The sequence below is a fragment of the Saccopteryx bilineata genome, chromosome 4 (genome assembly GCF_036850765.1).
Source record: "Saccopteryx bilineata isolate mSacBil1 chromosome 4, mSacBil1_pri_phased_curated, whole genome shotgun sequence".
Taxonomy (NCBI): Eukaryota; Metazoa; Chordata; class Mammalia; order Chiroptera; family Emballonuridae; genus Saccopteryx; species Saccopteryx bilineata.
Genome location: NC_089493.1, coordinates 7,697,481 through 7,769,136, shown reverse-complemented (window position 1 = coordinate 7,769,136; position 71,656 = coordinate 7,697,481).

The window sequence follows — 71,656 nt, the reverse complement described above, 5'->3', positions numbered from 1 at the left end:
CACCAAAAACGCACTGCCTGACTCCGGTCACCAGGCCACACCAGGCAAGCTCAAATTAAAGGACGTTCTGCAAAAAAAAAAAAACTGGCCTGAGTTCTTCTCAATGTCAAGTTCATGAAAAGCAGACAGACGAGGGAGAGTTTCCAGATAATGGAGACTGAAGAGACAGGACAACTGGGTGAAACGTGAGGCCCTCGATTCGATCCTGGGCCAGAGAAATATGCCTCTTGCTATAAAGAACACTTTGGGACAATTGGCAAAATTTGAATCAGAGCTGTGGATTAGATTATAGTGCATCCTGGTGCTAGCCCCCTGTCATTGTATTATTTTTAGGAAACGCACTGAAGAATTTATGGTTAAAGGAGCTCGTGTCTGGAATCCACTCTCAGAGGACTTAGTAAAAGTGAATGATAATGTGTGTATGTGTCATCTATGTCTGCATCCATGCTTATATCTCTATCTCTTTCTATGCATCTATCCATCCATCTTAACTGTCTACTTAGGGAATCTGGGTAAAGGGCATACTGGAATTCCTTGTATTATTCTCGCAACTTTTCTTTAGGTCTACTTTTTTAAATATTAAAATAGCAAGAAGGAAGAGAAGAAGGAAGGGAGGGAGAGAGGGAAGAAGGGTAACACCCTGACCCCTCTCCAGAATTTTCCTACATAGAGCGCCAGGTTATGTGAGAGGGACGTCCGCAGTAATCAGCCTCAGTCCTCACGCATGGCGTGTTGAGCTCAGCAAACTGTACGTGGCAAGAGCCTCGAGTTGGGAGTTAGGAGGCTGTGAGTCTGGTCTCAACCTGGTTATCAAGAAGCTGGGTGGCCCAGAGTAGCCCCCAGCCTTCCCAGGGTTTGGGGCTGCCTATCTGTAGTTAGGGTTGGAGGTGGGCATTGAGATGTAGATGGAGTAACAGGCTTCTTTTTCAGTCAGAAAGGCTGAGTGGGTGGGGGTGGGAGGGGCTTCCTTTCTGCCCCCCCCCCTTACTGTGTTGGCTGAAATAAACATAGAGGGGCCACTTGGGGAGAAAGGGAGTGCACTAAACTCAACACCTGGGATGGCGTCCTAACCTGAGCAGGGACCAGGTGTGATTCTGGGAAACCAGGTCACGTCTGGGAGCCTCGGGGTCTGCGTCTCTGGGTGAAGGCGCAGACTGGCCGGTGCAAGTGCACAGCGCTGCCCCTCATTGGGTGGCTCCCGTGTCGAGATGTGGGAGAGGCGGCGGCTAGAGACATGAGACCAATGAAAACAGGTCACTGTGGGTTCAGGCTTTGGAGCCAGACATACGGGGTTGGTTCCCCGGATCTGCTGATTGGTGATCGCTGGACTCTTAGGGACAGTATGATCTGTCTGCCTGGGTCATTCGAGGTTTCAAGATAGTGACAAATCCGCGTGTTCTAGAAAGAGCAAGCACTTTAGCAAGGTCGGTCCCTCATCTGCCACCCCCGCCCTGCTCTCCTCCTAGCCCCCAAACAAGAGGTGATCATCACTGTGTCAGCCGGCTGATGTTGGAACAATTCCATCTTTGTCCCCTGGTCCAACCTAAGCATCGGATCAGATTCTGTTGACGTGACAACCCGCCCCCTCCCATCTGCTGGCTGAGAACACTTCATACGAAACTGCTGGTTTTTCCCGCGGCATGAAAAACGGGCCCTCCAAACTCGGCATGCTCCGAGTGGATCCCACAAGGCACCCGGCTAATAAGGTGTGGGAACAGGTGAGCCCGTGGGCTCTGACAACACACCTTTTGTCTCCTGAGAGGTCAACCTGCCATGCAGTCCTAATTAAGAGCTTATATCAGAGTTCCATCTGCCCAACTTGACTGCGGCTCTTCCCCTGAAAATGTATTCCTTTGTCTCCCCCTGCGCGACCAGGCAGCCCTGTCAAAAGGTCACTGATCTGGAGCGTGGGAGTGGGAGGGTGGGGACACCCTCCGGAGGAGTGAGAGGGCTGTGGTCAGCCCTGGTGGGAAACGCTCAGCCTCAGGGGCAGGGGCAGGGGCCAGCAAGGCGGCAACAGTCGTCATGCATAAATAAAAGCCTCCACGGACAGCATGCATGTTTGGACCAAACAATAGTGTGCAAGCCCTTGAGAGAGGGCAGCTCCTATCAAATAAGGACGCGTTATTGATATGGTAATTTTTTTACATTAACAAATGTGTGCTGCAAATGCTGTGATTTATTTTTTCTTGGAGGGAAAAAGTGTAGCTTGCATGTGGCATCAATAATGATATGCTAATGACCTGCTTCCAAATTTAGATTAAAAAATTTAATTGGCAAATCTCAGATAGAGCAGAGAAGATGGCATTCTTGGTTGCGACCCAGTTTTAAGGTCCAAATGGGAGGTTTGGTGAATTTAAATTCTGGGCCCTGGTATATATAGGATCTCTATAGCGGAGAGACGGACCTGTTTAGCGGGCTGTGGATTAATTATACCGTTGAAGCTGGGTGTAGCTCAGATATAGAACAACCTAGCTTGATAGGGTATATCCAGCAAATGTCAACTGAACCTGCATGTCCCTCTTTCAACTCATGTACACGTGCACACATGTGCACATGCACACACATAACATATGTGCACACACATTCACAGTGCCCCTCGACTGAGGCCGTTTTCACAGGAACTTTAGTCATCATTAGGAGCTTTCAGGTAATTTAGTTCTTTCTCTGAAGAGTTTGGAATTGGGGGGGAGTCAGTTCCCAAAATTTCCAGTGCTTAGAATTATTCTCTATCTAGACAATAGCAATGAGTCTAAAGCATTGGATAACTAATATTTAAGTGCTGTGCCATGTGATAAGTTTTTGTTGTGTAAACCTCTAGCAGCCCTCTGAGACACGATTCGTGTAGCCAATGGCGTGGATGACGTTCCAAAGGGCAGCTTTCCCGTGCTCAGGGTAAGAGGGCGGGGGGATTGGTTGAGATAGCACAGCGCCTGGCATTGCAGGTGTCCAATGGATGCTTTTGAACAGATGAATGAATAAAGAAAATACGATATGAATTCGTGGCTCACTTCGATAAAGTGCTAATGTATTACAACTCCACTGTGGATTGCCTACGTGGGGACTATTAGCCCTATTTGCTGAGGAGGAGACTAGGGAGGCCAGGGAGTTTGTCCAGCGAAGGGGCGGGTGGAGGAGCAGGACCGGAAGCCGAGCCTCTGCCTCGTGACCTACCCCTCACCTCCATTCCCAGCAGCCTCTGCGGCTTGTCCAGAGCTTTGTCAGGGACAAAGGGTTCTTAGCATTTACACTACGGGCTTCTGTCCTTGCTAAGTGCTTTCTGGTTATTTACTGGAGGGCTGTGGAAGCAAACAAGGAAAATGACAGGGTATTTTTTTCCCCTTCATTCATTTTAATGTCTGGGTCTGCCTTTTCTGGTGGCAGCTCCCGGGATCCATCTGTTTGTCACCGTGCACTGAGTGTCGAAGACAGAGCGCACCCCTCCCCAGGGTGCTGAGGGCGGGGCGGAGGGCGGGGCACGGGGGGACAGACTCAGTGGTTTCGGGAGCGTGGGAACCAGGTAGGCAGGAAGGGGGTTGGTGGTGGCAGCAGATGGCTGAGTGGCAAAAATACCTGGGGAGGGGGGAGCGGCTGTCCTTCCCCTATACAAGACAGGAAGTCATTGTGAAGGGAGGAAGGACACCCTGGGCTGAGAGACTCATGGGGCACCAGCTTCCCTGTCCACAGCTGAACACTCAGGGAGGCAGCAGGCGCCCACAAGGAGCAGGTCTGCACCCCGGCCCCTCGCTCACAGGCGCCTGCTTCTCAGCTCTGCAACTGTGGCCAGTCACGGAGTCCGGAGTCCGCCTGCGCCTGGGCTTCCTCGCACTTATGGATGAGATAAAAACACCCACCTCAGTATGTCACCGGGAGCTGATTTAAGTGATGCCCCACGGTCCTCCTTACTTACAGATGAAAAAACAAAAATGAGGTCTTCTTCTTCCCCAATTCCCTCTCTTTAGTCCCATTGGCCCTAATATTGCCACCACCCCTGCGACCTGTGGTGTCTACACCAATAGCCACTGGCCACATGTAACGATGGAGCCCTTACTTGAACGTGGCTCATCCGAAGTGAAACATGTTGTATGTGTAAAAGATGCTCTTGAATTTGAAGATCTGGGACAAAGGAATGAGTATAAAATATCTCATCGTCCATTTGTTGTGCTGATTCCATGCTGACGATAACATGTCGGGGACGCACTAGCTTGAAGCGAACTCCTCTCCTGTCGGACGCGGCCTGCTGCTGCTACCTGCTTCCAAAAGGAAACCCGACGGCGGTCGCCTAAGCTCATCTATGCACTGGGTTTCTGTTCCAGGTGGACGTTCTCGCTGCTTTTGTTGATTGCCATGACTTCTCTCCTCTTTTTTTTTTTCCCCAATCTATCCTGCCATGTGTTTTGAGGTTGGATGGGCAAACTCCCCTCCAAAGTGTGAAATCACCTTACCACCTTGCCCTGAAGTACCCATGCCTTGCCCGCCGTTGGCATCAAAGCCCTTGGACCCAGGGGGAAGCTGTGTCTTTTGGAAAATGGTCCATGAAGACAGCGCGGATGCACATTCACTGTGAAAGGTGTGCATTATTTATTTCTGGTTCAAGGTGACAGGGCTGAGGCTAATAGCACCCTTTTAGTGTATTAGACTGTGATAAGGCTCCTGACACGGCCGCCCCGTTATCTGATGTCCCAGGAGCTCAGGGCAAACACTCGAGGTCCAAGCAGGGGCTCCAGCAGGGGTATGAGTACTTAAACTGAACACATTCGAGAATCCACAGTCAGGGACAGCTTAGGAAATCCCTCTCCCCCACGACTGCCTGGCTCATACTCCCTTTGCTGTTCATGGTGCCAAAGGATACAAAAGGTGTTTAGTGAACATCTGTCGTAAGACCAAGTACTTGATCAAATAAATGAAGAAAGAAAGAGTGGATGGAAGGATACATAAATGAATGAATAAATGATTGAGTAAATGAACCAACTAACTTCTGGGAAAGTGGATGGATGGATGGATGGATGGATGGATGGATGGATAAGTTTAGCATGGTGTTTTTAAGTAAGGCTTTTTCTGGTATTTTTTTACTGCCTGTATCCACCTGTTCCCACGCTGGACATTCCTTTTCCTCTCTGTGTTGTATTTTTTCTTTGTGCTTACTGCTATCAAATATGTTATATAATTTACTTATGTATTCATTTGTTGCCTTTTCCACTAGAACACAAACTTCAGGATGACAAGTGACTGCACCCCTAGAACCTTCAACAGTGATACTACACAGGGTTCTGGGGTACAAAGAGGAACTCACATTATTGGGGACACTGAAGATAAAGCCACTATAACAGAGTGATATATGTCATGGCAGAGTGGCAGGGGTGGTGGGACACCTGTCCCTGTCCATCCTGGGTATCAAGAAGGCTTCCTAGAAGAGAGGACCTCTGAGCCAACATTTCAAGGCTTGACCTATAAGAAGTCAGGACGAGCATGAGGGCAGAGTCCAGGGACCGGAGGGGATGACATGTATGAAGAGAGGAGGCTGGAAGGGTGACAGGTATCGAGTCAGAGTCCCGTGAATGCTCTGAGCTCACACTGGAAAAAGTCTGACAGTCAGATTAAAGAGTTTGGGCTCTACATTACGAGCAGGGTTTATGGGCAGAGCAGTGATGGACCCAAATATCACCGATCCAGGTCTACAGAGGGCCGGATTTGTGGCCTTTGCGTCTGCACTGCAAGGCCCACCCAGGTCACACCACGAGGATTGAGGCCGCAACGCCTTCAGTGGAGGACAGGTCTGGATGTCTATCCTCAGGGTAGCTGTGGTCACTTGCCGCCAGCAGCCCGCTAACCGGCTCACGTATATGAGAAGAATAGATACTCGGTCTTTGTCCTCAGTTCCCTGCACAGAGCTCTTAAACACGTTGGAGGTTCTTGAGTGATAGGAGTGTCTTTTGTTATTCATAAAGAGGCCCCTGGATTTGACCATGAGATTTGTTTTTCAATACGAGGACTGTTAGCAGCTCCATGACAAAAGCAGAGGAAAAGCTCTTGCTTCTTTGCCTGCCTGCCACTGTCTGGAGATGACATGCCTAGGCTCGGGTTTTGTTTGTTTGTTTCTTTCAGGAAGGACAAGATCCCCTGGAGCAGAGTCTCTAGATGCCGAACTTCACCCAGGGCAGGTGACCCCAGCTGACCACAGACACATGATGAAGCCATGTCCAAACCAGTCAAGTCCAGGCTGGACCAGTCCCCAGCTGGTGCACGGACTCAGGAGTAAACCAATGCTGGTTATTGCATCCGGATGAGATTTTGTGGTTGTTTGTTGCATGAAACTTTTGTGCATGAGCAGACTGATACAAAGATAAATTATAGCATTGCACAAGTGATAAATTCCACAGTTTGCACCTAACAATTTAATGTGAGTGATGTTCTCAGACTATTTTCATTTCAAAAGAACCTGCTTGTTGGTTTACAGAAGTAGATTGTTAATGATAAATTTTTGCCTATAGAAGAAATTCAGGTAAATAATTCTGGGGGGTTGTGGTGGGGGGTTAAAATCTTCAATGTCTCAAATCTCTCTCTGGCTTGAATATCCATTTCAACACATTAACTCAGTCCCCTTGCTGCTCCTGTCTCAAGAGTTTGTGGGTTTCCTACCCCCAGCACACACGCACACTTTGAACTGACCCTGTGTGTCTCAGATGTCACTTTTTATTTCACTATTTTCTTTCAAATAGGGCCAGCCCTTTCCAGGCAGGGACATGGAGGTTAGATGTTCGAGCGCTTGACCCTTCCCCTAGGAAGAACTCGCAGCCACATGGCCTGAGGAGATATCTTCAAAGAGGCGTCAGGAGAGATAGAATAGAATAGTCACATGATGAATCCTGAACAGGAACCCTTGCTCTGGGCTCATGGAACGTCACCCCTGTGTTGATGATGCTCACTTGTCTGTCACCCACAGCGCAGACTCCGTGGACCAGGGTGAGGAAGACAGACCCTGTTCATTGGCTGACCCCAAGCCTTCCCCAACCCCCTGTCCCCCTAGCATATTCAACTGTAAAGATTTGCAAAGGTAAAATCTCACTTTAAAGCCAAGAATGGTGTTATGAATTGAATTGTATGCCCCCCCCCAGAAATGTTAATCTTAACTTCCAGTATTTTAGGATATGACTGTATTTAGAAATAGAATTATTGAAAGTGTAGTTAGTTAGATTAAGATGAGGTCATACTGGACAAGCGTGGGTCCTAATCCAATGTGACCCACGTCCTTCACAGAGGAGAGAGGTGAGGGCACCCAGGTGGACACAGGAAGCAGTGAGGACTCAGAAGGAAGACGGGCATACAAAGACGTGGGCAGAGGTCAGAGGGGTGTTGTCACTAGTCAAGGGACACACCAGGGTTACTAGACCCTGCAAGAAGCAAGAAAATATCCTCCCCTGGAAGGCCTGGGGAAAGCTGGACTCTGGCCTCCCAACCTCTGAGACAATAAGTGTCTATTGTTTTAAGCCACCCAGGTTGTGGTCCTTGGCTAGGGCAGCTGTGAAAAACAACTCAGAGAGCACACCACGCAAATACCCCAGTCAGTGGGAGGGTTCAAAGTGCCAGGAGCTGCTCCCAGTGCCTGGAGCCTATCAGTACATGAACCTGCCCCCAATCCCTGCCCCCGATCCCTGCCCCGTATAGCAGAGGTCACACCTGCTCCCTCCCCTCTCCCCTTGGTCCTTCGCTGGAGCACGTCGCTCCTGGGAGTAGTCCCCTCTGGTGTTTCTCAGAGTCACGTCCCTTCCCATCTGTCCCCTTCCCAGCGTCTGAACCAAGAGCACCATCGCTCCTGTCCCACAGGGCCGAGCCAGTGACCAGCACCCATGTCCTGGTCAACTGCAATTTAAAAACTAGACAAGAAACAAAAAGCACGGGAGCTTGGCACTTTCTGTCACCGAGCTGGTGGCTGTCCTGGCCTGAGCCTGAAAGCAGGGAAGAGGTGGGCTCACCGGGCCGGGGTCCCTTCCTCATCCCTTTCTGCTTCTGGGCCAGGGAGACCAGGGACCGTACTGTGGAGGAAAGCTCAGGAAGCCAAGATCCGTCTTGACGGTGACGGCATCATAACAGATTATCCCGGCTTTGAGACAGAGACTTTGGGAGTCCTCCTCAATCCTGAATTTTCTGTCTTTGTTGGGCGACAGTATCTCCACATCCCACTGTATTTCCCCCCCTCTTCTTCACAACCTGCTGTGGATCTTAAAATATATTTAGGATCAAGGGGAGGTGTTCAAAGTTTGGATGTGTGTTAGGCAATCATTTTTATTGGTGTCTTTTCTAGCTAAAAACAAAAACAAAAACAAAAAAACCTGCATCTAAATTTAGAGAGGAGAGACTATCCCAAGTTGGACCCTTTCTTGAGAGAGGGAGAAAAAAAATCTGCTCCTTTAATGTTATAAATACGTCTTCTCCGTGGAGGCTTGTTAGCGTCATTAAAAAAAAAAAAAAGTAAGATTCAAGCTGCAGTAAAAGAAAGGCTTTCGAAACGGGGAGAGAGAAGTATAATCTATCCAAGGTTTCATTCAAAGGGCTGTTTTTAAAGTCGTTGCGGTGACAGATTAAGAAGGGGAAACTTGAACCAGACTTTTGACCTGTCCTGGGGTCAGAGGTCGCCTCTGTCTGTGTTGGGACCCCTTTGACAACTTCCTGTATAATTTGACTATTATTTGCGTGTCTGGGCACTGTCTGACCTCTGAGTCTGGAAAAGGGAGCCAGCAGCCTGCCTCTCGCGGCCATATGGGCCGCGGTGAGGGCGGGCGCGTCTAATCAGAGGTGGGCTGGAGGTACCGTTTGATCCCAGGTTGGAGGGAGATGCTGGCCTGGGGTTCCCAGCAGACAGGGAGCGGGGAGGGTCAGGTGACAGGCACCACGGTGATTTAGGGCCTGTGTCCCTGCCCCCCACCACACCAGACACTGGGAATGCTGCTAGAACATTTTGAATAGGGAGGCAGATCAATTACAGAAGCAGAAAGAGGCCGGCTGCTGGCTCTTCAGATTGCCTGTGGACTGGGCCACGAAAGTCTGGAAGGACGGAGTTGTCCACCCCCCACTCAGTGCATCTCTAATGCAGACATGGTCGCAAGAAAACGGGCATCTGGGGCAGAGACAAGGGGTTTTTATTTAAGCCGTAGGTCTAATAGTAGACTATGTTCATATAAAGTAATCAGACTCGAGTTTCATAATTTTCCATAGTGATGTTTCGATGAAATATATGTCTTCTGCATACACACACACACACACAAAATTTGGCTTACTAAAAATAATAAACATATTTCTCAGTGCGGAGAGTTAATAAAAAACATATACCAGTTAATCTGAGCTTCTAGGTGGCACAAAGTAGTTTGAACGAGCTCTCCAATGCCAGCAGAGCAAACCCTGGACGGCCTGGCCTGGAGGGGCTTCCTGTGACAAGTGGGCATCCTCGCTGACCGGAGGGCCCACAGGTTTTAGAGAGGAAAGTCCTGAGGCCAGTGACTTCACTTGTGACAGTGTCATTTGCCATCATCTTATCTGGCCCCTCCTGGGATGGAAGGGTTGGAGGAGCTTCCGGGTGGACATCCAGCCTACCCTAGGAGGCTGTAGGCCGGGAATGAGGAGAAAAACAGGGTGAGCTTACGGCCCGGCTGCCAGGCTGGGCTTCCGGGAGAGATGGTGATAAGGCCTGAGCTGGGCCTGCAAGGATGGGCAGACTTGCCGAGCAGAGGAGAAAGGGAAGGTGGAGGTCTAAAGGAACACTGAGTTCAGAGCTAGTCAGACGTTTCAGACGCCATCACCTGAGCTCAAGTCTGTCCATTTCATAGACAAGGCAACTGAGCAAGAACCTAGGTCAATAAGCTGGACCCACGCCGCCTCCTCGAGTAGAGGCAGGCCTGGATTGAATCCCAAGTGAGTGGCACCGCCCGGGTCAGACCCCAAGGTCACCCCAATAGCCAGAACTCCAAGTCTCGTGCCTTCTCCATCTCAACTGATACTTTCTGGTTCCGGCTCAGGAAGGTAAGTCATCTGATTTCTAAAATCCTTGAAGAGCCTCTGGTTTTAGATTCGTGGGCCGGTCTTCGGTTTCGTGAGTGCACAAGATGGAAAGTCACCATCGGGAAGTCTTGGCCTTGAACTCTCTGACCAAGGCTAAGATCTGAACAGAAAAATCACCTTTCTCCTTCTCCTAGGAACAAACACTGCAGAACACCTTCGTTAATGCATATGGGGCAATTATCTGGCTACTGATTATTTTCCTTGCGGTGGGGGAACGTTTGTGAAGAGACCAATCCTCGCACGCAGGGACACCCATTACTGAACATGCGCTATCGATTGTTCAAAACCGCAGGTCAGCTCACGGCCGAAGCTGAAGGTGCACATTAGCAATCGGGCTTTGGGTAAGCAGAACCTGCTGCTCCCGGTGCCTGCGAGCTGCTCCCTGCCTCTGTGTCCCGCCCCCTCGTGTCCCACCCCCGCGTGTCCCCCATCCCCCCCCCCCCACCTGCGTGTCCAGTCCCTGCACCTGGAGCCCCACCTGGCCGACTCCTGGAACAGACTTGGAAGAAAGCGGTGTTATTTTCTGCAGGGAGGTTGTCTGTTTTGCATTTCTTATTTTTGCTGAATTTTTTGAAGTTTCTTATTCTGCCTTCCTGAAAGAGGATGACAGGGAGGTAGCCCGTAGAAAGAGAACTGGTCACAAGATCCAGGTTCCAGCCTTTGCCGTGATCCCTCCTGGACCCAGAACCCCATCTCCACCCTGCTGGGCCTCAGCTACTTCATCTAAGACCAGTGATGCGAAGTGTATTGGAGGCTAGATCGTCTCTAGGGAAACAACCCCGAACTCCAGGTCCAGGATCATGTGATCTCTGGTGCCGGTACCGGTTCTGGCTTGGTTTTAAGAACCCTTTGCCCCGTGGGCCCCGTGTCCCATTTCAAGGCCTGCTGCAAGGAATGTCAGGCCCCCATTAAGTCTCAGGAGCCTCCATCTGCCTCTGTCTTTCCTCGGAGATGACTGCCAGGCAGCCGGGGTCAAGGTCACATGTGCCCTGCCGGTCCCATAGCAGGAGGTTGGGGGGGGGGGGGCGCGCGGGGCTGCCTGTCTACACTGAGCCAGACACAAAGGGCGGCTATTCAGCAGGGTTTTCTGCAGTCTGCAAGGCGCAAGGCCTGCACCCCCACCGCGTGCAATCCCGAAGCCAAGTTGTTTCTGTTGTTATTATTTTTCTGTGCACTTCACCCTGTGGTCACCTTTAACCGGAAGTGAGGACTCCCTTTGGAGTCAGGACGCCAATATGAACTGGGAAGCTTTTCCTTTGCTGGTGTCTGCTCGGGCAGGAGACCAGCGACAGCCGCCTCAGCTCTGCGGCCCTCCCTGGGACTTGAGATGGCCCGGTTTCCAAAGACTGGAGCCGAATGCGGATTGATCCAAACTCAGGAGCATGTGTCTGACTCCAGAGACAGCGATCGCTCTAACGGAGCCTGAGAGGGAGGTCCTGGGGCAGACCGGGTCGCCCACACCCTGGCTGTCCGCCTCCGCCCTGGTGGCCCCGCGGATGAGTCAGATCGCCCCCTCGACTGCTCTGGATCTTGGTGAGAAGTAAACAAATTAATACATAAAAACAGGGCCTGGTCATGGTAAGTGTGAAACGAACAGGGACGCTCACCCTCCTTGTCATCATTGTCATTTGGCCATTACTTCATTGCCGTGAGCATCGGTGTAAAGTCTAGATGGGACAAAGTCCCCGCGTGCCTCACAGCTCCAGGCCGGGGTCACGAGATCCGGAGGGCTCCCCCTGTTCACAGAGGGTCGGAACCAGCACAGGGCTGACGGGTAAGGACCCGGGGCTCCCGTGACCCTGACTCCTGACCAGGCTCATTTCCTCGGTGCCACCTCATAATCAGGAAAAGAGAGAGAGAGAGAGCAGAAATTAGAAGACAGCACATAAGCAAGGCACAACTTGCTTTTTGTCACTTGAAAGTCCTCATTACAAGGCTGTTCCCTTGGCTCTAGGAGTTCTTGTGTCATTATCTTCTGTTAAAAGGATTCAAATGACATTATTTGCATGGAAACTCGAATACCAATGATGCCATCTATGCCACAGAGTTGCATTACAATGAAGGGGCTGATGACTCTGTCACATGGACCTGACATTCTTTATGCTGTTAAATTGAAAGTCAAGGCTGGTAGTGCTTAACTGCTCCTGTCCCCGGAAAATACATCACTTCTTATACGGAATGAATATTTTAGGGTGCCAAGTGCAGCACATCAAATGGGACTCACCTGTAGTGTCACTCCAGGTCAGGCACAGCTTGCTAAACGGCGGTGGAGGGACGTCCGAGGCCCTGTCTCAGTCCGTAAGGCAGGACAGCTTAACAAATGACAACCTTTCCCCACAGACGTCACGGTGACTTGACAGTCTCTTTGGTGTCTTTTAAAGACAGTTTCCCTTGGACATGTCAGCAGAAAGATTTAGGGATGACTCTGTGCATTACCAAAAACAATGGCACGTTTTGGAGGCGGCTGTGGACCCAAACTGCCCTCTCATTGGATGGGAACTTCTGCGGAGGCGGGGCTAGTAGGCTGCACGCCTTCTTGCTGGATAGAGCCAAGTTCAGGCGGTCCAGGAAAAGGACAATTTCGGAGCATAAAATGGGACAGAAGCAGGGGCAGGGGAGGTGTGACTGCACGTCCCAGGCAGAGGATGAAAGGGAGGCACGCACGCACATCTAAAGAACCAAACACAACAGCTACGATGAGAGGGGATGAACAAGGGACAGGTCTCACTGTTATGAGACTGGACAGGAGACTGGGGCCTGGGGTTTCTCAGATCTCCTGATCCGACAAATGGTGTATTACCTTAAATTCTATAGTCTGCCAGGCTGGCTCAGCGCTCACAGGATGGGGACACAAACAGGAGTGAAGGAACAGAAGGAGCGGCTTGCCGATAACCTTACACAGGATTTTGCAATCAGAAGATTAAGCCAGAGCTGGCAGGCATCAATAACAGTAACAAGAGCTATAGGCGGGCCCTCGGGAGTGAGAGCCGGGTACGGACGTCAGGGCAGTCGACATTCAGACAGTAATCTCACCTCTGCTGCATTATAGTCGGCTTTCTGGCCCTTTGTTTCTGGACGGGGCTGCTGCCCTGGGCCTCACCTCTGCCTCCAGGACATCCAGGAGCTGAACATTCTAAACCTGGAGTCTCAGGCCGTGCAGTGGCGGTCATCCCTCAGCCTGGAGACAGTCTCTGCCGCCCCGAGTGGACCCCAGTCTGACCCCGAGCTGATCCCAGCGGACCAGGTCTGAGGACCTGGCTCCTGTCTTGGGCTGGGCTGACTACACAGAGGCGTGCACAGATGAGGCCTGTCCTCACGGGGGGAGCCGGAGAGTGTGCCCCCACTGTGCTCACCAGGTGCCTCAGAGACAGCAGCGACGGCCACGGACCCGGGTTATGGATGTCTGACTGTCCCCTCCACAATGCCCAGAGCCCCTTCAGTGACTGAGTTCAAATCAAGGTCGTCCCCACTGTACCTGGTGCTGGGACCCTTCCTCCTCGTCAGGCCTAGAGCAGCCACGTATGTGGCATTCCTCAATGTGCCTGTAACTGAGAGTGGTGTTATTTTCATCCCGTTTTTACAGACAAGAAAACCGAGGCAGCGAAGCAGACCCAGCGGCGTGCCCCAGCCCCCCTGTGAAGAAGAGGCAGGCCGGCGTTGGGAGGTCTGGCCCAGGGTCCTGCTCTAACCACCACACACTTCACTGCTGCTCTTCGGAGAGGATCACCTAAGTGCTTTTTTAACCGAATGAGGCAGGAATGATCCCGTCTTCCAAAGACTGTGAAGAAGAAGCCATGAAAGCCATCCTCCCTTTGGTCAGGACATCCTCACTTGGCTCCCGAAGAATTTAGGGGTTCTCATTTTCTTGCGAAGCAACGCCCTGTCCTCCCCTTTTGCAAACAGCAGATTCCTTGACACAATGTCCTACAGGGGTGGGAGGGGTGTAGAAATGAAATACTGTGTTATCATTAAAATGTCCTCGGGGTGCGGGGTTCCTGTCAGGGGTAAGTCCCCCGTGACAATCAAGATGAAGCCTGGAAGTGGGGGTTCAGGAAAGCTCCCTCAGTTTTCTTTTCGTTTGTTTGTTTATTGACACCAGCTGAAATCTAGTGGAAACCTGTTTCCAGAACAGAGACGCCGACCACCCACCCTCCCGGCTTTGACACGGCTTTTTAATCAGGGGACATCACTACCTCATAATAAAGATGGAAAGCACTTAAAATATTTTGTAGACGGAGGGCCTTTCTTCTGACCTCAGCCCGAGAGACCACATGAAAAGTAACTGAAAAAAAAACCTCACTCAGAGTCCCCCCCCCAGCCCCAAACACGGAAGACAGGTGGACACGCAGAGGGGCGGGACCACCCGGAGGGAGAGGACCAAGAGCTGAGTTAGTTGGAAAATGAGAGGTCAGTGTGGCTTGGGGAGGGGTGGTGGGAGGAGGGAGTCCGGTTTCTCAGAGCCCAAGAGATGCTAAGGGAAGCCCAGAAGTTTCCTTTGAAGATTCGGCATAACTGTTGCCTATTGGGTAGTTTTTGTCTGAGTTCCTGAAGCTCCCAAGATGTGGTCAGTGGGCCGCTGGTCCAGAGGATGCCCCCCTCCCCTCTAAAATGCCCCTCTGTCACATTTGGGAGATGTTCCACACCATCACCCTCATGGTGGCTTATGACCCAGGAGGGTATCAGAGTCTCTGCGAATCACTCAGAATAGAAGTCTCTGAAGAGTTTGGTTATTTATTTGTTTATTTACTTTACATTTCTGGAGGCCTTAGCCATCTGCAGGGCATAATCCGGACGCGCTGTCTGACTCTAAAAGAGGAAGAACATGAGGGGTCAGGAGCCGTCTGGAGTGACACACCCGCTTAGCCCTTGAACTTGTGTGTCCCCTGAATGGTTCCTTCTCCAAATCCCATTTCCTCCAAGCTCATTCAATTATACAAGTGACCAGGAATAAATCAAATATGTAATTAGTTAAGACTTCCTTCTTCTTCTTCTTTTTTTTTTTTTAATAAGAAGACATAGATGATCTGATCTTATTAAAAGGGGAGTTGGGAGGGTTTATAAGAGTGATACAGAGGAGAAGGAAGGTGAATCCCTGGGAGTTGGTGGGCTTGCCTGGTTGAATTCGCAGGCCAGAGAAAACCCCTTGGCCACGGGTCTTTGGGGAGGGGTTGGAAGGGACCCATCAGGAAGGTTTTTTAGGGGGAGGGGCCGAATACAAAGTACTTGACATGCAGATAGCATTTTTGTAAGCGTCTTATTAATGAGAACTGTGATACTCCTCACCAATTTCTTTAAAAAAAAAAAACCACTTCAATATCTCATTGGACAGAGAATTAGATGCTGCAAAGAGAAAGGAGGAAGAGTTAGTCTCCACTCCAGTCCTGGAAGGTAACTGTGGAGCCACTTTTTTGTGTTTCTCCCCCACCTTCCTATAAAATACAGCTGTTTATGTAACAGAGCGAGCATCCTGCATTCGTGACTTTGGAACCTGATATTCTTTTCTTTAATTAAAAAATAATAATAATAATAATTGTTTTTTGCCTAACATGGCAAAAAATTGTCTAACATTTTTCTTTCCAAGTTGATGGACCATTATTTAACTGAACAATCGTCTCTTATCGAATCATATTTTCTTCCTAATTTTATATGCGTGCTGTTTTGCATAAGTCTGCTAAAAGTATGTCTGTGCACAACGTGTTTTCAGTGCCTCAAGTTTTACTGTTCACGTGGATGGGGAGCTCCGATGTCCCCATTAGCTAATTAGGGTACCGGAGAGGCGTATCAAGTCAGCCGTGGATTGAGCATACTGTTTTGCAAAGGGCGTGTCTCCTGCGAGGCCACACTCACTGAATGTCCACCGTCGTGCCACAAGGACCTTCACCAAGTCCAGACAGACTGACAAAGGTCTGCCACTGTTTGGGGGCTTAAATGCAGAATCAGAGTGATCAAATTTTAACTTCTCAGTTGAAAAGTTACTCGTCAGATATGAGACTGGGAGGTTTGGGAAAAGGCTATAGATGGAAGAATGTTTACTCCTTCCGTTGCCAAAATATAGAAGCCCTTTGAGCTGAAGGGAAATTGAGAATAAGGGATACAGAGAGAGAGAGAGAGAGAGGGAGAGGGAGAGAGAGAGAGTGCACTAGTTGAGGACAGCGCTCTGCGCCTTGACTTCTGGGGGCCCATCTCCGGTTCCAAATGGAACAGATCATGGAAATGTTACTTTGGGGCCGGAAGATACAAAAGTCAGGAGGAACGCCCTGGCCTATCCCATCCGAATTCTCATAACCAGCAGTCTTGTCTTGTTAATACTCCAGAACATCAAGAGGTGGAAACAGCAGTGATAAGGAGAAAAAAAAAGCAGCATTTTCTCTTCCCGCAAGTCACCTGTGAGCCTAAGAACATCACTGGAGAACAGTGGACTCTTCCAGAACACACAGCAATGGCACAGAGAGTTGAGGATGGGCCCAAGGCCTGACCTGATCTAGTGGTTGAGTGTGGACGCTGTAGGGTGAAACATGGAGGGGAGGCTGAGGACGCCCCCGTGCAGGCAATGGTGAGAGACCTGTGTGGGATGACAGGACCAGAGCGCCGTGGCAAGGTGTGACATCGAGACAGAACCAAGAAGGAGACAACCCCTGTCCACAGCTGCCCCAACCACATGACAAGCCCCTGAGAGTTCCACATCCACTCCAGGGAGGTGAAGTCATCAACAAGCAAAGTAAGTGCATGTGGACCGTAGTTGCACAAAGGTAGTTCTACATGGAGTTCAGATTTCTCTGAATCCTCTCCTTTTTGTACAGGAAGAATATGAGGCTCAGTGACTTGCCAACACCCACTTGACAAGTAAAAGGGAGGAGTGAAAATCGGATCATTGAATAAGGACCCCCCTGTTCCCACTGTGGGGAAAGCCAATACCAGGGGTTGACTACAGTGCAGTCCAGTGTTAGCCATGTCTTACATGATTCCTGGTCACCAGCAAGAATGAGGATGAAGAGCAGAAGTGGTGATAGCTCACGTGTTCGTGGGCACAGAGTGGGGCGGGGCCTGAGGCTCTGCACTTGTCCTGGGGGGTCACTAGAGGCGGCAGGGAAGGGACTGGCTAGAGGAGGTCACTTGGAGCCTCCGGGGGCAGTAGCCCAAGTAGACCAGCGGACTCCTAGGGCAGAGGGGCTCCTAGCTTCTCCGGGTTTGTCTCTGTTTCACATGAACCGATTGCATCCGCTTCCTCTGCTCAGGGCTTTTCATCTTTGAGTTTCAGGGTGAGGGAGACACATACTCAGAATTTATTCATGCATCAGACTTGGGTTTAATTGCTGTCATTTCTACTTTTCAGCAACTTAAATCAAGTCACTTAACCTCTGTTAGCTTAGTTCCCTGGTCTGTGACAGTGTGGGTAATGGTGGCCACTGCACACTCGGCACCACGTGCGAAAGGGCGAGCTTCGTAGAAAGCCAGTTCGTGATCAGTGGCCAGCGCTGTCCTCCTGCCACGTCTCATTGACTGCTCGGGAAGTGTCCTGTAAAGGCAGCCACCTCTTTTACAGACGAGGGAGTCAAGGTTCGCCACGTGCAATCCTTTGCAGCAGGCTGTGGAGCCAGTGTCCTGGCTGCTATGTACTTCATTTCCCCTGCCTGGGGTAAAAGAGCCAATTTCTCAGCGAAGTCTAATGACCCAAGTCTGGCCCGTCACAGTCCTTTTGATTTGGAGCTGAAAGAAAGCTCTTCTCTCTTCTGACTGCCAACCCGCCATTGCCCATGGCCATGTCTGGGCCACGCAGAGGGCCTGATCTGAGAGTTCGAAGGTGACACGCACAGCGGAGACCAGACACAGCCAGGAGGACGGGCCCCAGATGGCATGTTCATTTACTCCTGAGGCCAGCTCCACCCGGTCCCTTCTGTGCTTCACTTCATAACTAACAACGCTCCTCTTTCTGCATTAGCTAGTGCCAGCGGGCTCTCTGTCACCTCCAGCCATGTAATTCCTAGTGAACATAGGATTTGGACACAGGTCCAACTAAATCCAAAGGGTGTCCATGTTCTTTTCACTCCAGAAGAAGGAAGGAAGAAAAGAACGAGGGAGGGAGGGAGGGAGGGAGGGAGGGAGGGAGGGAGGGAGGGAGAAGGAGGGAGGGAGGGGAAGAGGGAGGGAGGCAAACGGAGGAAAAGGAATTTCTCCCTAGTTTTTTAGTTATTCTGTCCGGATTTCTTGGGTCTCCGGACCGATGCGCCAGGTGAGCTGCAGAGGTGTGCAGCATTTTCTAAGGAGTGCCCTTTCTAAAGCACCTTATTTTGATGTAACTGCAAAAGGCGGTACTATTTTGGGTTCTAGCTAGGAGAAAGCTGAAGCTGTAAGCTAGGGGCTTTCATGAGAGATTGCACTGAAATGTCAACAGATGGCTTGCTAATCATGTTAAAAAAAAAATAATCATTTCTTTTCAAAAATGGCATTTCCCCCCAGTAAGTAGATCAGAAAGCAATGTTTATGATATAAAACATATTAGTCACTATGCTGTTTAATTATCCTACTTAATCATCAAGGTCATAACGATAATTGTTTCTAAAAATTAACACCTCTTTCCTCGGCAAGGACGCCTCCCCAGAACGCACGGACAGCAACAGAGAACCCATGTGCAGAAGGGACAGGCGTGTTCCAGGCAGACAAGAGCAGCGCCCACAGGGACTGCATGTGAGGGTTCACAAGGCGTTCTGCAGTCACTGTCTATGGAAGGCCCAACTGTGCTGGTCAAGGCATGCCCACGTCAGCGGCCTCGATGTTCCCGGCAGGGAGGAGGAGTCTTAATAGTGTTCCTCCAACCATGATGCACCATTGGATCTGCCACATTGTCTTGTAAAGATGAACGGTGGTCTTCGTGAGCCTGCTGCACCCAGCCCAGCACTGAGGACCGCACCCCACAGAGATGGGGTCTCTGCACTTGTCCCTCACTGTGCTCGCCTCTCGTCCTCTGGTGTCAGGCCCTCCTCCTGGGCTTGATTGCTGAGCCTTGGCCAGCTTGTGTTCGGTGGCTTCCATTGCCCCGATGCTACCCTTTCAAGCCTCACTCTGGGTTGTCTCACTCCTTCTTTCCGAGTGTAGAGCTCCCCTCCCTGTTCCAGCCCTCCAGGACCCAGGTCTGGGAAGCAGCCAGCAACTTCTCAGAGACCGCCTCACCCCTGGTCTTGCTTTGGAAGGATGCTTCAAATAGCTCTGTTGTCCCTGCCTCTCGGGGTTGTACCCAATATGCCAGTGCACACGTTATATGACGGACGCTTCTCTTTTGAAGCATTCCAAACAACTTATACCTCTTCAGCCATGATGTCCTTCTAAAATAGGGTTGCATAGACGGGAAAGAAGATGTGCTCTGTGTTCGTTCTTCATGATGAGTCTAGGTCATTACTTAGGACTCGGATGAGAGTAACGTGAGAGCAACTTCATCGAAGCCACCAAGAGGAAATAGAACCATTCGACCCCAAACAGAAAGATCCTGGCTTCTCTCTTCTTTTTAGTTCGTGTGTCATGCCATGCATTTTGCTCTTGAGTCCCTCTGCTTCTTGATCGTGAGTTGCCACGTGTCACTCCTGAGCACAGCTCCTCCTGTCCAGTACCTGACTTTGCTCTCCTGTCGGCTGCGGCACAAGGAGCTCACCTCCGTGGGCTTAGTCTGAAGGGCGGCCGAGGGCTTGGAGCAGAGCTGCTGTCTCTGAAGAGCCTTCCCACTCTCCTGAACTCCCTCTGCACGGGATGCCGTGGGTGGCGCTGAGGACGCCTGGGTTCACATCCCTGCCTTGTCCCTCACTCACGGGGTCATTTGGGTTAACTTCTTTCCTGTCCTTGTACCTCGCTGCTCTTCTCTGGAATAGGAATGGCTATTGCACTTCATGCGTTGTGCTATTCTGGAGATTAAAGGAATGAACATTTGTTGAATGCTGAAAGCAATTTTTAGCGTTGCTGTATTTCATTAAATAACCAGAACTGATTATTTCATTTTTAATTCCTCATTGTCCCATGTATCGACAAAAGCTGTACAGACATGACATAGCAGTCAGTTGTTCTTATGTTTATATCAGTGGATGGGGAGGGCCCCGGGAGAAGCCGCGGCACAGTGTGTCTCTGTTGGTGCCTGTGTCTCGTGCACAGCGGCTGACCTTCCCTCTCTGGATTTCTGACCATTGTCACAGCAAAAGGGCACACCTAAGACCTACATCGTGTCCTATAACAGGTGCCCCGTAACACGAACCACCCTGTCCCAGGAGCTAGCCCACATCCAGCAATCCTAGTGACAATGTGGACTCAGTCCGTGAAGCCTGAGCATAAGCAATTTGGGGAACAAATTACTAATTTTTAAAAGTTGACAGAAGGTAACTTGTATTCACTTACCATCTAAAGCAACTCCAAAATCTTTTACCCCTGCTTTTTTTGGCTGCATAGACACTTCACTAAGATTCAAAAATATCATTCTATTTTCTAGAGAAAGATATTATATATATATATATCATATAAATAAATAAATAAATATATATGTTTTTATTAATTATAGTTTAGAAAAAGTTTTTCAACTTCATGCCCATTATTGGTAACATCAAGTAGATCTCTAAGGGGTGGCCTGGCATGAACATCAGTCAAATTTCTTAACAGAGCTGAGCAGTTACAGATATATTTTCCCTCTTCTGTCCTACTGTTGGCTTTTGTCCTAAAAACCAATCTGAAAAAAAAAAAAAAAAAAAAAGACTGCACTTCTACCTGACTGTGCTGAATGAATCGAGTGTATTCCTGGCAGGGTGGGAGCTCCATTTTCACCAGGTGCTACTGAGAACCCAGGGCTCTCAGACAGTATTCCACATCCGGTAAGCGGGAGACGTCTCCACAAACAGCTGGTGTGCTTGTCCCTGGGAAGCTCGTCTCCCCTCCTGTACTTGCCTTCTCCCAGACCCAGCCCAGGCACTGAGGACTCGCTCACCGTCGAACGCCTCGCCCGCACACCCTCCCTCCTGTCACACCGGCAGGCGAGTGAGCTCCCTGACTCTGGGACAGTCTCCGGAGTCAGACCAGGGACCGCATCGGGAAAGTGAGCGGAACTTAGCGCACTGCATTTGGAAGCGATTGTGAACAAACACACAGACCCAAATGAAGTGTGTCCCCCACTCAGCTCCCCTTGCTCTGGGTTCCCCAAACACCCCGGTCATGCCAGGATCACGGGACCAGGGGCTGGCGTAAAGGGTACACAAGTCAGAGCGAAACAGACCGCTGTCTGAAGCAATGTGGATAAAATATCTTCCTGGGGCAGATGTTCTAAAGACACATGACCGCGTGGACGCCTGCCTGGGGCTGCTCCCAGGCCCTGAAAGGGGCCCGGCCAGCAAAGAGATAAATCTTCAGCTTCCTGAGCAAGCGGCATAGACACTGCCCAGGCCACCGTGGGCTCGCTGCGGACTGGCTGGGAAGAAGGGCTGAGTCGGGCGGGTCTCCTGCCAAGGGTTATGTATGGGGATTCTGCCAAAGCTGCAGGGATCTGGGCTGGAAGTCGCACAGCTCGCTGGCTGGGGGGGGGGGGGGGGGGTGCGCTCCAGGGAAAGGAGAAAACAGCGCTGATCAGGAAGAGGGGAATGAGGAAAATGTAGGTGCACCGTGCAGACAGCTGCTGGGGCCCGGGTGGGAGACCCCAGAGCTGCCCGGGCTCCCCAGATGGCCTCCGTTATAGCCTTCTCAGAGGCTTGTTTTGAAGGCTTTTTGAATTTCCAACAAATAAGTCTATTATCCTTATACTAAAAAAAAAACTCCCTTCCTTGAGCCTGAGACAGGAGACAGAGCTAGAGTTGAGAGGAAGGTGCCCCAAGCGCCTCTCACAGGGGGTGAACGTGATTAACACCAGGGGTGGGGCGATCCTGTCTGTCCCACAGCGAAGCAGGGGTTTCCTCCCTTAATCTGAAAGGTGTGCAAAGGTATTTCTCTTGTCGGCCTTTGTGCCAAGGAGCTCTGCCTACCCACATTGAGTTCATGCTGGAAGAAAATCAGGAAAGTCTGGGACAGGGCCCAAGGCCGTGGCCGGTAGCGCGCAATGCACTCGGCCCTGAAGGCTTCGGCGTCAGCTGTGGAGCTGGCTCAGCAGTCCCTCTTTGTCCTTCGCTGTGGTCATACTCCACTCCTGGGCGGCTGAGCAGGTGAATGAGGAGGACTGTTCTCCTGGGAAGCAGAGGTGTGCACGCTGGGATGTATCCTTTAGGGCAGGGGTCCCCAAACTTTTTACACAGGGGGCCAAGTTCACTGTCCCTCAGACCATTGGAGGGCCGGACTATAAAAAAAACTATGAACAAATCCCTATGCACACTACACATATCGTATTTTAAAGTAAAAAAACAAAACGGGAACAAATACAATATTTAAAATAAAGAACAAGTAAATTTAAATCAACAAACTGACCAGTATTTCAATGGGAACTATGCTCCTCTCACTGACCACCAATGAAAGAGGTGCCCCTTCCGGAAGTGTGGCGGGGGCCGGAAAAATGGCCTCAGGGGGCCGCATGCGGCCCGCGGGCTGTAGTTTGGGGACCCCTGCTTTAGGGGGACAACAGGGAGTTGATTCACGTCCATCACGTTTGGGGAGGGGACTCCAAAAAAAATATTTGTCCTTGGAAACCAGAAACAGAGAAAAGACATCTCCAGAAAGGAAGGAGCACATCTCTTTCCTCCCAAATTTCATTTCCTCTCTGACGTCCTCTTACTTCCTCCCGGTAAAGAGCACTGGGCCTGAGCTTGGGATGGACAGCGGTTCGTTCTGGTCACTTGGGAAGACGCAACCATACACGTGACCTGGAACCAGGCTTCCATTTGTCGAGGGTCGTGTATTTAGCTTGTCTCTTTTCAAACTTCTTGCCTTTTACAGACCTTTTGCCATCTGGTGAAAGGTGTTCACAAGAACATTTTCAGAAATTAACCAAATGGAACACAGCCAACCACAAAGCCTTTCCTTTTTTTTTTTTTTCTTCCAAGTACCATAATCTTATCATTTTTCTTTTGAATGAAGACATTTTGAAAAATAGGTTTATTTTATTTTTTGGAAAATAGACTTATTTTAACCCTGCAAGAACTTCTTCATGTCAAAATTCTGTTTTTTTTCCACGCCTTTCAACGTGGTTTAACCAGCATGACCACTTCTTTAAGGAGCCGATTTGGCACTCCCTGTTACTCTTAGTTTGCAGACTTTTTATCTTTATCACCATTCCCCAGTCGGACCACTCTGAGGACAAGCGGTTATGCCTAAAAAAAAATTATAGTGTTCTAACTTGTTCTTTCTACATGTCCCGTAAGTGGTTACGAAGTCCTTCCGTAGTGTTTGGACTATGGGACCCCTCCCTTTTTGGGATTGCAGCCTTCATAATGATTTAATTAGTACTTTTGCTTTTCCACTCTGATTTATAACCCATATTTAATTACTGCCAAAATATCTCTGGAGTAACAGGGGAAAAAAATTTATTATAACTGTGACATTTGAGGAAGGGGAGAGAGAAGTCACAGAATCTACTAGCCACAAAGCAGGACTACCTAACAGGAAGGTTTCCTGCACCAGCCTTTTCCACTTCCGGCCAGATCGTGCTGACTCTCAGACACTCACTCCCCTGACAGCTGGCGGCCAACAGGGCAGAGAAATGGCCGCAAATAAACTGCACGTCTAATTGGAAGAAAAAATACAAGAAATGTTTGGGAGGAAAGAAACAGTCGCTAGTTCAGGCCCCTTGTCTGCAGCGGACCCTCGCAGATATTTACAGGTTCACGCGAGCGAGCGTGGCTGGCTCCTCTCTAAACCCACCCGTACCTCCACGTTTTTGTCGGACACGCCCATAAAGCTGGAGTGGTTCAATTCCAAACGCCCGGAGAGAAGACGATTGATACCCTGTCAATTTCGCAAACGTGGAGTTCATCATACACAATGGGGATTCAATCCTGGTCTTTTATTAACTTACCAGTGTCTTTATTTTTGGGGTGCTAGGTTCAGCAATTAATTAATGCTGTAAAATTTGTCGGGCATTCCCCACCCCCTCCAGCTAACAGCCACACCCCTTCCCGTGGAATTCAAACCCCGATGACGATGATGGTGCTGCCATCCTGCCCAGCCTCTCCTTTACCTCCCTCCCCCCCCAACACAGATGGCTCCCGTTGAATGACACAGAGCCCAGGATCGAGGGCAGCCTGACCCTGTTGGGACGCCTGCCTCTGAGACCGACGATGGCAACACGGGCTTGTGGAAGATCAAGTACCCTTTCGACCAGTACCCGGCGGAGCGGGCAGCCCCGTCACCTGGTTCCCAGGTGGTGCCCTGGAGGTGACGCCATGTCCAATGGGGGTAGTATAGTATCTGATGTCAAAGGTGTGGGGCTCATTTAGGAAATGAAGGACTTTCAGCACTAAACTCCTACCTGTTTTCAAGAAAGCCTAGCAGGTGCCCCTGGGGCGGTAGGAGGTCCTTCTCCGGATATTTTGCCCGGGGTTACTTCAGGCTGGTGTCCGAACCAGGCTCCTCTACATCAACCGTACAAGCGTGATCGCTGGCAGCAGCCCCACAGCGTGCAGGGAAGGTAAACGGCTCTTGTCCTCTGGCCCTCCAGATGGTGACCGTACGTCAAACCCCCATCACTGTGGGCTTTTTATGTGAATGTTCTGGTAGTGGGCCGGTCCATCGACGAGACCTTCTGTCTTCTGTCGTTGTTTATTTTTCTGGAATGTTCTGAGAACTGCCAGAATCCCCAAGCCTATCAGCGGCCACTCGGTTGCCCAAACAGTTTGTCACCCATGTGTGGCCATTGCCTTGCCAAGCTAACACGGGCCCGGTGGGGCCGTGCGTGGGCGTCGGCGTTGTTCCGGGGGCCTCAGAAGTCTGAACCGCTAAGTGACTCAAGAGACAATAAACCCGTGACTTAATTTGCTGTTCTCGCTTTGATTTTAAATGAATGAAATAAATGCGCTTAAAAAAAAAAAAGTCAAAGTGAGCATGGCATGAGAGAGGCTCCGAGGCTGTCAGCTTAAACCAATCTGAAAGCTATGCCTTTTAACGCAGACATTGGCCATGAAAAAGACCTCGCGGGTCATTAGAGCACACCCCCTGCGGATATCAGAGGAGCTCTGTGCTGGGTTCGGGGGGTGTAATTGTCTCGAATTCCTTTCCACCCAAATCAAGGGAGGATTGGGCCAGCCCTGCCTCTGGTTAGTCACGCTCTGTGGGGTGAGATGCAGCCATCTCTAGAGCTAGCAGCCCCACCCCCCGCCCCCGACCTAACCCCCTGCAGCCTTGGTTTACAGGACAAGGATCTGAGACAATTGCCCCAATCACTACCTGACCCTGGGTTCTGCCAAGATCACGGACACCGACTTGGAGTCTTTAGAATGGGCCCTGGGATGTGTAATGTCTTCCGGACACCTCAAGCCAAGTCTCCCACTTAGCTGTGGATGGACAGGATCACCCCACCTCTGGTGGTAGATCACGCTCACCCCCAAGCGTGGTTGGTTGGGGCACATTCCTCTCAGCTCCAACCCTGTCTCCTGTCTAACCACCGTCTGGTGTCCGGCGTGAGACACACCCACCACAGTCACGTGCCTGCATGCTGGCTGGACTTTGTCGTTCATTGCGCCTCGACATTTGTGTAGAGAGAAGTCTGGGGAATTCCATCCTGATTCTTCAGCAACCTGGCCCCCTAGGAAGACACAGCTTCTTTCTCTGTCCAGTGAGTTCCTGAAGTTTGACACTTCTGGTGGGAATATTTTTGTCATAACCCACTGCTTGCTGCTGTCGATCCAATTATTTGGAACAAGCAATCTGTCATTCTGTTGTTTCCTTCCAACAGTTCCACTTTGGTGGCAATTGTAGAAAAGATACCACTTTCAATTAAAAAAAAAAAAGAGGTAAGGGGAGCAACTCACGATAGCATGTCAAAGACATATTTCTGAGGTTATTGGGGACCAGGAGACAGAGGACCTGGTCACATAGAAGGACAAAGAGCACTCCTCCAGGTCACAAATGCCCAAGAATAAGTAAACTCAATCGCATGTTTTGGCCATTGTAGAAATAACCATTTTCCTCCCAAACCCTGTGCCAAAGCTCATATCCCCCTGCCACCAAACGCAGCAGCTCCCTGGAGCCGTTTACTTGGGTTAATCTGGTTAGTTCTACTCATTAGCAAGGTTTGTGCTCTCCCTAGTCTTGCTTGAATTCACTGGTAGCCATGTTGCACACATTAAACGTTATGAAATTACGGATAGATGCACGTATTTTGTGAATTCATTTATTTTTTAAAACATTATGAGTGTGTAAGGATTGAAGACAATATCATCCAAGGACAAAACCATAGTACTGCAGGAACAGCTAGCATGAACAACAAAACAGGTATGGAACAAGCCGCTATTTAAAGTCAGCCCTGTTCTCTCCAAACACACCCCGTATCCACCTGTCCGAGTCTGGCACTTACTGCAAAGAGGACTCTGAGGGGTGTTTTCCAACACGGGCTCCTTGTCGATCGGCCAAGGCTGCCGTAACTAAGTACCCCAGACACCATACAGCGGGCCTTAAACGGAGAGAAATTAATTTTTTTTCACAGTCCTGGAGGCTGAAATTTCAAAATCAAGAATGTCAGCAGGGCCGGCGTCCTCTGAGGCCTCTCTGCCTGACTTGTAGACGGTAACCTTCTCCCTGTCTTACCGTCACACCATCTTCCCGCTGCGTATGTCTCCGTCCTAATCTCTTCTGTAAAAACACGCGTCCATCATATTGGACAAGGGTCCACTTTCATGACCTCATTTTGACGTGGTCACCTCTTTGAAGACGCCCTCTCCAAACACAGTCGCATCCTGAGGTTAGGACTTCAACGTTGGGCACTGATTTAGTGGAGGGGCACTGTTTATCCCTTAACAGCCTCTTTAACTTATCACAGCCGCCTACACATTCTTTAAGTGTCGACTCCAGTTAACACAGTGGCAGGGTCCATGCTTTCTCCTGGAAGCCGTGTGTTCCCCAAGCCGGAAAGCACATTCGGGTCTGCTCACACAGGTCCTCCTGAGTCTCCCCGTGCTGCGAGCTCCCATGTGGCCTCTGCTCGCCCCAGAGACTGGGCAAGCCTTCGCCCTGCTGCTGACCCACCCCTGGCCCTCCCTCCCTGACCCTCCTGCCGCCGCCCCACGAGCCGGCCCCAGGCTCCGTGCCCGCTGCTTCACGGGGACCAGGAGGTCAGAGCTCACGTCACAGGGAGCGGCGGGCGCCAAACCGAATGCCATTAGATCGTTCTGCAAAAATACTCCCACGTGCAGGTTTCTTGTCACTGTGAAGGTCTACCTTGGATTCCAAGGGTCAACACTGGCCCTGGCCTGGTGGAGCCGGAATTTCCGAGGCGGGGACAGACATCTCGGCGGCTCTGTGCAGCAAAGCAGTGACTGTAACGTGAAACCAGATGACCAACACATCTCCGAACTTCAGAGAGACACTGCATCGTGACTTCTATTCGGAGGCGAACGAGACCTCCGCACCACACCGGTGAACCATGGCACATCTGAAAACAGGCCTCACGCTCTCTGGCTCCAATGCCTTCCTTGGTTCTGGTTACTGGACACGTACCCTTCAAAATGTGTGCGCCCAGGGTTCACACGATGCGGAGAAACGCACGGAGTCCACCCGACAGGGCGTCCTCAGAAGGTGGTCAGCAGAAAGAACAGCTCCTACGGACTCCCGGCCGCTCAGAAACACGCCTAAATAATCCTTGTGCCCAACGGCATGGTGGGGAGGAGTGACGGCCCCTGTGGTGGGCTGTGGGGGTAAAGAAAACTCCAGAGAAAAAGAGAAGCACCCCCACCCAGGGGACCCAGGTGAACAACGTTTTCAGGGGGAAACACAGGGTGCCCAAATATTTGCTGAGTCCCAGGGGAAGGCCGATGCCAGGGTGGAGCGTCAGTAACCTTGGGTTTAAATCTCAGTTCTCAACCTGCGTGGGAAAGGTCATTCCCTTCTTTCTACCTCTACCATCTTATTCATAAGTCAGGCTTGTGCTCCCGCCTTCCAGGGCAGCAGCGGCTCAGAGACACCCCCCACCCCACCCCCCAGCCCTGTCCCGGACGCCCAAAGCCACTTCCAAAGGCTCTCATTCAAGTGTGACTCCAGCAGAAGTGTGACAGAGGTTTATAGGAGGAGAAAACCATTGGGACAATCTACAGAGTGGAGAGGCAGAAACACACATGGGAACGACACCCTGCTACCTGACAATTACCGAGAACTCAAGGTATAAATTATGCATATCTATACCTTGTATACGGGGGAACAGAAGACCGTTCAGTGGCAGAACTTCAGGATTTTGCAAGCCAAGCGATTACGGGACTATGACAGAGTCTGTGAATTTTTGCAGGAGAGGAAATTTTCCCTGCTACACTTCCTCTGGGACTGTTGTTTTGTATTCTTAAAAGGAAAGTTCTAGGCCTCCTCTGTCCCCCTTGCTAGGCCCCCGACGCGGGAGAGGCAGCCCCTCTGCTGGGTTCTCTCTGGAAAAGGGAGCTTGTCTAAGGCTCAGCATTCGGAGGAGACTCTCCCATCGGAAGGGGGAGAAGGCAGCGCCCGGATGGAGGTGCCTGCGGTCTGCATTTGAAGTTTTATTTTTTTATTTTATTTTATTTTTTGTATTTTTCTGAAGCTGGAAATGGGGAGAGACAGTCAAACAGACTCCCGCATGCGCCCGACCGGGATCCACCCGGCACGCCCACCAGGGGGCAATGCTCTGCCCCTCCGGGGCATCGCTCTGCCGCGATCAGAGCCACTCTAGCGCCTGAGGCAGAGGCCAAGGAGCCATCCCCAGCCCGGGCCATCTTTGCTCCAATGGAGCCTTGGCTGCGGGAGGGGAGGAGAGAGACAGAGAGGAAGGAGGGGGGGTGGGGAAGCAAATGGGTGCTTCTCCTATGTACCCTGGCCAGGAATCGAACCTGGGTCCCCCGCACGCCAGGTCGACGCTCTACCGCTGAGCCAACCGGCCAGGGCCTGCATTTGAAGTTTTAACTACCAAATGCCGTCACAGACGGTGAAGGAGGGCTGGTCACTCCTGGGGCCCCGTGGAGAAGGGCACCGGTGGTGCGCCGAGTTGGGAGGAGGAAGACATTTGAAGAATGGCACAGAGCCCGTCAAGGGAAGAGCATGTGCCCAGGACACAGGGACACAGGGGAGAAATTTTTTTTCGGTTTTAGAGAAGATCAGTTGGCATCCGGCCCTTACTTCCTGTCATTTGCGTCTATGGACTGCTTCCGTCAGCTGCTGGGGAAGTCGGCCCGGTTTGCTCTGCTCTGTGGAGTTAGGTTTGCCAGCCAAGCCTTTCTCTTGCCGGGATAAATCGTGAAATCAAGACTTCTGAGAGTGTTAAGGAGAAAAAAAGAGGTGTCAGGAAGAGCACTTTACCATTTCATAAGCATGATTTCTTTACATTTTCATGATAATCCTGAAATAGATCCAATGCCCTTTTTATGGAAATAATAAGGTAGAGACTAAGGTGAGGAAAGCTAAGAGCCTACATCCAAATTTAAGGTGGCCTTCACTGTCAGGTGCCCACCTGGCGTGTGCGGGACTCTGAGGGCAAGCGCCTCCTTAAGTGCAGCACCGTAGATGTCTCGCTTACCTTGCCCTAGTTCTGGGTTGGGGAACAGGTGCAGGGAGGTAGAGAGCTGCCCACCATTTGTAAGTTGGATCCAGTTGGGCCTTGGATTTCTCCCAGGTGAAACCAGCTGATATTTGTTGAGTCTCTGGTGACCCGTGCTACGCTGTCCAGGTAACATGCGACCATGAGGAATGGGCGCTGGACAGTCTGAATGAGACCTGCTTCTGACCAGATGACCAGCTGTCAGGTGCAATCAAAGACCAGCAGCATCTGCACTGCGCACAAGCTCACACATCCTCGGAGCAGCTGGGTCTGGTCTCCAGGACGACCCGGAAACGGAGCCCAGCGAGGGGAGGTGACTTGGTACCATGATAGCGACGTGCGCCAGGCAGCCAGGCAAAAACGGAAGGCAGGAAAGGTCCTGGCCGACCCACACAGTGGACTCCAGCGAGGCAGAACCGGACAGGCAGGCCTGCGATGACGGAGATGACAGAGGCCGTAGCCATACTCCCAGCAACCTTCCCCCGGAGCGTGCCTGCTCTCATGGCCTGGAGCGTGGAGCACGCAGCGTGCAGGGTCTGGTCCCTTCCCAGCCTGCTGCGAACACGATCCCAACCCCCTCCTTCCCGGAAGAGAGGCGCGTGGTGGGACCGCAGTCTGGGAAACCACCCAGACACTCGGCTGGTCCCTCTGTCTGCGTGGGGCTACCTGCAGCCCACAGGTCCAGCCAGGGCCACCTGGGTGGTCACATGTTGGGGTGCAGAAGAACATTTGCAGAATAAGACATCATTTGTCTATTTAGGTTGCAGCCAGGTGCCAGAAGGTAGAGACACAAAAGCTAGGTTTGCTTCCAACTGGAGGTCTCCTTAGTGTGCGTGTAGCCCAGGGCTGCCTCTTCAGGGCACCCAACACCCAGAAGCCCAGGTTAACCAAATACTTTACAGATGCCCTGGACCAAGAGCTCAGATCACCCTACTCATTCAATGCGTTCTGGTTGATTTCAGTGAAGGCAGAGCTTTGTCCGGGACTGGTGAGATGCTAGGAGGCCGACAGGGCCACAGCCTATGGTCAGAACACTCAAAGATACATGTTTGTTAAACCCTGAATTGCATTTCAAGCTGTTTTTATTCATTATCATCTCTGGATCAAGGTCAACATGCCTATAGGAGGCCCAAAGAGAAATAAATCTTGAAGAGCTCAGATCACCCTACTCATTCAATGCGTTCTGGTTGATTTCAGTGAAGGCAGAGCTTTGTCCGGGACTGGTGAGATGCTAGGAGGCCGACAGGGCCACAGCCTATGGTCAGAACACTCAAAGATACATGTTTGTTAAACCCTGAATTGCATTTCAAGCTGTTTTTATTCATTATCATCTCTGGATCAAGGTCAACATGCCTATAGGAGGCCCAAAGAGAAATAAATCTTGCTGTGCCGTAAATTTGTTTTGGTTTGTTTATTTGGTTTTGCTTAGTGTTCTTACTTAGGTCTCTCCAACTCTGTCCCCAACGCACTGGTGTGTTGAAGCCCCCCCTCCCATGCATGTAATTATAATATAGCTAAACAGTTCCTCTGAAATATGATCTGTTCAGAATAATGGGGCACGTTCTCCATCATGAAAACAATGTGCTTTTTACTTTACACTTAATTTAAGCAGAGACTAAATAATGAAAAACTGAGGCACACGTTAAAAAGCCCTGTTTGGCCATAGGTATGCAAAATATGATCGAAAGAACAATCTATATCTTGGGGGAAATTCTGCTCCTATTTTACTGCAATTTATTCATTCATTATTTTTAATTCAAGCATCAAACGTTAGTGAGTCCCTCCTGTGTTGTAGATATACTCTGATTTCCTGTGCAGGAGCAAAGCTGCTTCTATGAATTGTGATTTTTCTTAGAATGTGTTGCAGGGAATTCTTCATGGAGTGTCTATAGAGAAAATTGAAGCTATGACACCTCGCATAACAGCTGAGATTGCTTATGTTTCAAAGCATTCTGTGAAATGCTCATTGCAGTCCTCTCTGCCTTTTTATTTTATTTTTTTCTTCAAGCTCTGATGTAACCCCAGTTCAATGTGGATATGAAAACCATTTCATATTCCACTTGAGGTATGGCAGAAAGTGGGCAGTTTCCTTATGAAGTTTGGCCTAAAAGTAAGCTTCCCACTACTCAAAAATGACCTATGAATGATGTGATCTTGCTGGGTTATGACATAAAATATGCCTCTGCCAGTTTATAGAAAAAGTCAAACCTTTTCAATAGAATCGTGTCTTGTAGCTTGTGCAGCCTCTGCAAGCTTCCGTGGTGAGATTGGAGGACTGCTTCTGCTCACCCCTGTAAAAGACCCATCAGGACATGCTGCATTGTGCCCTCAAATGGTTTCTGATACATAAAATTATGCATATGTGCTGGAGAGCAATGCCAAAGGAAACTGCCACTTTTTTCTAAGGAAACTGAGTTTCTAGGACTTGATTGATTGCTCCACCATTATATTTAAAACACCTTTAAGTAATTTCTTTTCACCTTTAAGTAATCTGATACTCCCGGTACCTAACAGATCTTGGTTCCCTAATACGCAAAAACAATTAACATTTTAGTTTTTCAATATGCAGTGTGAAGATAAAACGTCAAAGCATTTTTAATTGTATAATATGTTTACAAATATTTCCGTTATCCTAACAAATATGTATTGATTGGGCTCGGTGCGATGGGCATTCTTCTAAGAGAGTGAGGGTGCTGAGGAACAGAACGGAGAACATGCCAGAGCTCAACAATTTAATGAGAGAAAAATAAAGGCAATAAACCTAACTATTAAATTAAAATAAAATTGTGATCATCATTAGGCAAATGATTATAATAGGGGATGTGACAGAGCGTAGTGACTTAACGTTATCTGTTCCTGTTAGAGCCCTTTGGAGAAGTGACATTTGAGCTAAATCTATGTGACGAAAAGGTGGCTATGAATAGATTGTTGGGAGAGCATTCCAGGCTGAGAAAACAGCTAGTCCCAAAGCAGGAATTTGATAGACTACTCACTGAATAAAAAATAAATGAAAAAAAAAAAAAAAGGACAGTGTTTGCAGCATAAAGGGCAAGAAGACCGAGGTTAAACATCAGGGCTAGTGTGGGCAGAGCCAGCGGGTTTGAAAGCCCAGGCAGGGCGTTTGAACTTTACTAGAGGTGTGATGGAAGTTCACTGGAGTGCTCTGAGTAAGACATCACTGTCTCTCTTTTTTTTTTTGTGACAGAGACAGAGAGAGACAGAGAGAGGGACAGATAGGGACAGACAGACAGGAAGAGAGAGAGATGAGAAGCATCAATTCTTCATTGCGGCTCCTTAGTTGTTCATTGATTGCTTTCTCATATGTGCCTTGACTGGGGGGCTACAGCAGAGCAAGTGACTCCTTGCTCAAGCCAGCGACCTTGGGCTCAAGATGGTGAGCCTTGCTCAAACCAGATGAGCCTGCGCTCAAGCTGGCGACCTCAGGTTTTTGAACCTGGGTCCTCTGCGTCCCAGTCCGACGCTCTATCCACTGCGCCAACACCGGGTCAGGTGACATCAGTGACTTATTATTTGCAGTTCCACAGCCTCCCTCTGGCTGCAATGTATGGAATACATAGGCTGAGGGGGGGGGGTCCGAGCAAGCAGACCAGGTGGGGATCTGAGTTGCACGGAGAAGGGAGGATGCTTGCCTTGCCCTCAGGTGACAGTAGGGAGGAGGGGCCAGATCTGATGTTTCAGCAGACACTTAGGAGGCAGTGTTTATAGCCCTTGCTGATGGGCTGAATTTGTCTGGCTGGTGGGATGTTTGAAAACGCTGATCAAGTCTTCCAATTGTGGGATTTTTCCAAAAATATTCCAGTCAAGAAGAAGCGAGTCAACAGATTTCTTTCTGGGGCTCTTCAAAGCTTCTTGCCTTAACTTAGACTTAACTCAATTCTGCTGTGATGTGTTTAGGCGTCGGTTTTTCAGGCACTAACTAAACTCTAGACAACACCGGAGGAATGACAAGGGCTTACTTTATGTCTTATATCAACATCCCGAAGAATGACATGAACCTCTGGATACCTAGATGAAAAGTCCTGCTTTCAGGAGGCATTTAACATGGTCCTGGGCTGGACCTGGGATTGCCAAGGGATGAGAACGTAAACCAATCCTCGTCTCAGGGAGTCAGACTAAAGGGTCCCCGCTGAGCCATGTCAGTGATCTGGCTGTGTGGACCACGTCCCAAGACGGGGAGAGATAAGAGAGGTGTCCTGAATGAGGAGTCTATGCTGAGTTCTCCAAATAGCCTCATTTCCAAGGGGTCAAGGGAAAGGAAGGGCCTTCCTATCAGAGGTGCTAGGGACTAAATATTTGTGCTTTTCCCAAACTCATATGTGGAGACCCTAACACTTAAAGTGATGGTATCAAGAAGTGGGGTCTTTGGGAGGTGAAGAGGCCTTGTGGGTAGAAACTTCCAGAATGCAATTAATGCCCTTACAGAAGGTACCTCAAAGAGCTCTGCCACCCTCCTCCTGCCACATGAGGACGCAATGAGAAGATGGCAGTCTGCAAACCAAGAGGGCCATCGTCAGAAGCTGACCCGGCCGGTGCCCGGAACCTGGACTTCCAGCCTCCAGAATCCTGAAGAACAAATTTCTGTCTTTAATAGAAGCCCCAGTCTGTGATCCTTTGGTATAGCAGCTCAAACGGACTAAGATCGGAGGCAACGGTGCCAGTGAAGTCGGAGGCAGGACACGGGTGCCCTCACTGAGGGGCTGGGGAGGAGGCTGCTGCATCTGAAGCACGGACGCGATAGAGCGAGGCTGCATGTTCAGAGGAGTCCTCTGGTTGAGGTGCGAAGAAGAGAGCAGAGCGTTCAGGTGGGGGGTTATGTTATTCCAGGAGAGACTGGAAAATGCCACTGACTAATGTAACAATGGTACTTTTTTTTTTTTTTTTGAAAATTGGTAGCATTTTCCTAGCTTGGATGCCCTTTACAAATTTATAAATCTAAAACAATATTGTTGGATAGAAATACAAATGCAAGCTGCAAAGAGTTTTAAATTGTTCTAGTAGCCATATTGAAGAGAGTCAAAATATAAACCAGAGGAATCAACCTTCATAGTATATTTTCTTTAACCCAATATATTCTAAATATTATCGTTTTAGCCCATAAATCAACATAAAATAACAGTGGGCTATTTCTCTTTCTTTATCTCTTTTTTTATGTCACGTCTTGGAAATGCAGTATTTTACAATCACAGCTCTCCTCAACGTGATCGCCTGCATTTCCAATGCTCAAGAGGGATGTACACAAGAGGCCATCAGAGAAGACAGAATTTTTTTTGGATTAATTAAATAATTAATTAATTGTTTTTTGTGACAGAGACAGACAGAGACAGAAGAGGGACAGATAGAGACAGTTAGAAAAGGAGAGAGATGAGAAGCATCAATTTTTCGTTGCAGTACCTTAGTTGTTCATGGATTGCTTTCTCGTTTGTGCCTTGACCAGGGGGCTACAGCAGACCGAGTGACCCCTTGCTCGAGCCAGCGACCTTGGGCTCAAGTTTGTGAGCCTTGCTCAAACCAGATGAGCCCGCGCTCAAGCTGGCGACCTCAGGGTTTTGAACCTGGGTCCTTTGCATCCCAGTCCAACACTCTGTCCACTGTGCCACCACCTGGTCAGGCAGAAGACAGATTTCATCTGGACTGTGTTGGGGTTCCCTCTTAAAAACCGAGCCAACACCCTTCTGTATAAATTTGTCACTAGCGTCCCATCACAAACACTGAGCCTGGAGCCCGGCGACCCCAGTTCCAGACGCAGACCCTGCACAAAGTTGCTGTACGATCTAGAGGCAAAGTAGTCAGTGGCCTGAACTTCCGTTGTCCCTGTGCTCCCGGCAGGGGCTGGAAGTAACGATCCCTGTTAGCTCCAGGGTCCAGCGATTGCATCATTCTGGGGCCTGGCAGTGGGGGAAATTTCACAAGCATTCTTTCAACAGGACGGCAAGAGCCTACCGGTTCTCAGGTGCAGACAATTTCTCCCGTGCAGCAGTGTCGCCCAGGCCCTGTCCAGATCTGATAGGGGAAGATGGGTCTGCTTACTCAGTCCTTGGACAGAAAGCCTGCGAGCGTGTCTCCCGGTTCCTGGGAACTGGGCAGGGCCGTTCAGCCCCCCACCCCGCCCCGTGACTTGTCCCATGAGTCAGGACGGAGCTGGATGAAGTCAGGTGGCCCTATCAGAGATAACAGGCAGTGCGGACCCAGTCTCAGGTGTCTCATCACGCACTGCCCCAAGCTCCTTCTTGCAAAAGATAAGGTGTTCACCTGTCTGGCCCAACTGCATGAGGGCGTGAGGAGTTAGTCTCCTCACCTGAATTTCCCTGAAAGCTTCCGCCGGCTGGAACTCTCTCCACGCTGCCAACTAGATGCCGTTTGAGACATGCCGAGTTTCCGGGGAGGCCAGGGACAGCTCGCGAGGTGACAGCCTTTTGTGTTGACGTGACTCAGAGCTCGAGACAGCATCCGCTCATTCTGAGTTAAGAGACAGGATATTTACACAGAAACAGCTAGATAGATGGGTGGATGGCGAGGAGAGGGACGGAGGGGGAGGTAGGGAGAGACAGAGTTTATTAAGTGGGTTCATCCAGGTCGCTGTGAATTCCCTAGGCATCTTGTAGGACACGCTTGCATGAAGTCCTCACCCCGGGCCCTTGACCCTTTCTTAACACATGCCCGTACAACACCCTCTCACTGCCTCTGCCTTGGCATTCGGCACCTTTTCAGCTGGCAACTACATAGAGACATGTTTCTCAAAGTGGAGTCAGGGCGGACTTGGTTACAGTTAACGAGTTGACAGGAACATTGCTGACCCCCCACCCCAGGACGCCTGCATTAGAAATGGCCTCTGTAACAAGCATCCAGGGAATTCCAATGCTTCCGGAAAGTGTGGAATGTTCTGGGAGGCTTTCTCACCTTCTGTGATGCATTCAGATCACCTGGGGAGTTTGAGTAGTACTTCCTGGGTCCTGATTGAACGGGTATGTGGCGTGGCGTGGGCATCAGGGTTTCTGAGAGTTCCTTAGGGATCCTGACGTCTGGCCAAGGTTGAGAACTGCTGTGTGTGCTGAGGTTATATCCCTGCTGCAGTCTTGGCAATCTTTCAAAAAGACACTCACACACACACACACTCCTCTCACACTGGTGCAGCTGTCCCAGCCTTGCCTTGCTTTCCTCCTTCCCAGTGGCCCCGACATGACCTGGGAAGGCAGGCACACCCCGAGCTCCGACACTTGGACGTTGACACTTAATTTTCCGAACAGGCAGGTGGGCCTTTCCTGCGTCCTCCGATGTTACCACTCACTTCGCTGCAACCTTCGCTCATCAGTGAGGATTCTGATACACGATTCTCCACACAGACAGGAATCATTCACACACATCCCCAGTCACCCTGCACGGGCCCACCCACCTTCTCGGCCCCTGGCACACAGGTGCCCCGTCAGTGCCCGCCCCGTCTCCCAACGGTTATTTATATGATGATCATTTTGAACGTCGGACTCTATCTACTCCACGGGTCCCCAGGAACGGAACCGGTCCAGAGCCTGGAGTGGAGGCCATCAAGTCTCGTAAAAATCACTTCATGTTTACGTTTGAGAAAGGAAATGCGTTTTTTTTTTTCCCTTCCTAGTAAATATCTTTTTTTTATTGATGGTCTAATTTATTTTCAGCTAGAAAGTCTGAGGCTGTGATTTCCTCAGGGGCTAACAAACGAGTTTGTGGATGACCAAGGCCAAGTGGAGGAGAAGGGAGGTTTGCCTTCGAAACGGCGTAGGTGCTGAAGCCAGACCTGTGTCCTCAGGACCCCAGTCTCCTTGTCGCGGGCGTGGGCTCCGGTATCCAAGCCCAACAGGAGCTCTGTTCTCCTGCAATAGCCCCTGCTGGAAACCTCCTGCTGGCCCACGTTAGCATGGCGGGTCTAAACGTCCCGGGCTATTTTGCCAGGAATCTACATTTAGATGGAATATTCTTATTTTAAAAAAATTGAAAACCTGACAATTTCTATGCATCTTTTCTTTCTCTTCTTTATTCTTTTTTTTTGTTTTGTTTTGTTAGATAGGTGAAGAGTTACTTTGTAGTGTCTTTGATCAGGAAGAGTACAGAACAAATTCTAGCTTATTATAAATATTGAAAAATGTATTAATCTTATAGTCTGCAAACACAAACAACAAGCTTGCCAAGCTCCTGGGATCTATTAGGTAAACACATAGCTAATCCTCAATTGTACCCATTTTCATCTTACTTAAAGCCAGAGAACCTCTTTTTTCCTCTGTTTAAAAGTAGAGATGGGGCCCCAGATGGGCCCCAGATGGTGGTTGCTGCCGAGTGGATATCAGTCAGACACATGCAAGAGTCTGAGCCTGTCTTTCTATCTCCCCTCATCTCACTTGGAAAAGAAGGGGTGGGGGAGGAAAGTAAATAGGGAATTGGTGAGTTAATAATTTCGATCTCTTTAGATTTGTTAAAATTGTTACATTCTTTCCTTCTGCATCTGTGCACTCTTATTCTTTTCTTCATTATAAGCTATGAGGTCTCTCATTTTTTTCTATGTGGAAAAAAACCTTTTTCATCTATAGATGAAGTTCACGTACAATAGAACTGTGACTCGCAATTTAAGGCACTCACGAAATTTTAAGGTTTAAATATACATTTTGAATGCACCTTTTTCTATTCTTGCTCAATATTTTAAGTTCTCTTTGATGAAAACCATTCAAATAAAAATGCGTCCCATCCTCTCCCCAAAGCTCCTTGCTTCAATGTAAAGACCTCTGCCAGGTGAACCCTCAGTTGGGGTCGGTGGTAGGCAGCCCGCGTACGTTTCCCAGGGAACCTCTCCCTGGGCATGCAAGCCTCCTACGGGCCCTCCGTCCTCTGAATCAAGGCCAGACTGGACAGTGTGTGGGAAACAGAAGATGATTTTAAGGGCTCGAGAACGGAAGGCTCTGTGTGACCGTCTCTCAGTTCATCCTGAAGTACGCCAGCTCCATGTCATAACGTCTAGAATGGCCAGCTATACGAAATATAAATATAGTACAGGCAGCTACATTTCACTCCCCACACCCCTGCTCCATTTAAGTGTGTCCCATATCATATTTGATACATACACAAAAAATTAACTCTTTCTCTGAAATTTACTGTAATGAGGTATTCTGTTTTCTTCGGGCAGCTTAAGAGTGATCCTTAATTAGCCCCAAGGAAAGAGCGGCATAGAGAGGAACCAAGGTCCCCAAGGGAGAGCCAACACCAACTCGCAGCCATGGAGCCAGTCATCTTGGAAACAGATCCCTCAGCCCCAGTAAAGTGTCCAGAAGACGGCACCCTCCTGGGGCACCCCAGCCAGAACTGACCAGCCAAACCGCACCCAGAGTCCTGACCCACAGACCCTGTGAGAGCTAATACATCCTTATCGTTGTTTACAATAATTTTAGGGTCTCTTAGGCAGTCATACATAATAGAAAACTAGTAAAGAAATTTTGATGGAGGGAGATTGTTGACAGCTTGCTGTTACTTCTACTTTTGTAAAAAGGGTTGCTTATTGTTAGTATCCAGCAAAAGGAGCTTCCAGACCCTTCCATCTCCCCCTGCTCCTGGCAAAGGGAGCAGTGAGTTGTATGTTTTGGTAAAGACAGCTTCAAAGACGATAGACCAGAGGTTCGCCAGATGAAAAGGCTTGAGTTGATTGGGACGAGGGATGACCTCCAAAGCATCAGGAGCATTAAACAGGCTCCAGTTTCCTTCGAGGTCTCTTAAATGTTGAAGTGGGAGCAAATAAGACCAGCTTACAAACCTGGGTGTTAGGAAGTATCCTGAAAATGAGAACTCAGTTTCAGATGAAGAGCTGGAAAGGAGGTGTACAGAGTCAAAGCCAGCAGGGCAAATGCGTGAGGAGGGTCATGGCCCATTTGCACAGAGGCCCCTGGCTTGCGGTCACTGGCCTTCGCTTTCCTACCTTCTCAATACTCTTCATTATGCATCAGAAGTCCCCGAGTCACTTTGTGCCAGGGCTTAGAAGTATCTTGGTACGGAAGTAATCCAAACCCTGTCCCTTTTCCTGTAGGGTCAGTATTATTGTGCTGTGTGAGATGGGTCAGGTGATCCTCCCTCAGACAGCCGTTAGAAAAGATTGTCCAATGGAAACTCCTATTTTGGGAAGCTGGGCAAGAACATGGTTTTAACACCACGGGGCCTAGGCTTCCGGGAAGAGCTGGTTTTCGCAGTGCTAGTCGGAGGCCAGGAGCCCCTCTCGACCGGTCCCCTCAGCCTTACCGTCGTTATGTGGCTGCAGTGGCTGCGTCTCGAGTGTAATTCTGGACCAGCAAGTGAGTACTACAGACGAAGATGAGCATCCCCTGGAAGCTGGAGGACCCGTGTTCAGTGGTGAGTCCCCTGTGCCATCACCAGTGACTCCTGAAGTCCCCCACTGCTTGGCTTTAGGTATGAGAGCTAAACACTTCGGATGACTTAGGGGAAGTGTCGTTAAGAGAGAGATGTCGTCAAGCATGCTAAGCCGTGCGGGTGGAAGATTCAGCAATTAAGTAGAAAGAATATGTGTATATTTATGTATATAGTATGTATATCTATTATATAAATGTATGTACATATGAAATGGGACCATATTTGTGCCCCACACAAGGCCATTCCTGTTAGTTTCATATTCCATAGGGGAAGCCTGGAAGGTTGTGTGGGTCTGGATTCTGAGTTTTAAAATGCAGGTTGAGACGTGTGAGCTTCGTGTCATCATGAACCCATGACTCTCCAACGTTAATGAACAGCAGCATGACCCTGCGAGCCTGTGGAAACCCCACGCCCCAGGCTGTCTGACGCAGAAGGTCTAGAATGGGACCCAAGAGTCCGCATTTCCAACACGTGGCCACGCCCCCAGGTCCGGGGACCACATTTTGAGAACCACTGCTCTGAGCATCGTGGCATCAGTGTTGGATTTGAGCAGAGGAATAACGCAGACTGATAGGAGACAGTTTCTGTCCAGCTGGGAAAATCCTACAGAAGAACCGAGATCTTCTTATTCAGCCTAGAATTTATTATCTGAGGCAGCTCTTTTACCGTGACAGCTATCCGCCTTTTCAGTGCGCGGTCCCCGAGTTAAGGCACCGTGAAGCTATTTAAGGTTGTTGTACAGGCTCTAGGCTTTTCAGTGCAAATGTGCCTGATGGCCCCCTGTGCTGGGGGAGGTGACATCCCTGCTCTTGGTGCAGGTGGAGCTGGGGGCAGAAGCAAAGGAAGTCAGATGCTCTCACTCCGGAAAACGGCCCCCAGTGCTTCCAAACTGGCCTCTGAAGTCCTCCTTCGCTCCACTAAGGAAAAGTTCCACTTGAGGCCAGAGAACAGCGTTGTGTGTGTGTGGCCGTCCGCGCGGGGCTGCAGGACGGAGCTGAGAGGTCTCTCCTCCGTGACTAGACTTCCAGCCCGGGGCTTGCCAGGCCCCATCAGCAGCTGGCACAGAGACAGAGAGTCATGTCGAGTGGCTTTCTGCCTTCTTCCCCTCTTGGTTTTCTCAAAAGATTTAGACAGATGAAATAATACTCCTCGTGCTCCTTGCCCCTGCGACATAATGTAGTCCGTTTGTCTAAATTACAGACTTCGGCAATTATTTGTGCTGGGATTTTTTTCAGAGGCAAATTATTTCTGCTGCCAATGAAGGCGGCCTGAGCAGCAGTAACATCGTGCCTCCCACGCGTCCTCAGGGAGGAGGAGCCGCTGTCTTTCTCCACGTTGCCTCCTGCGTCTTCACTTCCCCGTGATCAGTTGGATATTGTCATCTGTCTCATTACTTTTTTCTTCTACAGTTTTAGTCTTTGAAAGAAAGTGGATTTACAGAAGGGTTGCAAAGATAGGACCCGGAGTTTACCTGCACCCTTTCTCCTCTTCTCCTAGTGATAAAATCTCCCATCACCACAGGGTAGAGTTCTCAAAGCTAAGACATCACCATTGGTACGCTACTATTAGCTCAGCTACCAGCTTCGTACGCAGTTTCCCGGCTCTGCCGCTGATACCCCTTTCCTGTTCAGGATTCCACCCAGGACACTGCACTATGTTTAGTAGCCAGAGCTCCTTCCTCTCCTCCCGTCTGTGACAGTGTCTCAAAATTCCCTTGTTTTTTTTCCCATGACTTAGACACTTTTATTTATTTATTTGGATTTTTCCGAAGTAAGAAGTGGGAGGCTGCAGACAGACAGACTCCCACATGCACCTGACCAGGGGGTGATGCTCTGCCCATCTGGGATGTTGCTCTGTTGTAGCCAAAGCCATTCTACCACCTGAGGCAGAGGCCAGGGAGCCATCCCCAGCGCCCGGGGCCAACTTTGCTCCAATGGAGCCTTGGTTGCGGGAGGGGAAGAGAGAGACAGAGAGGAAGGAGAGGGGGAAGGGTGGAGAAGCAGATGGGTGCATCTTCTGTGTGCCCTGGCCGGGAATCAAACGCGGGACTTCCACATGCCCGGCCAATGCTCTACCGTTGAGTCAACTAGCCAGGACTTGTGACTTAGACACTTTTAAAAATATTTTATAACAAGACTTCCAATTTTGAATTATTTGATGCATTTTCATGCTTACACTGAAGTGATGGATTTGGGGAAGGAAGACCACAGAAGGGAAATGATTGGCTCCCGTCTGCAGATAAGGAAGCCCGAGTTCAAGGCGATGTAATAAATGGGCCCAGGTCATCCGGCTCTGAATGGTTGTTATGTCACATTCTTGAACTAACAGACTAGAGATACCTTCAAACTCTTTCAGAGGGAGCATAAAATAGGTAATCATAGAGACAGTGGAAAAAGACTGACTTTATGGGGGGAGGAAGGCACTTTGGGTGGGAAGGGAAAGAGGCAAGATGCTCTTAGAATTATCTTTATTCTTACCTGACCAGGCGGTGGTGCAGTGGATAGAGCGTTGGACTAGGATACGGAGGACCCAGGTTTGAGACCCTGAGGTCTCCAGCTTGAGCGTGGGCTCATCTGGTTTGAGCAAAGCTCACCAGCTTGGACCCAAGGTTGCTGGCTAGAGCAAGGGGTTACTCGGTCTGCTGAAGGCCCGCGGTCAAGGCACATATGAAGAAGCAAGCAATGAACAACTAAGGTTTTGCAACAAAGAATTATCTTTATTCTTGAAGTCACCCAGGTCCAAGAGACGGTACAACATCCAGATGCTTTAAATTTACCTTAAAGTTTTAAAACAATACGGGGATGGATATTAGTTCAGCATGTCCAAATTTTACCAGTTGGTCTGGATCTTTTTTTTTTCCAAGTTAAACAACACTCACTCAAACTGTCAATCACCTACATGACAGTGTTTATGTCTCTGTCCCATTCATGACGAACTGTAGGAGGAAACAATAATAATTATTAAATTACTTGTGTATGCTTACAACATTGTACAATGTAGGTTTCATTTAGTCCCAGTTGTATAAGGGCATTTCTCTTTATTATTGAAATGCATCACACCTCTCGAACCCAGTGTTTTGGCTGCTGGGTATAAATGGGCATGGTGTCTGAAAGACACGGGGCACTCAGTGGTGCAATTCCACTCACAGGGCAGGTCAGGCGATCTCTGAACCTCAAGTTGCACCTTTGAGGTGAGTTATAGAACCTTTCCTTCAGATGGCCAAATTCAAGTTCACTCTTGAACAAATATACCTTCAGATCAAACCACGTTGATAATAGCTTCTCTCTCTAAGCACCTTTTCTGGGCACCCAGATTTTCATTTAGTGACTATTTATTAAAAATATCTCCCACTGTCTCTCTCTTCCCCTCCCGCAGCCGAGGCTCCATTGGAGCAAAGATGGCCCGGGCGCTGGGGATGGCTCCTTGGCCTCTGCCCCAGGCACTAGAGTGGCTCTGGTCGCGACAGAGCGACGCTCTGGAGGGGCAGATCATCGCCCCCTGGTGGGCAGAGCGTCGCCCCCTGGTGGGCGTGCTGGGTGGATCCCAGTCGGGCGCATGCGGGAGTCTGTCTCTCCCCGTTTCCAGCTTCAGAAAAATACAAAAAAATATATATATCTCCCAATGTATACTCCTTGCAAATGGCGTGGTTGTAAGACTCAATTAAGACAATGCAAGTACCACACCCGGACAGGGATGGTGACACAGTACGCCAGAGAACAGGAAAATAGAGGAGGCCCAGACAGGACCACCTGACAGCTAGAGAGACCGGAGCCTCCTGGGGAAGTTTCTCTGGGGCTCCCGTGTGCAACAGTAATGAACTGGCATCGCCCCCATGAACCTTCCTCTCTGTTTGCAACTGATGTGGCCGCTTGGGCAGCCTGGGCTTCTCCAAGCTAGTAAGACTGGCTGATAAAGCATTACAGTAGGTGTGGCTTGCTCCTTAAGTCATTCAAACCAAGGAGTGGCAATAAACCCAAGTGCAGACTGAAATAGTCTGAGATTTAGTGGAAGTGTAAGGAGAGAAGACCCATGTGACCCGCATCACACCCTGGGGTTGGTGACAATTCAGTGCTGCCCAGAAACCGGCAGGGGCGCCAGCTCCTGCTGGGTCCTCTCCGCCCACCCTCTCCGCGAGCGTCTCTCCCACGCACGTGCTCAGTGCCTCTTCCTAAAGCGCTACAGGCTCCCTTCCTTCGGACTGTGAGTTTTTGCGATGGTCTCCTTGGCTTTTCCTTTTACAAGATAATTAGTGTTGAAACTTCCCGCTCCATCCGGAGAAATGTGCGTGTGTTTGTGGCGGGGCCGCTCGTTCACGCATCCCCTACTTCCGGACCACTGGTAAGGCGGCCTCTACTCTCCCTGCGCTTGATTTCTGTACAAACCAGGCTTTGGATGGCAACGCGTCGGAAGTCTAAAAAACTGTGAATATTTTGTCTTTATTTTTTGTTTTTGTTTTTGCTGTTGTTGTGAGTTCTTTTGTTTCGTTGTGTTTCATCCCCCCTTCTCTGGATAGATAATGGAAGCTTTCGGCTTAGGTCTGTGAAGCCTAAAAACCTTTAATCTTACCCTTCCCCGAATGAGTCTGAGACACTGACGATTTGGTTTTCCCCAAGCCTCTCTGGGTACGATCCAATCAATGTTTAATTTCCCAAACTGGCTCTTTGAGAAGATTTATTTCCTTGTATTTGTATTGCAAACAATATTTGCTCTAAACTTCGCACAAAACAAGGGGGAAATGCTGATTTTTTTTCTATTTATTTTTATTTTTTAAGAAAGAGGTTTATCCAGTGAGAAAAAGGCACGGCGGAGCGGGCAGTGGGCGCGGGCAGTGGGCGTGGGACCTGGGCAGAGCCGGCCTGGCGATGGAGGTCCACTCCTGCGGGTGCCAAGCTCCCCTGCCCCCCTCAGTGAGCCGACTTCCCTCGGACACGCCTTCCCTCGGACACGCCTTCCCTCGGACACGCCTTTCCTCGGACACGCCATCCCCGGGAGCTCTGTTTCCACTCAGCGCTGCCAAGGATCACATCAGGTTGTCCTTGTCACTCCACGTTCGCCCTCCGTACCCACCCCTCAAATGGCCACAGGACACATCTTTGGGTTCCGCTTGGTGTCCAGTCTGAGGTCCGGGCTTCAAGGCCTACCAGCTCCCGGGAAATGTCATCGCTTAACCAAACTCGACGGTCGCCGCTCTTATTTTCCGCTGTGGCGCTGGGCTTCATCTTCTTCGCTCTGTTTTACTCCTTAATTGCCTGGGAAGCTGGCTTGCTGCTTAGGGCCAACCGGCATATCTGCTGCAAAACACGTGTGAAGTTACCAATAACCAATAATTCAACTGATGAAAATTATCCATCTTTGGATTTTAAAAATGGTTTAATTGCTTTATAAAATACATACATTCTCATAGAAAGAAAGTGTGAGCGTCCCAAAAACTGTAAAGAAAAATAATTAAGTCACTAAAATGCCTTTGTCTAAAAGAATGACTTTTAATAGTTGGGTAGTATCACCTCAGACACCCCGAGGGGTAAACACATTGCTGGAAGGCGGGGTGCCGACACGCAGAGGCGCGGCCGGGAATCTAGGTGGAAATCATTTCAGACATATGTCCCAGTGATTACACATACTACTCTTTTAGGGTTTTAAGAATAATTTTATTTGTATATAAAAAAGGAAAGAACTGGTGTAAAGTTGCAGTGATTGCGGAAATGTTGTCAAATGTCTTTTCACATGTCTGGTTCGTTCTTTTTTTTTTTAATTTTTTATTTGTTTCATTCTTTTCCAAGTGAGTGGAGGAAAGATAGACAAACTCCCACATGTGCTCTGACTGGGATCCACCTGGCAACCTCCATCTGGGGCTGATGGTCAGCCCACCTGGGGTCATGCTCGCAACCAAGCGATTTTTAGCACCTGAGACAGAGGCTCCACAAAGCCATCCTCAAAGCCCAGGGCTCATGCGCTCAAACCAATTGAGCCATGTCTGTGGGAGATAGAGATTGAGAGAGAAAGAGAGAGAGAGAAAAGAGGGGAGAGGGGTGGAGAAGCAGATGGTTGCTTCTCCTGTGTGTCCTGACCAGGAATCAAACCCAGAACATCCACAGCCAGACAAACACTCTACCACTGAGCCAACTGGCCAGGGTTGCTTCATCCTCAATACCCAGGTTCGGTTACAAAACAGAGTGAAAGCAATTGGAAGTTGGGAATTATTGGCATGTTAACTGTCTTTGAAAAATGGTCCTAGATAAAGCTTTTAAATAATATTCATGGACTCTTTGCCATACCAGGTGGAGGCATGTGCCCAAATGTTTTCTCTCACTTTCCATCCCAGCCGTTGGGATTTTTTTTTCTTAATTGTATTGTTGTTTTCATATTTCCAAAATTTAAAACATATATGTTTTCTTCCGTAACCATAAATCCCACTGTTGCTTATCTCTAGCTCAATATTCTAGCAGCTTCAATTCCCAGAGCCAGGCCTTCTAATTTGTTTTTTTTTTTTTTTCATTTCTAAATTCTTTGTGATAATCTCTCATTTTTTTTCTCTCCCCCAAGAGATTGTTTCTAAAGTTCTTGAGTTTTTGAAAATTTTTGCGCATGACTCTTACACATGAAGGATGTTGGGTTATTTTGCTAAGGAGAAAATATCTACTTTCTAAAAGAAGAAACTAGACTTAGAAACTGGAGATAGGCTGTGTCGAGCCAGTGCCCTCGGGAGGAGCTGAGGGAGACAGAGAAGATGGGGTAGGATGCCCGCACAGCCTCGTCGTCTCAGGATCCCACGCTGCGTAGGTTCAGGGCGTGGCTGGCGCTCAGGACCCGGCGGGGGCCGGGGGGGGGGGGGCGGTGGACTCACCTGGCTAAGGCTCTATTCTGCAGCCACCATTCTTGTCTCCTGATGAGGTGCCCTTCCCTTAGTTAAATTTCTTTATAAGGATATGCAAGAACTCGGAATGAATGTATCATGGGCTGGGTGACAGTATTCTCTTGTTTACCTGACCTAATGCCGTATTTCCCTGTGTATAAGACGCATCTTAACTTTGGGGTCCAAAGTTGGAAAAAAAAATGTATTACATAACATTATTGAACTCAAGTTTTATTTATCTACAACGAGCACAAAAACAAGCACGAAAAAGCGGGAAATGCAAGTAAAAAAAAAAGTCTACAACCACTGTATGAGACACAACCCTGTTTTTAGACCCCAAATTTTTTGACGAAAGTGCACCTTATCCATGGGGAGATAGGGTGTGAGATCTGATGGCCTCCTTCTGCAGAAGGGCGTGTGGAAAGGACAGAGGTGGAGTTTTCAAAGGGATGAACTTGTCCTTGGATTGGGAGCTGCCAGGGGCTTTCTAATGGGGACCGTTGCTGGGCAGAGGGAAGCCCAGCGCGGAGACCTGCAGCAGCCCAGGGACACGTGTTTGGCCCACTGCATGTTGCTGTGGTTTCCTGACTTGCTGCAGTTTGCCCCCCAAGAGCAGGGCTCTGATCCCCGAGAGAGTTAGGTGAGACATTGTCCCTTCCTAGGACTCTGAACACACTGCTGTCCCTTCTCAGGACGTTGGCTTTCGCTGTGAGGAGGACTACAGCTGCCTTGCTTGTTTTCTTCCTGGTTGGTGACTTGCTCGCTCTTTTATCTCCGCCTGGATGCCCACAGTTTCCGGCCTCCATCATTACCCAGAACGCCCTGTCTAGCTTGACGCTGTTCAGCTCTGGTCCACTCTTCCCTGGAACCGACTGTGTGCTTTTACTCTCCAAATTCAAGTTTTTATATAAAAGTGAAGTTTTCGTGTAAGACCGGCTCCTGTTGTGTGGTCCCTGACGCTGACCACTCATCAGCTGTGCTGGGTATCCCCACGCAGACTCGCCCCCCCATTATAGCCCCCACGTGTGGTCACTGTCGTGCCTTCCCACGAAAGGGACTGTGATCTCCCCAAGGGCATTTTCGATGCTTTTTGTCTCTTGTTTCAGTTTCTCCATTTTTCTGGTTGTTTCTAATGTACTTTTTTTTTTTTTTTTTAATCTCTATAATCATTTCATTTTTCTCTTGTATCCTTTTCCTGGGTTCTGCCATCTGTATTCTTTTCTGTTATTTCAACCATTGTATCTCTTTCTCGAACTATTTTCCAAAAGTACCAACTGTCTTCAATTCCCCCGAACTTTTCACTTTCTTCTAGGATTAATTCTCCATATGTATGTGTGTATGTGTGTGTGCGTGTGTGTGCACGCGCTTTTTAAATATCTATACTTTAACCTGATTTGTCCTCATTTCTGTCCCTCTTATCCGTTTATTAATAAGTTCTGAAAGCCCCGATATTTGCTTCCTGGCATTTACTCATCCTCAAGTAGAATCAGTACTTCTTTCTGGGCTCAGACACTGCTCACATTAATTAGGGGATCAAGGAACGTGCAGATACTCCAGTACTTTCAGCCTTTTGTAGCGTGCATTTTCACCAATGAAATAAAAGTTGGTTTTGCATTTCGTTTGCATCACTGAACAACTTTTTTTGACTTGTCATTTGCTTTTTTGATGCTCTTGTTTAATAAAAAAAAAATCAAATGCTTTTTTTTTAATCACTTCATATTCGTTTTGAAATACCCCCTGCTTTTCGTGAGCAGTATATTTTGTCACAAAGGAGTCTAGACAGGGGAGCTGGGTTAGGCTGGGGCTGCGCTTCGCTGCCGGGTAGAGATCTACATCAGTTTCTGGCGTTCAGGTGCCTCCGAAGCATCCGGTGGAACCCTGCAAGGCAGCTGCCTGTGCTGTGAGGTGCTGATTGTGGCTTCCTCTCCCTTCAGCGCCTCACCTGATCCCGTCCGCATTCCGTGGCTGGGAGACAGAGCCTTGGAAAGTCGAGGTGCACGTCCCTACTTCCCTTCCAGCTCTGCCAGCCTCGCCGTCACGTGGCACGGAACTCCGTGGTAGAGAAACATTCCCCTCTGGTCCTACGTCTTTCTCCCCAGGTGCCTAACCCACCACTCCAGAGCTGAGGATCGGGGGCGGGTGGGGGCACTTTCAGGATTGCGAGAGGAGCTTTTTGAGGGCTCTGCAAGCAAACTGCATTGTGCCCCAGGTCTGCGGAGATCCGTGTGGGCTCTCTCCTCCCTTCCACCCTGGGGTTCCAATTTCATTGTGTTTGGCAGAAAGTCTTCATAGTTTGTGGTTTGGGGTTGTGGCCATTTCCTCGTTGCATTGAAAATGGTGTTCTCCTTTTTACTTTTAACTCCTCCGTGTGTGTGTGTGTGTGTGTGTGTGTGTGTGTGTGTGTGTGTGTATGTGTGTGCCTCAGAAGAAAGGCATTTTAGCTGAAATGAGCTCTGAGCATGTCTACTGCACGTTTACAAAATGTACACGATTTGTTTTGGAGAGGCAGGGGAGAAAGCAAAAATTAAACTGTGAGGGTGAATTATCTGTTACTCGTTCTTTGTTCTCTAGACATTTGCACAAAGAGACAATTCTAAGAGGGCAGCGATGCTATCGTACGTTTCTGTATCCAGTGCTCACCGAATTGCCCACTGGTCAAGTTAATTCTGAGAGCTGCCTTTAGACGGGCTTTGGCTGTTGGCTTCCCAGGGTGCGGAGTCAAACACAGTTCTGTGTCTTCCCCTGAACTTTAAGGCTCATACAAAGGGTCGGGGTTAGGAACAGAAGAAATGACATCCCCGATTTCTAACCCTGGCCCTGCCCTTACCAGCTGCACTGCTTTGGTGACATCACGTAACTTTTTTCAAGCTCAGTTTGGTCACCTGTGAAGTGCGGATTTGTGTTGATTAAATGCAAACGTGTTTGAGAAAGAGGTTTTGCATCGGAAGGCCACTTGCCTGGGGAAGGATTGTGACAGAGGCAGGAGAAAGGGTGAGGACTCCAAGTGACAGGAACTCAAGTAAGATCTCTCCTTAGTTGAGAGATGCTTGTTGCCGATGACCCTCAACTACCCCACCAATAAAAGAGATAATCAGTCTATGCAAAATTATTGAAAACACGTAATGAGATGATCACGTAAGTGGGGTGTTTCGGGGGGGGGGCGGTGATGGGAATATCATTAAAACTCAGTTAACCACTGGCCTCCTTTTTCTTTATTGCAAATGTATTTTATGGTAAAGGATTTAAAAGACTGAGGTGTGAAAAATTCAGCGGGACCCTTGGAGGCCCTCCCCTCCTTCCCTTGCCCAATCAGAGTCAATTATCTTCTTGTTTGCTGAATACTTTCTATGTAACACCTGCCCACAGAGCTGCCAATAGCATGAAAAAACTAACGGATCCTGTGGGTGCCGGGCAGACTGTCCCAGATGCCAGGCCGACTGTCCCGGATGCCAGTCCTGGGCAGCGAGGCTGACTCAGGTGCTCTCTGGGGCCCCAGGCCTCTTTTCATCGCGTGGACGGTGTTTCCTGGGACAGACCCTGTTTCCCCGAAACGGAAAGAGCCTCACGCACATCGTGATTCCCCTGACCGCCCTAACTGCTGGGCACTCCGGCCCGGAACCTGGCCCCGTTCTCTCCCGGGCCGCCTTGCCGTCTTCCGGTCTCCGCTCACCCACGCTGTGGTCCTGGACAGAGCGTGGCCCAGGTCGCTCCCTAACTTCCATCAGTGTGAAAGGAGAGGCGTGGGCGAGGTCACCTTCAGGATTCTTCCAGAACCCACGGGGACAAATGCAGGAGAAAGACTTCTATTGTTTCCTGGGACAAGAAGGGACAAACTCTCATTGGTGGCAGCCTTGTTTCCCAGCTAGCGCAGAAGGGTCTCCCCGTCTGTGCTCACACCACAGTCTAGCTGGTCAGCATCGCCGGCCGGTCACTGCATCTCTTCACTGCGCATGGCCCGTGAGACCCAGGCGGAAGGGATGGCTTCACCCGCTTTTTTGAAAACTCGGTGCCAAACACGGGGTGTTGAATGGGTGCAGACTGAATGAATCAGAGCCCTTGCTCTGACGTGTTTCGAGCAAGCTGGAAATGAAAGCATTGGATGGGAAGGGGCTGGGAATGCCCCTGGCCGTCTCTGGGAAGGACGACTGTTTCTCCACGTCCTGATGATGATGTAGGGACGCGGAGGACCAGCGTTCTCCCGTTCTCCATTCTCCGAGGAGGAGGAGGAGGAGGAGGAGGAGAGGCATCGTTAAGAGCAGGGAGAGTTCCTGCCTCCTTGGCTTATTCTCAGAAAGCAAAGAGCAGTTACTGTAAGGAAGTGGCTGTCCGGGCCAGCAGCTCTATCAGCGAATAATTTCCTGAAAGGAAGGGAGTCCGTGGAGACCGTGCAACTGCATTTGATCTCAGTGCTGCACGAGGAGCCAGCCAGGACGATCTTTGATTCAAAGGAAGCCAGATAATTGTTTCCCAAACAGAGGCTCGCTGGAGAGCGCGCTCCTTCCCTCTGTGGTGACCTGCTCTGGCAGCCTCGGGTCTGCCCCAGACAATTTTCCTGTTTTGCTCAGAAACAAATTGCTCTTTTGGGGTAATTCCAAGCAAGTTTGCCAAGTTCACAGCAATCCCCGGGGGTGGGCTGGGGGCGGGGGTGGAGAGGCCCCTGGGGGGAGTGCTCTCTCCAAATCCCCTCTCCAGCCCTTTGAAAAGGAAAGAGGGTCATTTTTTTAAAAAAATAATTCCAAAGAAAGCAGCTAATTCTGAATGATCCATCCCACCTTGCAAAGGGCCTTGGGGGCCACGGGTTTGGTTCCTGGAGCTGGTCTGAGGCTCGGGAACCAATTTCCCGTGCAAGCAATTATGTGTGCAATTAAGTAATTGTAGATGGGGGGGGGGAGCAGGAGAGGGCAATGCCCAAGAAGAAGTTGCCTGCCTTTCACTTTCAACAGACAGCCTGGAGGACCCGGCAGCCGAAGCCCGCTTGGATTCTGTTCTCACAAGAGACCGACTAAAATCAGGAGCTCGGAGAGGGGAAGATGTCAGTCTGGTGAAAAGCAGTCGCTCAGGATAGGGACCCTGAGATGCACCGCCTGCCTGTGGAGTTCTGGCCTGCCCGTTGATTCGCTGTGTGCCGTCAGGCCGGTTATTCACACTCCCTGGGCCCTCCGTTAAAGTTTTACAAAGTTGACTAAATAAGTGTCTTACAGGGGAGTGTGCATGTGCGTTACAGACCAGGGATCTCCGCAGCGTTGAGCAGCACCAGACACGGTTTCATCATCAGCTACTATTCGCTGACGATGTTTTCCGTTACTAGCGATCATTGCACAGGGAAGCCAAGGCGTTTAGGAGCATTGCTGATGCTTTTCTTCCGACCTTCTGCCTTTAGGATTCTTTCTTTTAAATCAACCGAATGAAACAGGGCAAGGAAATATTAAGTGCTCGGTTTAGAAGCTGACAACGAATAAGCGATTCGAGGATTCGAGCCTGGAAAGGGTCAAAGCCGCGCCCCCCCCCCCCCCCCCCGGCTCCCCAGGGGAGCGGTGTTGTTTACAGTGTATCTTTAAAATAACACGCCTACTTAGTTGGGCTTCCCCTCAGGACAACACAGTTTCAACAGTAACAGAGGATTAATTAAAGCAGGTCCCATTGGTGAAATTGGTGATTCCGGGGGAGGGGGGCAGTGGGCACCCCAGCCCTGCACCATCCTCCAGTCCATACCAGGAAGGGGACAAGGCCAGCCGGCTGGAAGTGATTACTGTGGCCCGAGGGCAGGCTGAGCCTTTGGCCCCATCTGTATGATTTTGATTACTATTTTCATTTCACCTCCTCTGAAAGCAGGAGAGGTGAGAATGGATACGGAAAGTGCAGCTTCCCAAAGCCAGCGTCTCCAAGGGAGGGACCTCTTCTCTGGCCGCCCTACAGAGGACAACCTCGTTTTTACACCTGGGAGGGGTCTCTGGATGTATGTCTGGGCCGTCTGAAGGCTGAGCGGGCAGGTGGCTTCATTTGCAAGAACTGATACAAAGATCCACCCTGGGGACAGGCCGTGAGCTGACTTGAGATTCTGTGGCCGCAGAAGGTGAGAGGCAGGCTCCTCGTGTTCCAGGCACCATCCAGGAGCTGCTGCTGTCTGCTGGGCATTCTCTGCCCCCCCCGCCACGCTTCTCAGGGGCGTTGAGCTCAGGCCCTGGGCAACCAGCCTTGCCTTCTTCCAGCCACTTTCCACCGACTCAAAGAGTAGCCTTCTAAATCAAACATGTGACCATCTCACTATTGTAGCTCAAATCCTCCAAGGATGGACTTCTCGGGGTCTGTGATCAGGCTGGAAATTGTATGCGAAAGTGTGGGAAGAGAAAAAGTCCACAGTTCCCTTACCCCCCAAAGATTAAGTACCCGTGTTCTCGGGGGTCCTTATTCCCTTTAGGAAAAAGCCCAGACTCTGGGGTACGATATGCAAGTCACTCGATGATCCCTCCCCTCTCGGCACCTGTCTCCTGCCTTCCCTCGCTGGGGCCACCCTGAGTGTCCGGGTGTCCGGCTCCATCCCAGTCTGCTTCCCGAGTGCTCTGCTGCGGCCGACTCTGCTCCTCTCTTTGCGGAGACGCCCAGCACAGACCCAGCTCCCGCCCTCCCCGGTAACCTCCATCCCGCTGAGCCCCCCTCCCTCGTGCCCTGCGTGCATTTACCCCCCAGGACACGATGGTGAGCCGTTGAAAGGCAGGGGCCATACGTGCCCACATCCGAAGGCAGAGTGGGGACTAGAGTCCGTCCATTGGACTGAATTGAAAATTTAGCCAAAGGACCTTGGGCAAGGTAAGTAGTTTATGGCTCTGGGCTCTGAATACAGAAATGGTAAGAAATAAAATACATTCAGGAGAGATGACTGTTTAGAACTGTACCATTCGATACCATCGCCACCAGTCACGGTTGGCCACTTAAATGGAAATTAACGACAGTACATTAAAAGTAAGCCTTCGGCTCCGTGGTCACAGTGGCACTTCCGGAGAGCTCTGTCACCAGACGTGGCAGCGCCTCTGTGCTTGCTCTGCCTGTCTCACGTGGTGCAGACGAGAGTCTCTCTGCTTGTACAGAACATTGCATGGACGATTTCTGTCATTGCGGAACCTTTCAGGAGTTCTCGAGATCCCACCTTAGCTGGCACTCTGGAGATCCAGAAATCAATCCCGGAGCCAGCTGCGGGTCATCTCTCCTGCTGACCCCAGGCCCCCTTTCAAAGTTACTGAGACTTTAGGGAGACCAGCTCTCCACCCCTCCGGAGTATGAACACGAGTCTGTTGGATCACCTCTTGGTCGGGAGAGGAGAGCTTGTGGCCCTGTCCCTTGGGAAACCCAAGCCCTCCCCTCTGCTGTGGGTGGTTGGACGGGAGCGGTGTGGGTGCCCAGAGTCCTTGTGGGGAAGGCACATGTCAGGGCAGGGCCAGGGGTGGGTGGTGAGACCGGTGAAGTCAGCCTGCCTTCTGGGGCTTTGGAGACAAAAATTTTAGGGGAGAAAAATCTCCTGAAAGAAGAGTCGGTGAGTTTCTGAAACAAGTCCAAAGAGTGTTTCCCAAGCCTAGAAGCCAAAGGCAAGCTCTGGCCGAGGCGCGGAAGGGCTCGCCTCAGTGCCAGCCTGCCGCCCTCCTGTTGGTGACCCTCGGCAAGTCCCTGCCTCTCTCTCTGGGCCAGCTTTTCCCCCGCCTGCTTATCACAGGCAGAGACACGGTATCTCCGGATCCCGATTCTGAAGGAGGCGCCCAGGTTGGCAGTCTGTCCCCTTGGAGGCTCTTAGAATGGTGCAATGGGAAACACTCCCAAGGCCTTTGGTCTGGTGGGTGCAGTCTGCTCGCTGAGGGCCCAGCAAGTGCACAGACATCGGACCCAGAGGCACCCCTCCAGCCCTCCACTGTGACCTAGAAGAAGGCCGCTCTCTGCAGCCTGAAACCGGTGGAAGAAGCCCCCTGGAAGCATGAAGCGATCTCAGATTCATTCTGTTGTTTCTCTCTGATCTGCTTTCCACGCTGCCACGGTGTGTGGGTGATGGAGGGCCAGCCAATTAGACATGAATGGATAATAGCCCACAGTATCCAGGCTTGCATAGGCTCCTTACTGACGTGTCCCTGCCCAGATGTTGATGTTCAAATCACCCCCCCCCCCCCGAGGGCATGGTGGGAACTGTTGGTGTGAAGAGCGCGGATGCAGAAGCCAAGACCCCGCCCATATCCCTGGGCGCACTCCGCAGAGATGGGTCTCAGCAGAGGGCCTGCGGCTCGTGCTGACCTCGCTGGGCACCGCTGCTCTGCAGAGGTCACACTGTGCTGGGCGCACTCCGCAGAGATGGGTCTCAGCAGAGGGCCTGCGGCTCGTGCTGACCTCGCTGGGCACCGCTGCTCTGCAGAGGTCACACTGCGGGCAGGAGAGATCTGGGGAGGACACGGACCCCTGTGAAGCTACATGTCGTTCCAGCAGGTGGCTGGGCTGGACCGTTCACTGGCCGTTGTAAACATCCACGCATGGACCCCTTGGCACTGCTGGGAGCACCAGGAGAGGACCTTGGTGGCTTTCCTTTTCCAGGTGAAGCAGGAACCGGCCATCTTCCCCCTCGGGGCAAACCTTGCTCCTGTGCGACAGGAGGAGAGTGAGTCCTGGCCCGCAGGCTGGTTCTGAAAACAACATGGTAGAAATAGCTCGGACACGGTGGGCGCTTGGACTACGCGGTTTCCCTCCTCTGAGATGTTCTTCTTCCCCACGCAGGCTGCAGGGGTGGTCAGAAGGAGGCTGAGAGACGAGCGAGCTGCTTGCGCCTGGCCCTGCAGCGAGGACCCACGCTGGTAAACGCATGCTTTTCGGAGGTGTGACACTGTGTCCGGCGGCATGCTCCCGAGGACAGGAGAAAGGCATGCTGGCTGGTGTTGTGACAACCTGCTCCGAGGCCCCCGAGCCTGACGCTGAGCATCCCCGCTTGTCCCACTCCTAGTCCACGCTGCCCTTTCTGACTCCGTGTCCACCGTGGAGTCCTGCTCCTCCCTCTGGCCAGGCTGGGTGGGGGCTCCTTGGGACGGAAGGACAGAGGCTGGGCACCTGGCTCTCCTTTTTCTTGGAGTAGGTGACTCAGGCGTTGCGCAGAGTTTAGCAAGAACTACGTGAACCCACTGTTCTCTCCAGCTGCCAGCGCTGCTCGCCTCCCCCCGTGGGCGTGCAGGGGCGGCAGTTAATCAGAGAGCTGGGGAGAGAACAAAGCTGCCTAGCGCCGGGGGACAGGGCCAGGCCGGCAGGCGGCAGGGCCCGACCGCCCCCACCTGGGCAACGTGAGCGGCTGCCAGGGCCTCTGCCCTCGGTGAACAGCTGACCTCCCGTCACCTGGCTCCTGTATCTTCCAGAAGGGAGCCCTCCGGGACCCAGGAGGCAGGAGTTGTGCGACCTGAAGTTAGGGAACACACCTGGAAATTAGGAGTGATCGATCCTGTAACTTTTAATTCAGCCTAGTGCAAGGCATCGGCAACTCGCCCAATCTGACGCCACCTTGGCACATGCCATTTTAAAGGGATCAGCTACCATTATTACGTCTGTAGGAACAAAGTCACCCAGCGCCAGGGGAGCAGAGTCCGGAGTCCCTCCCCCGAAAAGGAGACAAGAGATCCTTCAGCAGGTTTGTGTGTTGCCTTTTGTCTCCCTGCTCGGTCCCACTGCTCTTCTGCCAACGATAAGAATAACAGTGATTCATTTTATTGGGTTCTGCCGATGAGTCGAGCTCTTTACCTGTCTACGCACTCTACCCGCCGTCCTACTTACTCCTCAGCGGGTCTCGGAGGCCACAGCGATGTTCGTGCCCATTTACAAGGGAGGGGACCGTGACTTAGAGCAGTAGAAACACCAGCCCGAGCCAACACTCTCAGCGGAGTCAGAGCCCGGTTCTGTGGGGCCTAGGAGCCCAGGGACAGCTGCTGTGCTGTCCAGATTCTCTCCTCTCCCTGGGGTATCTGAGTTCCAGACCAGCCTGGTGCATCTGAGTTTAGGACCAGCCTGGGATTTGCGTGGCTCTTCCCGTGGTTGGCTGCACCCACAAGACAGAGCCTCCTGATGTCATAGGCATGCAGGGACCAGGCCTCTGCTCTGCACTGACCTCACATCCCTGCTGCCCTCCAGACTCCTGCCCTGTGGGGCACCATGGTGAACCCTCCTGACCCTGAGGCCATGGGCATCCCTAGCCAGGCTGCTCCCTGGAGCTGCTCTCTGTAGGGGGCCGGTGAAAGTCTCCCCCAGGGTCCTAGAAGGCGGGGCTGGCACTGAGGAAGGGAGGGGAAGAGCTAAGGGGTGGAAGGAAAGGCATTCTACCTGTCTTCTCTTGCAAGCACCTGCATTTTAAGGTGAGACAAAAAAGCATTGTGTGGAACATCTGTCCTGGCTTTCAAAATGCAATCACCACCGAAGCAAAGTGAGGGTACACACTTGAGGCTGTCCTTATTGTGGACATCAACTTGGTCAACATATTCATTGTGTGTGTGTGTGTGTGTGTGTGTATAGTTATATAAATAAAAATCTTTGTACCTAAGTTTATTACTGAAAAAAATTCGCTAATTCATTAGCAGGTGCCAGAGAACTCATAATATTCCTAAAAGGCAGAGGGAATGCCCTTTCTAAATGTACATGATTGATATCATAATCATGCTCCTTAGTCTTACCTTACATCCTTCAAAGTTGCGGGTTTTTTTTTTAGTACTGTAAGAAAATGAGGTGTCTCGGGAACTGATGGAGCGTCAGCCCTCCCTCCCCGCTGGACACGAGCGGTGGACGCTCCACGGTGAGGGGCGATGCACCAGACCTTGACCAGACCTGCCTTCCAACGCTGTCTCTTCTACTTCCTAACCCTCAGTCCCCTAAAAGGTCACTTACACTTGGTCGGGGTTCCTTATTGATCATACAAAGGACTTTGTAGAATGCTTGACTTTTGATGAGGACTCAATGGAGCACTGTATCCGAAGTGTGTCCGATGCAGGGTCCACAACACAGGACCAGTAAGTACGAGGACTTCCCTGTTCTTCCACTCTGCCATCCACCACTGTCCTTCCTGCCGTCCTCCGGAGGGGCAAGGCCGCGGGTCTGGGAAAGGACCCACCACCTGATATCACCGGAGGCGGAGGGGACACAGCGAAAGTCCAGGGCACGCTTCACTCGGTTCGCACGGAGGAAGCAGCACCCGCTGAACAGAACGCTGTAGAAACTTCTGGCAGAGGTTTAATCTCCCTCGGAGGTAGGATGACGAAGTCACCAGAAGCCAGACGTTCTCGGAGTGCCCTGCTCAACCTGGCAGTGGGTTCTTCCACACGGGATTCTGGGAGCTTGACCTTCTGGGCCCTCCATCGTGGGGAAGCCTGGGACACCCAGGATGACACGCACACTGGCTAACGCTTGTCCCGCACAGGGTCCCACATCCGTTTATCCTGGTTCTCCGTGTCTCAGGCTGAGTCAGACGTCAGAATCCTGGGGCTATGCTGAGAGAGCGCAGTCGAGCGAGAAGCGAAAGCTGCAGCCTGTCCTTAACGACCCATGAGCCCATGGGAGGAGTCCCTTCACCTCCCCCCGCCTCAGTTTCCTCATCTGTACAATGGATTTGATAATGCTGACCCCCTAGGGTTCCAATGAGGTTAAACCTGATGATGTATTCAGAGTCTCCTAAGTACTGAGAACACCCTGGCAAACGTCCATCTGTTTACCAAAGGACCTCAACTTCGTACTTTTCATAGCTTAACTTCCAACACGGGGTCTGTGGGAAACCAGTCCATGTCATCTCTCTCCCTTTCTCATTTAACTTTTAAGACCGGGATTCCACCACGCAGTCCCCGCTGTGCGGATGGAGAAGCAGGTCGGAGGGTAACAGCATGCCTCAGACGCATGAAAGACCGTATCTGGAGTCAAGGTGCACATTCTTGGCTCCCAAATGCGCCCTTACAATCCCGTATAAAGACGCCTCTCGCTCACAAGCAAAGCTTCAAATCACCCAGGATTTATCGTCAACACAGGCTCAAGTTCCACGCACATCGAAGATCTTTAGTTATCCTTCTGAAATCCCTCCCTCCGATGCCGCCTCGGAAATAGTGGCATTAATCAGACAGGCCTTCACATTCCTCAGTGAGCCCTGACCACCCGGGTGGCTCAGGCCAGAGAATTTCCTGGGCCCAACCTCAGTCTGTCCATCTCTGGAACGGAGCTGAGATGTCTTCCTTGAAGGGCCAAACGGGCACGTATTAAATGCCTTTCTGCACCTACTTCCTGAGGTGGCGGATTTCTTCCCAGGCTCTTTGATTTGAACTCTGAGAAGACCTCATTCTGGCGCAGAAGACCTTCCCAAACTTTCATGCGCACAGGAAGCAGCTGGGGGCGGAGGGTGGTTCAACTGCAGGCTCTGACCCAGGAGGACCCGGGTGGGGTCCGCGACTGAGATGCTGCGTGTCTGAGGTCCTGCGTGTCTAGCAGGCTCCCAGGATTCTCCTGGTCCATGAACCACAGTCTGTTCAGCACGGCGTTAGTGGACTCCATGGATGGAATAAGTCAGAAAAAGGATTTGGCTTGCCCTCACTTCCCGTCGGCTCTCCGCCGCGCATGCGCACAAACACGGACACGACTCTACAGACACGCGCATGCGTGCCCACGCAAACACACCAAGTGCACAACCAACCACACAGGCTCCCACTTGCCCAATTTTTCTTTCAGTTGAGGACCACACACCATCACAGAGTTTTCATAAACGGGTTCCCCTGGGGAATGGGACGTTTCAGCCCTTCTCAAATTTGCATGTGCACAGGAAGCAGCAGTCTGTTCAAGTGCAGGCTCTGACCCAGGAGGTCCTGGTGGGCCTTGAGTTCCGTCTATTCTGAAGTATACCTCTCCACCAGCTCCCCTCACTCGACCTTAAGTGACCCCCATGACCAGTGCCTTTGATCTTAAACTTGACCGTACTAGAAAGGGGACCCATTCCTGGTTGTCCCCCTCATTTCGACAGTCATCTCCGGGTAGTAAGAGGAAGGACACCTCGCCCGTCTGCTGTCTGAGCTCTAGCTCACCGTCCCGCAAGGCAGCCCCGTGTACTGGGGGAGACCCTGCGCTCCCTGACCCTTAATTTCTACATCCGAAATTGTAAGCTTCATTATAAGAGAAGCTACATCTTGTTGAGCAGTTCTTGCGGATGCCACGCTAAGTATTTTACACATCAATTCATTTGATCCTGACACCATCCCTGTGGGGAGGTGCTATGGCTGCAGCCATTTCACAGATGAGGAAAGCGAGGCTCAGGGACGGTCAGGTGGCCTGAAGGCCAGGAAGAGCAGAGCAGGGTCCCGAGTGGGCACACTGACTGACTGCACTCAGGTCTCAGACCAGACCGTTGATGGCAAACCCTCTCCTCCATGTCTTTCCCTTTAGTGCCCACTTTTTCTTGTTTCCTTTTCTCTCCTTCACTCTGTGTTCGTTGTTTCCTTGTATTTGCTTTTCTTCTCCTCGGCCCCCTCTTCTCTCCCCACGGCTCCTGTGGTGGAGGCCGCCTCCATCTTCGTTGTCTTGGACGCCCCACAGCCCAGGAAGATGAATCGTACCTGCAGGTAAACTTGGTGTGGACGGCTCTGCTGGTATGGGGAGACCGAGGCCGTGAAGCAGAGACAGCAGCTGGTCACAGTGACCGGAATAATTATCCCGTGTCTGGCTGACGGGCCTCCATCAAGCTGACGAACTCAATCCTCGTGTGGGAGTGAACTCCAGCACATCCTGTCCACTCCAATCCACCCAGCTCAGGCTTTGTGCTGGGGGCTTATGTTTCTTATTCCCTCTGGGCGACACAACAGCCCTAACATGTGAGTGTGACAACGGTCCTCTCACAGAGGAGAGATCTGAGTGCTCTAGAGTGAATGTTCGTATGTTCTCAGAATTGGTATATTGAACTCACCACTGGCAGTGAGATGCCGTTAGGAGGTAGTATCAGGTCCCGAGGGCAGAGCCATCGTGGATGGGGTTAGTGTTCCTACCAAAGAAGCCCCCGGGAGTTCTGTCCTGACTCCCACTGGGGTAAGTCACAGGGGGAAGACAGTACTTATGAACCAGGAGCAACATCTACTAGTTACCACAGCTGTGGGCACCCTGATCTTGGACTTATCAGCTTCCAGAATTATGAGAAATAACTTTCTGTTGGTTGCTATTACAACCCGAACAACAACCCAAATACTGACTCTCAGGACCGTGAAGAGATGACCCAGGCTGTCTGGGGAAAGGGTGGGTCAGGAGTCTCTCCTGTCACTGTTGATACTTTATAATGAGTTACATTGTCTCCCCTCTTATACAGGAGCCAAAAAGAGGAAAATAGACATTAATGTAAGTGATTCCGATGTGAGAACCACTGATGGTCCTAACGAAGGAGACCTTATCTCAGAGATGAGAGGTCTGGGCTCTGAGAGGAGAGAACGTGTGACAGAGGACCCTCGGAGGCCAGAGCAGGGGCTCGCCCCAGGCCCCCCGGTGCCGCTGCGCTGGTCTCTGGACGTTTCCCCAGGACGTTGTCCGGACAAATGGGCTGCATGCTTGTGCTTGTCACTGATAATCCTCCGCTGTGTAACACACAGACGGGCATGTGCGCACGCACACACATACACACACACACACACACGTAGTAGAAAGCTTTGAGGGGGACTCACTTCACTGCATCTAACCTGATGATGCTGATATTTAGTGCGTGGTCCTCTGGCCGCCTGTGTCACCCGCTGGGATCGCCGCTGCAGAGCAGCAGGGTCCGGCTCACGCAGCGCTCGCCATGTGGCGCACCTGGGGCCGCTCAGCCATCGAGGTGCTGTCAGTGCCCCCATCTGGCTCCGGGCTCACGCCCTCTCTTTCCTTACAGGTTTGTTATAGCCGAGACTGAGTTCTCAACCAGACAGTCAGGTGTTCACTGCGGGCAAAGGGGCTGCTGTTAGGAGCCAGACTGCTCTCCGTGATGAAATGTTTATAAGGTGATAGCTCTCCATACACACGTGCTCCTCTCCCCCAGTTCATGTACATGGTGATAAAACCCACTGCATTTTGCCCCTGGTCGTCCTGCTGGATTCATCTTTTTCCCAGCCCTCAGCATCTTTTCCGACAGCAGAATGGTTTTCCTTACAATTCCTGAACCGAGTTGTGCTGTTTTTAGGCTTCCGTGTCATTGCTCATCTGTATGTCCACTTGGTATGTCATCCTCCCTTTTCAAGATGACTCCAGGGTCCCCTTAAGAATGCCACCCACCCCACCACAGCCACCCTCTCCCAGAAAGAGCTACCCCACTCTCCTCTCCGCCGCCTGGCGTGGACCGCTGTCTGAGCCTTCTCACCCTCTGTCACGGGGTTGCTCTCGGACCAATGTCTCTGCCACATGCTCACGAGCTCCAGGAGATGACAGATGGGGCCTGAGGCACCTCGGAGGCCCTGACACAGAGCACAGAGCCTGACATGGAGGGACTTCCGCAAAGGGCGGTTGAACGAATGAATGCGTGAAGGAACGAATGAATGAAGGAATGAAAAGATCAATAAGTAACAATTAGCTAGATGCTGTGAGACCTGCCCCGTCAGAATACTCTGGGGAAACTCTGTCGAGAAGGATGTGCAGATCTTTATCCCCCCTGGATCCTGAGCACTGGTCCTCCGGTGCCTGTACCTGACGGGACACGACGGCCACCCACCTTTTTCTTCCTTTTTCTCTTCGAAAGGACGCAGAGACCAGGTCAGGTCAGAGAAGCAGGAAGCCTCCTCCCCGTCCACACCCCGGCTGGTGTTGCTCGAGAGTGTGTTGCCGGCAGTGGACGGGTCTGTTGTGAAGTCCCACTCAGCACGTGCTCACTTGGACCCAGTGCCGAGCGCACTGCATATTCTTTAGTGTGACACAGTAATACGGTGGTTCGGTGTCCAAATCCATTTTGGACCGCTTCTCCACTGTCTGCCACTGGATATGCTACCTAACCTCTCAAAGGCTCAGTTTTCTTGTCTGTGAAACAAGAACCAGTAGTACAACCTCATCGGATTTTAGAATTATCAAACGAGATAGTCGATTGAGTGAGTTTGGCTTCCAGCCAGTGGTCAGTATTTCCTGCGCGTGTGTTTGTTTGAACAATGATCATTGCTCGGACTAAAGTTCTCAACACGTTGACATTCAGGCCTTCTGAGACCTGAGCCGAGGCCCCAGTAACCCTGTCGGACTTCTGACCTACAGGCTGAGCTCAGAAATAGGCATTGTTTTGTATGAAGTCAGTTTATGGTAATTCCTCACACAGCAAGAGGAAACTAAATGAGAATATGAAGGAGGCTCTTGCAGACTGGAGTTGGGGAGCCAGGGATGGGTCTCGTGGGGTACACACTCTGCTTTCTGCTCTTGGTGACAACGGTTGCAGGGTGTCCCAGAGCCAGAGTTCACCCCTGGAGGTCCCTGATGGGGTCCACCCTTGGGAGAACCGTGGGGCTGGAGGTATGATGACTATATTCCCAGAGGGAGAGTCTCCCCTCGAGGCCAGCCCTGAGGCAGCGAGGGGTGATTTGATCAATTAGGCTGTCCTTCATGATCAGCACCAGCGTCTTCGAGAAGGCACAGGACCAACATGCACTGTGTCCATGTCACCTGACAGACAGGACCTGTGCGCGTGTACTGTGCATGCACACACACGTGTGTTCACATGCTGGGTACATGGAAAAAGGAGGGGCCCTCTTGGCACTTGACACTCCTGTGATCTTCCACCCTCTGTACTTAAATTATGTGAGTTAATTCACAGAAAGCTCTTGAACCAGTGCCTGGTACGAAGGAAGCTCTAACAATGACATTCCTCTTGTCGTTATTATCATTCCCTGCCATCGCCCTACCTCTAAGATTTTCCTAAGTCTCCCCGATGTCCATCGGGGAAGTCTGAGGGTCAGACCACTCAGGGGAACTTGCCGGAAGGGCGTCTTTGCTCTGCGGGGGCAAGGCTCTGAGAAGTCCTCACACAGCAAACTGTCCCAGCCGGTGCAGTCCACACACCTTTTATTAAAAAGATTGTTTTCCTATTATGGCTGCTGCTGCCCTACAGCAGTGAGATTTTACATGCCTTGAAATGCTATTTCTTCTTCTCACCCAAGGAGCCTTTTTGCGTGGCCGTGGCATCTTCCATGTGTCTTTTAAAGCAGGCAGCGAGGAGTGAGGTGGTTCACCTCGTTTGAGATAGCGACAGTCACACGTGCCCTGTGCAGAGCTTCCAGGTCCCCAAACCCTTCCGCACACACGTGCACCAGTCCCGCCGGCTGAGCAGAAACACTCCGCCTTGCTGCTGCTGAGACTGGCGCCCATAGAGGCTGTGCGATTCGCCCCAAACCACGGAGCTGGCAAGTGATAGAATGAACCATATGCCTCCCTTGTCTCCATGCGCCACCCGGGCTCCGTCAAATGTTTCAAGGTGCCCAGGTAATTTCAAGGGCTTCCCGGGTAATTGATGAATTGGGAGTAGGGCTACATATACGTTTCGATGTGGAAACAAATCCTGCCTGATGCTGTGCGCACTGGAAACCAACCCCAGCGTGGCCCACGGAGGGGGCGTCGCCGGGGGGGGGGCCACGAGGGAGGGCAGAGCTCACCGTTCCTGGTGTGAGTGAGGGTGGGGGGAAGCTAGGTGCTGGAAAGTTCTCCACGGAAAAGAAGATGCTTCGGCAGATGGGCTGTGTGCCTCTCACCGAAAAGAACAGCCTTCCAGGGGAGCCTGCTGGGGTTTCACAAAGCCCAGGCAGAGACCAGAGCTGCTGCACAGCCCATAGGAGAAGCATTAAGCGAGCGGATAGCTTTCTCGGAGAGTCGCTTTCCACATAAAGAGTGCCCCTTGGTTGTTTGTTGGCACGGCTCCCCTCCAGGATGGCAGCTTTGCTCCGAAACCACCAGAGCCCACCCCGCCCTGCGCCTCCTCCTGGCCCTGCTGGGGATCTCCAAAGACGCACAGCAATCGTGGCTGCGCCCCCCCCCCCCCCAGCCCCTAAAAATAGCATTCTGCTCTCCGGGTCCGCGGAGGAACACAACTGCGTTTGCGTGAGGCGTTCAGGCTGTGTGTGACTGTGCCCTTGTTGTGTTTTTCTTACTGAAAAGGAAAGTTAGCATTTGTTCCTCCAAACTAGTCTCTTCTCCATCTGGAATCAATGGGGGGGCCCTCAGCGGATCACCCCTGAGGACTGGCTGATGTTTATAAGATCCTAATCCTGGGGGGACGGGCTGGCTTAGGAGGCTGGTAATGGGGTAAGAAACCTCTCCTCCCCAGGGCACCAGCTGGAACCCGGCCCGGGCTCCTAATGACGGGAAGTTTCCAGCCATGGGTGGGGGGGCCCACTCTGCAATGAGAGCTGAGTCCAAGGCGGTTTCTGCTCCATGCCCACCCTGTTCCTGTTTCAGGGTCAGTGTCAGGGACTTCCATATCGACCTCAAGGAGGCACTGGGGCTGAAGAATGGGCAAGCTGGCCGTTATGAGTTTGGCATGGATGAGGTGTATAAGTAATGGGAATACTTTTCCTCACTGGTGGGAAAGAACCTACTATGTGCCACACGCTGTGGTGGGACAGAGAACACATTATTTCATTTGACCCTCAGAGAGGCCCTCTGAAGATGGTAGTACAGATGAAGAAACTAAAGATCAGAAAGGTTAAGCAATTTGCCCCAGGTTGCACAGGGAAGATCCCTGTCTGAGGACAGGAGCTGTAGTCTTCTCTGTGCTCCCCAGAAACACTGAGTCTCCTAAGTGCTGAGTGGGCTAGCCTGGAACCTCTCCCGTGGTAGGACAGGACACGGACACACAGTATTACCAGCAGCGTCATTCAGCATTCAAACCCATGGGATAAAAAATACTCACAAAATGATTATGGTCTGTGGCTTATAACAGGGCTTAGCATTTTTTTTTTTTCCTGAAAAGGACCAGGAACTGGTAAACACTGTTCACTATGCTGGCCGATGGTCTCGCTCACAACATTTTAGCTTCGTCGTTGTAGCACGGTGGAAGCCAGAGATATCACATAAAGCAAGGGCCTTCCTGGGCTCGGATGCGTTTTATTTACAGAAACAGCTGATGGGGCGGACTTGGCCTATAGGCCGTAGTTTACCAATGCTTGGCTTTAAAAAACAAAAAACAAACAAACAAACAAAAAAAACCCTTCTCCCATTAGGAGAAGCTTGGAAAGGCTCGCTGGAGGAAGTGTCATTTAATGTAAGCCTCAATGAACAGGTGGAATTTGGAGTACAGAATTAAGAGAAGGGATGATAGTTTAAAAAACAAAGACTGGAGTGACTGAAGGCCCGGGCGGGGGAGTACCGGGTGGGTTTGGAGATGGACACCCACAGGTCCGCGAGGGAGGGGAGCCGTGCGAGGACCACGGCAGCAGCCCAGAGGCGCCCGGGGGTGGCGGGCCACATGCTGTCCACAAGCTCCTCCAGGCTTACAGAGACCCCGCATCCTGCATCCGGAAGGAGCTTAGAGCTGGAAGCACCAATGCTGTCACGTTAACTTAGGGTCGGGAAAAGTTCTATCATGGGACCACAGGGGAACCTGTGTTTCTGGAACCAGGCGCCCCCGTTGTGGAGACGGGTGATGAAGGTCTGATGGAGAAGGCGGAGCAGAGGGGAAGACCGAGGATCAGGTGACCTGTGTGGAAACATGCGCCTCCAGCTGCGTGTCCTTGAACGTGGGGCGAGTAATGTGCGCCGTTGAAAGGCGTGGCGAAGATGACAGGGCCGCTACAAATGACATCTGTAACCCATGCTGGAGTCGTGTGAGGGCCTGTGATGGGGACTGTCCGTTGTCCGAGGTCAGGGGGTGTGCCTTACTTGGAGCAGGCTTTGTAGACATGCTCTCCTGACGCAAGGTCACAATGTGCCATGGTTGACTGGTGTTTGGGGTGGCTGAGGGTCGGCATGGGTGTGTTTAGGTTTTACTTGGAAAACCAGGAGAAAGGCCTGCACACACACACACCCCCCCCCGGCTGTCCACAGGCAGCTCCTAGCTCTTTCTTGAACACCCCGGTCCAGCTGTCCCTCTCAGCCTGTGCGTGGCCCTCTCCCACTGCTCGGAACGCCATTCCTTTTCTCTGCCCTCCGCAATCTTCCACGGCCCAGGCCACAGGCTGCCTTTCTGCTGGACAGCCTCCTGGCCTCTCCTTGCTTCCACAGTGGCGACCACACTCCAACGTCACTGTGGCTTTATGGCCCTGGAGACACCAGGAAAGCTCATGTTTCTCAAGAGCAGGTTTTAAGGACCTTTGGGACAACAGCAGGGAACGTTTCCATGCTTTGCACACATTTGCTGCTCAGATTGAAGAATGAACGGAATGAAAGGTAAAACAACCCCCATTTCTTGGTTTCCTAGTATCACCCTAACATCATTCCTTGAGTTTTATGTCATTGTTTTTATTTGCAACACCCAGTTGATAGGTATCATTTTTCCCATTAGTAAGAGGAGAAACTGAGGCTGAAGGGGAGGGTGTCACCGCACCTGTGCTCAGGTTAACCTGACTTCTGAGACATCAGGCTCAGGGAGACTTCTTATATGGAAATAAAAATGTACCAACCAATGTGCCCATTGGCACCACTCCCTGCTCAGAGTTGTGCCAGGGACCAGGCACAACTGGTCCCTGGCACAACTAAATAATCAGGACCAGGTCCTAAAAGGCAGCATGGGATAAGGACCCATGCGTGGGACTCGAGTCCCACGATCTGGGACCGGAGCCCGCTTTACCCAGCTATGAGCTGCCTCTCCCAGCCCCTTTTGTATACATTGTAAACCTACCAAATTCCTTGCAGATCCAGGAACCCAGCCAACTTTGTCTTTTTTCTTTCCTTCTTTCCTTCTTTCTCCCTTCCCCCTCTCTCTCTCTCCTCCCTCCCTCCCTCCCTAATATTTTGCTTATGTTGCAGTGCTTAGAGCACCCAGCTCTCCCACATCTCTCAAGCTGCCTGGGTATCATCAGCTAATCTTTCCTCATTTAACAAGGTGGTCAGCTCTTCCAGGAAGCCTTCTGTGTTTCTTCCTTGCTCCAACTATGGAGTCTACTCAAGATGAATTGGAGGATCTCACGGGGCTCCGGAGAAATCTGGTGTGGTCTTCTCCCAACACGCCCGCATCCTTCCTTAATTGTTTTATTGACTCTCTATCGCCCCGTGTTGTGAGGTCAAGAAGGGACTGGTCAGCCCCTACTTTCACTGCTCTAAACACAGGCTGTGGCACTTACAAAGTGCTTTAAAATACTTAGAAGCGGGTGGGGGAGGGGGAGGGGAGAAGAGAGGGAGAGAGGGAGAGAGCAAAAAGGTAAAAAGAAAACAAAAATTGGAGCCGCTGTTGTCTCTCTAATCCTCTTCCTTTTTACACTCACGTTAACACTCATATAAATACTGGGGATTCCTGTTGCTAAATGCAAGTTTGCAAAGCTTCGTTCTTCCATAGGGTGATGTCATTTAAGAGGAAATAGCTACATTTTTAAAAGAGAAGCCAGACGGAATCCCGAGGAGGGTATAATGGGAGAAAAAAATAATAGAATCCAGAAAGCGGTTGCCACAAGTGTAATGCTTGCCTCCCCCGACGTGCACACACATCAAAAAAGGCCAGGCTTTTGCTGAATCTGCAGTAGCTGAAGTCATTAATTACAACCATTTCTAAATCTACTCTGGCCAGAATGATGAACCCTGCTAATTGGGCTGTTGTAAGATTTCTAAAAACAAAATAATAATAGTACTAATCAATGATAATAATAAATCAAGTAGAAAAAGAAAACATAGCTGGACCTATCCTGCTAACCGCTGAGACAATTTGAGACGGATGAACAGAATAAAAAGGAAGAAAGACGCATTTTCAGAGTCGCGGAAGCAGCCCACTGCGGTCTGGATAGGGGAGCGCTCTTGTCCCGTGGCCGCCAGGAGGTGTGTCTCACGTAGGGTTTCAGCGTTCTCTCCAGCGTTGGCTATGCCAGCTGCCTTCGGGCTGTATTTATTTCCACTGTCTTCCTTCCAAAGCTGACCATTTGCAGCAAGAAAGAAGACATTCCTGAGCAGTCTGTTGGGAGACAGGCCCGCCCTCTTAAAGCCGGGATGGAACAGTCAAGCTGCAAAGAGCCAAAGATGCGGTGGGGTGAGCAGGGCGGACGCCCCCCATGAATGAGAGAAACAGAACGTGTGCGCCCGCCGACGACCGTAATACAGTACTGACACTCTCTCTGCCGCCCCCAGCGATGTCTGTGACAAGCCTCAGACCTTGGAACTTTCCCGAAGCCTCGAAATCTTCATCTCGGGACACTTCCTGCGTTTAACTTGCTCCCGCGCCCATGATGGGCCGTGACTCTCCTCCTGGCCTCTTGACGAACTCTTTCCTTGCGGCGGAATGGAGAACCCCGGCTTTGTTTCAGGCTCGTGGAAAGTCCTGCTAAGAAAACCTGACATTCCACACTCCTGAGTCCATGAAAGAGCGTTTGAAGTAGATTCCAGGTACTGCAAACAATAAAAAAAAATTAAAAAAAATAAAACCGCCTGAACGTCTTTTTTGAAAGAGAGAAGGGGGCGGTCGCAGGAGGCTGCCTTTGTGTGCATTCGTCTCATAGTATATTAAACCTTGAAGTTTTGATAGACTCAATTCATACCGCAGGAGCATATAAAATAGCAGAGTGGAACTGCCAACAAATACCAGGCCCACACCAGCAAAGCCGTTGGCTTTCCAGTGGCTACCTGCCAGGTCGTGCCTGGCAAGATCCCAGCCGGTGAACGAAGGCGCAGTCTCCCGGTCTCCCCCGCTGTACGTGGCCTTGCCCGGTCTCCCCAGCTGTACGTGGCCTTGCCCGGTCTAAGCAAGGTCTGAGATCACCGTGGCCAAGCAGCACACTGCCTTTCGTGGCCAGGAATATCTGTGTCCTTCAAAGCTTTGCAACCAAGGAGGCGCTTGTCCAGAAATCCGCTCCTGCATTTGCAAACGCCCTCCCGTGTTTCATTGGTTCTCTCCGTGTGTGTGTGTGTGTGTGTGTGTGTGTGTGTGTACGCCCTGCGCACGCGCCTCAGTGTGGGTGTCACTGTTTTTCTCCTACCAAAAGTTCTTTACAGATTGTGACAACTCACAGATCTTTCTTTGTCTTTTCCTAGCTGCTGCCGTTCAGACCAATTTTCATCGTGCATCTGATTTTAATACAAGCGCTTGTAATATGATTACATTAACCGCGGAGCGATACCGCCTCAGCCGAACCCGACCGCAGCATTCTTTTTTTTAACCGCGCGGGGGATGCCTGCGCTTCAGCTCTAACGTGGGTTCTCTGTCACAGGGCGCTGGGCAGCAAGACTGGGCTGTAAGCCCTGCACACAAGACGCGCGAGGGTGACTGGGTGTATCGGTGCAGGAGAGGCACCTGGCTGGGCATTGTTTCTTGCAGTCAAAGGCAGTTAGTTCTTCTTCCTCGATTCAAAGATCTTAGTGCCTTCCTGGAAATGGGCCCTGCATCAGGTTTGGACTCTGGTAGGGTGGGCAGAAGTGGCTTCTTTCTTTTGACTCATTCTCCAGAAAGAAATTTGGGAGATATGTAAGTTGTGGCTGGTGCAGAGAGGAAAGAAAAGTCTTCTGTGCCATATATATATATATATATATATATATATATATATATATATATATATATATATATATATATATATCCTCTTTCTAAGACTCTGAAGGCATAGTTAGGGTGGAGATGATGATGGCGATGACACCAGGGTAAAGAGAAGGAAGAGGAGGAGGAGGAGAGGAAGATCATTGGCTCAGTTCCATTCTGTTTATATACATGAGTGTCAGAAATGTGTGCCATCGGTATAGGAACCATATGTCCCTCTTGTTCGGTTTGAATATTAGTTTCCAGAACAGAGGGATGTCAGAATTTCCATCCCATCATCTTTAACAAAACAAAGGAAGATTCTACAATTCCACTAATGACAGGATAAAAACTGTGTCCTCTGCACTGCTTCTTCACGTGGAAATACTCCAAGAATCGTTTGTGTCAGACCATGTACCTAGAATTTTTTTTCTTTTGACTCAGATAACATAGCGACCCTGTCATTTAGAGAAAATGTCCATGTGTGTGTAAAGGGGTTTCTGGGAGTGGAGGAATCAGATGAAACATAGTGTTTCCTCGTACGTGTTTGTGGTTCTTGTGAGAATAAGAACACAAGCCGCCCACAGCTTCTGCTATCCACCCTAATCCTCAACCTTAAGTGATGGGGCTTGTTAATGTATTTGTTTGTTTCTTAACATATTATGAGTACACAATACATGAGTACATTTTGTGTGTGTGTGTGTGTGTGTGTGTATTTCGGTTCCCATGCTTGTCACTTCGAGATTACAGATCTGGTCATGGTGACAAAAGGTGACCCATTCTTAAAACTCCAGAGCAGCTGCTAATGATTTTGATGATTAAAAAAACTGTAGTTCATGGATCTGTCATTAACAGTGACTTCATTCTTCCCCATCTCCCCCACCTTCTTGTCCTTTGATATCAGGGCAGAAGGTTCTGCTGTGAGCTGATGTGTCTGCAAATATGTCATCTGGAAATAGTCTCTTCCCTTCTCTGGAGGACCTGGCCTGACTCCAGCAAGGGACACATTTCTGTGTGCTCTTACAAAGAACTTCTCTTGGCAGTGACCCTGATCAGCTAGCCAAAGGGGTCGCTGGTTCTGAAATTGTAAGAAAAACCTGTGCTGATGACAGACCAGGGGTTA